The sequence below is a fragment of the Ptychodera flava genome, chromosome 10 (genome assembly GCF_041260155.1).
Source record: "Ptychodera flava strain L36383 chromosome 10, AS_Pfla_20210202, whole genome shotgun sequence".
NCBI classification, from domain to species: domain Eukaryota; kingdom Metazoa; phylum Hemichordata; class Enteropneusta; family Ptychoderidae; genus Ptychodera; species Ptychodera flava.
In genome coordinates, this window is record NC_091937.1 from 20,324,104 (window position 1) to 20,396,192 (window position 72,089).

A 72,089-nucleotide genomic window follows, 5' to 3' on the forward strand; every position below is an offset into this window, starting at 1 on the left:
AAATCACAGGAAATGAGCATTTTGTAAGCAGATGAAGTATCAGGTATGAATTTTCGTGTGATTTTCAGCCCAGTTCAGAAGACACGTCGCCAAAACATAAGGCATGAACAACCTTCCAGTCACCCCTCATGGGTACGCGGCGCTAACGTCAGTAAAGTGGAGGTGCCCAACGTCCACTGTGAGGTGACCGGAATGTTGCTCACGCTTATGTTTTAGCGACGTGTCCGTCGAATTCGGCCGAAAATCACACGAAACGAGCGTTTGTGAAGCAAATCAAGTACCAGGTATGAATTTTGAGAATGATAGGGAACGGTCGACGGTTACATGATAGATGAACTTGCTACTTTTCACGGTAAAATCGAACGTCGAAGATGACATGGTGGCACAATCCCTATACGAAATAGCCATTTCATTTCCTGACTTGGGGTATTTCTCGCTTCTGTATACTCGTCTATGGGGCGAATAGTCCCAGAGCTGAATAGCTCTCGAGCGACTGTGCTCTAATCCTCTATTTGCATTTAAATAAATCTGACCTATGGGGTCGAAAAACGCGCAGGTTACAAGAAGACTGACCTGTGACCGTGGCCTGGATATATGATGCTAGGAAGTGCACATTTGCCTATTAATGGCTTTCATTGTTGCGAGAAGATTGTCTGAAAAGCCAAATATCTATGACATAATTACATATTGACAATATTTCATTTTTTCGTATTCATAATGTGCGCTGGTCTGACATTTACAACTTTTTCTCGACCTAAATGTGTGATTGGTTATATTTGGTTGTTCACAAACTACACACCTGTTCACAGCTTAAATCAAGCTCGGTTTTCGAATGAGTGCTCCTAGACTCGACTCCCTAATTTATGAACCGACATTAGGCAGGTTCCTTCAACGATTCAAGCTTAAGTTAAAACACTTTACCCTGCACGCAAAGTAACGAACTATGAAGCATCGCGTCGTTAGTGACACGTCATACAAAACGATGATTGTACCAGTAGCAACTCTGCAGAGCTGCAGACGACGGACATATCTCCTCCCTGTTTGGCGTTCCATCGCCAACGCTTGTCTGCGAAGCACACATGTCGCCAACGGAGGGGCAGATATGGGCGGTCGAAGGACACATTATCGAACGAAATTTCAGGCATGCCAACACTGTTGTTACTTACCAAGAAACTAACAGCATACAAAATGTATGTTAGCCTCCGCCGGTTCACTGTTGTGGCAGCCATCGTTTCTCCAAGCAGTACTGTACTAACAACTTCCGGATTACCGTTATTGACCTTTGAGGGCGCACTCACTCTCAGCGATGCCAGCTCAACACCCGCGAGCGAGACACATGCGGAAACGGATTCTGCTTAGCACTTTACAAGCCCCGCAAAGGTCTATAATTGAACTTACTGACTTTGTATTTGCTATTTCTTGCTGTATGAAAATCGCGGCACACACATTAGGGAGCCGTCATTATTTACGGCCGGGGGCCTCGAGAGGAATAAGCTCAACATCAGACCCCTCTCTAACACAAAAAGTTTGACTGACCCCCTTCCTGGAAAAGTTAAATATCAATACATCATGTATTTCATAAGGATACAGTAATAGTAAAGACATTTCAGATCCTGGTTTACCGAGCTAGATTATCGTCAGTTGCCTTTTGACGGTTGAAAAAGGTGAAACCAACGAAATGAAACTGAAAGTCACAACAAAATATAGTATCAATTTTTCTACTGGAAAGTGGATTCGATCCGAACCAGTTTTACATGCCAAATGTACTCATCAGTTAAGTATATCATCGAATTTCTTGGAATCTTGCGAAACGATTGACTGATGGTCTGCCAGTCCTTTTGCCAAATGACCTGAAATCTTTTTTTGTCCTGTGTTGTGTTTGTTACATGTTTCACGTTCGAGTAGATATTTTACCATTTATCAAACACACCGTGTTTTTCATTTACTGAAATTCCTATTTAAACCTTCAAACAATGTTCAGAAAATTTTCAGTGTTTACACTGCTTTTATAAGAGTAGAATAAACTTTATCAAATAATCATTTATATGCAAAGGATGCATTTTATTTATTTATTTATTTATTTATTTATTTATTTATTTATTTATTTATTTATTTATCATGTGTGACCAGACAAGTATACCATTTTTTGTCAGGAAATACTGAAAAATTACTCATTTAGTAATGCTAGTCAGTATACTTTGTATACATATATATCAAATTGTAACAGGTATTTATAAAATTGTACCATTTTTAATATACATGTATAGTGTTTTTCATTCTTTTGTATTATTTTTTTATCATTTCATATCTGCACTAAATGTTTCAGTACGCCCCCTAATGAGTTGTCCCCCTTCTCCCTCTTCTCATTTTGAGCAACCCCCACCTTGTAGCTTTCAATATTCTGAGTGACCCCTTCTCTGATTCGTCCGACCCCCCAGGACGTAAATAATGACGACTCCCTTTTGTACACAGTGTATATCTACAGAAATATCTCCAGAATTCAAACTGAGCATGCAATACCAAGTCAAATCTCAAGAACAAAAACCTTCGCCCAAATACAACTTGGTTACGATCACATGAATTGTCGGCTCATCGTAGGAATTTGCCCGGAAAAACCGTAACACTCGCTGATTGCATTCATCCGTAGACAGTACTGTGGATCCCCTTCTTTTTATCCATGATTTGTCAACGTTCGGGAAACATAATTCCCTAAATAACCGTGGCGACTGTAGGAAAATTTCATACTTTTCCTTTCATTCTCGAACATTTTTTTCCCATTTTCCTATCATTTTACTCATCCTTAATTTGGAAACTTACGTCATCATGTTTTTATTGGAACTTGACCGTGATCGATTATAAAGTAACCGGAATACTAAAAATAAAAACAAGAAACCGAAAGTTATCGACTGGAGTGTCTTTGCCACAGACATTGTTTCAGAATATAATTGATAATTCTTCCTTAAGGTAGAACGCGCCTCGGGGACAGATATTCGGACTCTCAAACTTTTTCAATTCTTCTCTGATCCATCACTTGGGGGGGGGGGGGTCTTGGCGTAAGAAAACTTTCCACCGGCTTATTAGTTTTTCGAAAATCGGAATTTTTTTTCTCAATAGAGTTAACACAGGGATGGCGGCCATTTTGAATTAAAATATCGGTAAGTTCCTTAAATCTTGAGTAATTTTTTTCTCCAGTTCCAAAATTTGCATGGCAACCCCCGATTTTTATTCTTGATTTTGAAAGAGAATGATTGAAATATTCTTTGAGGAAAGTTTGAGCAAAAGTTTAAGTCTTTCACTTTCGAGGCGCATACTACCTTAATGACATAATGTTTCAAAACTTGCTAACCCCTTTCCGATTCACACTCTGCAGTTTCCCGAAGTTTACGTATCCAAGCCTTAATGGATCATTGTTTCTGAGAGTAATAGAAAGGATGTGTTTACGTTCATTTGCGGACTGAAAGTAGGGTTCGCTCACAGGAATACGCCCTATCCGACGGTAGAAAGAACTGCAGCGACATAGTGATTAACCAACACAACTTGGAATTATCTGTGTGGTCTGTGTTTCCCCGCTGGCAGTTGATATGTAAGCAAGACTAATTAAGTCTTCGGTTTGTGACGCAAACTCGGAATGAACAGAAATAAAGTTACGAGGAATTTGTACAGGGATGACGTCATCACTGCCACTTCCCCGACGGCCGTGATTCAGACGCTTTCGTTTTGTATTGTTGCTATTCACATGCTCCAATACATCTGAACGCGGAAGTGAGTTGCTAATCTGAAAATCCATCTTGGTCACTTGCTTCCACGTATTTACTTTGCAACACTTGATTCACATTCAACTGAGAGGAATATCTTCACAAGCTTATGTATTTTCGAAGTTTTCGCTTCTGGAACGGCAAAGGAACGCCAATTATTCAGAAAAAGCGAGGGCTGCCATAAAACCTCAGCTGTGTAACTTAACATTGTGTCCAAGACCTTCGCAAACTAAAAGTAAAAGAAAAAAAAAGATGACGGTTCTAAAAAACAGTTGCAGAGAGCTGTTTTCATCGGGTTCAAACTAATAATTCCAGGTCTGAAAAGCGATTGTTGCAAACATTTGGTACAACTCTAAGACACCAAGTGTACAGAATTGGGTTGTAACATTCTGTGACAACTAGGTACCCATGCTTATTCCGCAAAATTTCAAAACAACCCCGTCTTGGATTTATCAACAAAAAGCACCCTTATTTTAAGAAATATAGGAGAAAATTTGTATGAAAAAACCCCCTAACTTACAAAATCTAGGAGACGGAGAGATTATATCACGACAATGGCAATCATGTCAATATTGTATGGAGCAGTGAAATTGTTTAAACACATCAGTGTAGTCTGTTATTGTTGTGTTTACCAGCTTACCCGGCAGGCATTGCAGTCTAAAGGCAGTATGATAACTTTTGGGAAAAGAGGATACATGATGACGTCATTATTTGAAGCAATGTCAATTAACACTGGCATGGCTGTACATTTGAGAAAAATTATTCACCAGCTTTCAAATGGGTATTTTGGAATACGCTTTTTTTTCAAAGCGTTTGGTCAGTGAAATGATTAGTCATTTCATGACTGAAAAATACTTTTATTCTTGTCTTCACGGAGTGTGATGATGAACAAAACACGCCCCCTTTGGAAACTTGCATGCGAACCCTTTTAAGGTACGTATACGGTACTATGACCTCTGCTGTTTGACAGGGCATGAATTTCATGCTTGGATCGGCACTGTTCACACACACAGGTAAACGACAGGTTCTGGCCACCGGAAGAGAGCCGCGCAGAGCAGTCTGGGTGACCGAGACTAGGCATAGATTGTCGAACGACAGAGCTGTCTTTAATCCGGTTTGCTAAAATATTCCAAAACCTTGCGAATTTTCAGACCTGGTATGACTGATACAGTCTACAATAAACCATTCTAATAAACTTTGTTTCAAATTACAAGATGAATATTAAATATTGAAACTCAAAAGCTGTCAAATTCAACAATTGATGACATCTGTCTGTACATGTTTCAGCTACACCTACCTATGGATTAAGTAATTGAATTTAGCCAGTGTGTAGCATGTTCTAACCGACATTATGGATTCAGTAATTGAATTTAGCCAGTGTGTAGCCATGTTCGAACAGACATTATAACCGTCCGTAGAGTTACAATGAAATCTTAGAGAAATCGTGAAACGCGCCTTGTAACAGAGACTAATCTAAACTGTCTTTAACAGGCCTGTCTTGTAAAGCACCTTTGGGTTCCTTGCTAAGAAGGAACATTTATTTTGAATCCGAAAGATTTCGTGAAACTGGAGATTATTTTCCCAATGAGGTTCTACAGAGGTGTACCGCTGCCATTTTGATTTGTACGTGTAGTTTACTTTGGACAGTATGTGTCGTCTAAAGCAAAAATATAAAGGCAAAAGAACAAATTATGACCTTCTCACTAATGCTCCAAGTTCATGTGAAAAAAACTCTTCTTTATTTATAACACAATTTTACTTAAAAGAGCGTACAACTGTAATGGCTGACACAGCCTACAATGTAATTTGACAAATTTTATCAAAAAAAATTGAAATATATTTCATATTTTATGAAACAATGTCGATTGATACAGTTTACAGTAAACAATTCTAATAAACTTTATTAGAAATAACAAGATAAATATTAAATATTAAAACTCGAAAGATGTGAAAATGGAATTAAATAGATATGTAAATAGAAATTTGAATAAATAGATATATAAATAGAAATCTGACAAAATATGAACACTTTATAAATATCACGAAACTGTGGAAAATGTCGCTGAATGTCATCATTACTTTAAAAGACAGAAAAGGAAGTAAACATATTGTTTTGCACCGTTACCAAAGCCTGCGTCAATTAGATAAAGTCGATTGTAAATATCGAAACGCTCTAATCGCGAAACTTTGTTTGAATAATTATCATGTTGTATACAGTTAAATCACGAAACCATTTGAACACATATGAAGCTCTCTTATATATATAAGCTCTTATATATCAAATATATATATATATATATATATATATATATATATATATATATATATATATATATATATATATATATATATATATGTATGTATGATATTTATGTATGTCTGTGTGTGTGTACGTATGTATGTATGTATGTATGTATGTATGTGTGTGTGTGTGTAAGTAGGTACGCATACACGCACAAACTATGGTTTACAGTAAATTTGTACCAAGTAAAACTTCAAAGCAAAATATTGAATGCGAGATATCAGTATTATTTGCCACAATGACTAAATTAGTAAATCGATTAATGAATATGCTTCCTTTAATTATTATATAGCCTGTTACGACAGACTACAAGTATATTAATTATATTTGTTGACAAAATTTATGGACTATGATTTATCGCAGGGGTCTTGGATTCGTATGCGTTTGAAAAATAATTGGACTGAAAGATTTTGGCCGAGACCCATACAACACCATCCGCATTACACAGTATCTCTATTGCACTATTTCTCTAATCAGTAGACTTCTTGGTTTCCGCAATTCTTCATGTTGTTGTTGTTGTTGTTGTTGTTGTTGTTGTTGTTGTTGTTGTTGTTGTCGCCGCCGTTGTGACCATCCCCTTTTCTGCCCATCTATTGAAATCACGCGGCCGTCTTCGAGAGTTTTTGACGAGAGTCCAGCGCGAGATATTCTTGGATCATTCCCACGATGTCGTCTCGCTGCATAGCTTGGCGTTGTAGGATCTTTATGAGATTCCCGACTGTAGCGTCGCTAGATTTTGACCATTCCTGAAGGACCCTGGAACACGGATTATCACTTCTATCGAGTACTTGAATTTGCCCACTTGAATGCCCCAGCTCACCTGTAAATGTTTCAAAAATTTACATAGTATTGCTTGGGTAGATGTATTTGTGAAACAGTAGAAACTATTTCCTTCCGAAGGAACGAATTCGTTGTTATTTTGTTGTATTTTGTGTACCAGAGAAAAATGAAATGCCTTCTCAGGATAGATTATGAGCTAAAATAATGTCGAGCAATGATATGATTAGTTAAAGTTTGATAGAACAGTCGTTATCATTAGCATATATTTTTGTCGGTTCTGTCTATAGGTGGGACCCATACTGGCCAAAGTCCCTTGGCTTTTCTCTGTAGCAGTTACTGCAAGGCAGGCCTTGCTTTCACCTGACGATCTACGTAACAGCCTGTCAGAGTATATAGCTTCAATTTCGTGATCACCTCACTACTGACATGTTTTTTCCTTCAATTTATTGTGTTTTGATATGTATATGCCCACAGACAGTCTAGGACCCATGGTGTGTTTTGTTGCTTGGTTTTCAGCAATGTTTCTCAATACCGATTAATAGAAACGAGTTCTCAAATCATAATTTACACACGTAACAGCAATTTTCAGAGACGTCGATTTTGTCGCATCAATCATCAGCATTAGCGCTCTGTCTGGTAATTTCTTTGAGTCAACAAAAATCTTAGAAGATGGCGATTATGGAAACATCAACAAATAAGCGACAGTGATTACTGTTAGTGCCCCCATATCCAAAATCCATACCCTTCGTTCCTGATTTAGAGACGAAGGCGAATGTGGTCTTCACCCAAGGTAGAGAGAGAGAGAGAGAGAAAGAGAGAGAGAGAGAGAGAGAGAGAGAGAGAGAGAGAGAGAGAGAGAGAGAGAGAGGCTGATTCAACCTACCTGCCAGAAAACGCCAATCACCATAGATACGTTCAACATTCATGTGATCGCAGATCATTTGATGAAGAGCAGGTGGTATGTCAGATACCTTGCTGTCACTGGTTATACTTGGCGGTCTTGGTAACTCTGTATTGACGTCATTCTGCAATGAGTAAGTACGTATGAGTGTTAGTTCTTTCGGTTTACATCAGGGAAACTGCAAATCTATGTCATAGTGGGTGTGCGGTGTTTACGATATGATCCCATATGGCCACCACTAGGCTATTTCATTGCATGTTAAAGATTTGAGGTTTAAAACGCAGAGAGACACTTCCCTTGTTGATTTCAAAATTGGTACTAGGCAACGTACACATCACCGTGATTTGATCGCATGTCCGCCATACACACATTTTTGTTTCATACTTGAACATCAAATGTCTCCCTAAGACATGCCTACTATGCTTAAATTTGTAACAAAGTTAATAAATGATGTTTTCCTATATGACTACAAGGAAGGAATTTTCTTAAAATGTTTTGTTTACCAACATTCTTCATCCAATTTGTTCAAGAAAGTTTGTACAGGAACAATAAACTACAACATGTAGTATGACATACCTATGCACATCAATTTTAGCGACTAGGTATTCAAATACAGTGCTACGCATGTGACAATAATAACAGGAAATGAATGAGTATTAATTTTTCATGTTGCATTTACAGAACAACAACTATTACATTTCGTAAATCGTTAGAGTACAGTTGTTTCCATTTTTGCTCTCATTGAGAATCTATACGCGTCAGTGTTAGGTTAAACTAATTTAGCTTACCGATTCTGCCACCGGATATACTAACATCATTTGCCGTCTGCCTTCGCATAAAAGTTTCAGGTGGGAATCCTCATGAAGTTTTATTCCAGAACCCGCCAATTCCACGATATGAAGACGTTTACTGTCCACGTGGTCACTGTGATCTTCGAATGGACAAAGCACTCCAAGAGTGTATTCCAGACAGTCAAAATCTCGTCCGCGGATGACATCGATTTGTTCAAGAAGCCACTTCAGGAAATTCCTTGAATCGGTACCAAACGCCCTCTGAACCGCTACTTTAATCAAATTCTGTTCCCCTTGGACCTGGGTGACAAGTTCGAGAGTGAATGTGACGTGTCGGTCGAACGAGAACCACGCCAAGTCTCGGTATACGTGCCTCCTCAGAAATGACGTCGAGGTTTTGAGTGATGACGTCATGCAGCGAGCTACAAGTTGCGAGAACACTACATTAGGGAGGAACGCGCCAAAATCCAAATAGTACACGTCGTCACTGCCCTCAGTCGTCCGCAAAGCTGGCGTCCAGGCTAATTCCTCCTCTTTCGCACTGTACGCCGGCAGAATGCTTGGCACCATGTACAGCTCGGTATCGTTAGATGGCTCCCCCGGTATCTTACAGACAAGATCATAAGCCGTCAATAAGGACACTACAATGTCAGTCGAAAGTCCGACCGAATCTGAAATGTATGTCATTATATGATTATCGGCAACACCCTTATTTTCCATCATTTCCCACGAATTTGCAAGGTTCCAGGGTCGTTCTCTTTTAGGAGGTATGCTAATAAGCAAGTTCATAACGCGGACCAGCACATGTGGATCGAGGATAACATAGTTTTTCAGTATGTTGTTCTTTTTAGCATATATAATGTCACCAGATTTGTGATAGTAATCTAGTGTCTTCTCAAAGTCATCTTCATCAAAAGAATACATCGTTTTCACAAGATCCTTCAAACTTTCGTATGATGTTATAATATGATCTGCTTCGAATGGGGCGCCCTCAGGCTCTCGAATTCTCCGTTCTCGTATCAGTTTTGAAAAGTGCGTCACTTTGATAGGATACTTTTCGTGAATATACTCCGTCTTCTCTATTTCCTCTAAAACACGTTTCTGGAGATTGTGCGCATCCTCATCCGGGGACTTTGAATTTTCAACCTGAAACACAAACGACCCATCCGAGTTCGTGGCCAAGCGACTGGAAATATTTCTGATCTGGCCGAGTTCTTCTGTCAGATAGCTGATGACGTCATTCCGTTCTTCGTTGGGCACGCTGTCCCGATTTGTGCCGACCAGAAGGAGAACCGAGTTTTTGACTTCGGCGTGGGTGAAAACCGAGTTCAGCCAAAATAAAATCCTTTCTAACTGTTTCTCTCGGTTAGTCGCCGCTTCTTCGAGATTGAAAACGATGATGTAGACTGCAGGACCTGAGAAGAACACGTGATGTGTTGAGTAGTAGAGTTCTTGACCGGCAAAGTCCCAGAGAGTGAGGCGAGTTGCCAGGCGTTTTTCCCCTCCAATGTGTTGCCTGATGGCTTCGCGTACGCGGACGACCGGCATTGTCAGTCGTTTCACTTTCCAAAGTATATACAGTTCCACCATTGGTTGTGTCAGACAAGGAAGAACGGAGGCGAAAAAGGAGCGCATGGACAGCCCCGGAATTTGAAACCGCAGCCCAACAACGTGGCCCAACGCCAGTCCGATAGCTAATCCACCCAGACGCTTCGGAAGGTATCCCAGACGCAGCTGAAGATTCTTGGTCCTTCCAAAGCATATCCCTGAGAAAGTACCCATCCACGCGACGATGCCGCAGAGGAGATATGTGGTGGCGCTTTCGTAGACGGGGAGCAAAGATGCCGAAGCGGTGACTAGGAGTGGAAGGAGGGGAAGTAAAATTTTTTTCTGAATTACATTTTTTAGAGCTTTATTCAAGGTGTACCTGTTCGTATAGACTATACCACCGATACACAATCCAACGAATATCACTAGCGCCTCCAGCGACGACATTGCGACTAATTCTAGCGCCGTTTTCTCGGATTGATTGTCGTCGTACATGTACAGTAATTCGTGAGGCGTCAACATGCATAAACCCCAAGCGATCCCCGACCGGAGACCGAAGCCAAATGACACGCCGGCGGCAAAACAAAACGTGAAACAGGTCAACGCTGAAAGCAGTCCAACTAAAATGGGTGGTTTATAGAAAGAGTCGACAAAATATGCCGATTCTTTGTGCAGGGATTCGTCGAGTTCGATACTAGATGACTTTCCGACAAAACTGAAAATGTTGCAAATATACATCAGAATGGCCAGGGCTGTGCCATGGCGGTAACTGACCAGGAAATCCGCACCGGAGATCGCGAGGCAAAAATAAACGGCCCATTGAAAGACTCCGTACCCCAGACTAAACTGTCCGATTTTCAGGAGAGTTCGCAGAAATATGCCGGCGAAAAGTAATTTCAACAAGAGTTTTGAAAATTTCACAGCGGACCCTGTCGTGAAGTTGCCCCCCGAAGACTTGCGGGTTTGTCTGCTGGACTTAATGGCAGATAAAGCCGTACACCAGGCGGCGCATTTCTCGAACTGATCTTCGTTCGGAGCCTTACAGTCCCGCCATTTTGAGTCTACAACTTTCGTCTCGCACATCTTAGTTTCTATTCCCTCGGTACTCGGTTCGTCCTCGCGGAATTTTTGCCCCGTCAGGAGGCGCACGAGACTCGTCTTGCCCACCCGACCGTCGCCAACGAACAGAACTTTGCTCTGATTGAACGCCAAGCGGCCGTCAACCTTCATGTCCTCGTAGATTTGCTTGACTTCGTCGTCTTCGGCCAGCGCGCCAATGTTGAAGCTTCGTCCATAGTTCGGAAATTTGAAAAGCGCTGCCTGGATCTTGTCAGTCATAGTTAAAACTGGTACCACAGTGACTTCTGTGTATCAGTGTGAGTGAGATATGAAAATAGGAGAAGTGACTTTGAATAAATACGAAGCGAATTCGATCAGACGAAGTGTTATATTGTGTTTCTTTTTTGTCAGTTTTACTGTAGAGAAGTAAACAGTCTAAAATAACGCACTCAGAAAGTGAACATATATAGGCAACAGCTGGCAATGTTGTATATCGCGAGTAATATATAGGTCATAAGAAAATCCGTGTTAGGAGATTTTGAACGGTTATACTCAACAAATGATACCATAGGAATAACCAAAGAAAACCAGCCAAAGACACATTCGCCGCAATCGATATTCGCAGGCGGCTTTTTCAGGGGGAAAAGGGCAATTTCTTTTCCTTATCAGCGAGCGGGGAAAAGACAGATGTTTCTTTTTCATCGTCATCAGCGAATTGGGAAATTTCCTCTTCACTCAGCGGCAAATTTGAAAAATAGCCCATAAGCGCGGGATGGAGGCTGATCAAATGCCCCCACTATAAGGCGAACTGTTTCCAAGGTGTAGTCCCTGTGGCGGATTTTTTTGTGTGTCATCCGTGGCATTCTCCTTGTAATACCGACTATGATGGAAATGTTATGATTATACACAAGAAGGAGGATACGCGGAAATTTCATTTTATTTCCACAGCAATGACGGGACATGACAGAGACGATTGGCGAATGATTCCCGAACTAATAGGAGGTTCAAGTAGCACAAACAGAGAAATCACGAAGGAAGATTGCGGTCATCGAAAGTCAGAGTTATTGTAAAGACTCTCACTTATAAATAAAACCAAATTCATATCCGTTCGAACATACATCTATAATAAAGCCTATCCTAAGAGGCAAACCCGCATGCTTCCGTATGCCAAAGAAGCAGCGGTCAAAGGTCAAGTGACAGTGACTGACGTTGATATATGTACTGTAATACTGTTCTATGGAAATCCGGTCACGACATGCGACATGCGACCTGTGACTTCAAAACTGCGAACTGCGACCTGCGACTTCCGGGTACTCTGGCCTAGCTGCCACCTGCGAGTTTGAAACTGCGACCTGCGAGTCCACGACCTGATCCATGGTTTTAGGTATTTGGTATTTATTGAGAGTCTGAAAGGCAGTCACAAGTGATATCAGTGATAGGTGGTGTCATTTTGGAAAGAGATGAGCTTCGATGACACAGCTGTGTTGGCCTACGTGTTGTTCGGTTGCTTTCAAAGTCCGGTTTCAAAGGTACAATGCTCAACTGATCACCGATTTTCATGAATAAAATTTGTTTTGATAGGCCTACTTCAACAAGCATGTTGTTATATATGTTGTTTCCTAAAGTGGTGGCTATTTCACAGATCGAAATGACCTAGTTTAGTATTCTGTGGTTGTTGTACTTCGATTCGGTGACCATGCACCCCACCCAGCCCTAGATATTATTTATCTCGCAGTTTGTATTCCACACAAAATAAATGCAATGATCCTTTTATTCACCATATCGTAATATTAAACAATCTTGGTAGAGCCGATGTGTGGAGTTGCCCTCATTTTCCTTTATACAGTTTGACAAACACGCAGGACGCAGGTCGCTGTTGTGAAGTCGCAGGTTACACCTAGGTCTAAGGGACTGGTCAGTTTCTTCGGCCTGGGGGCGGTGGATTCATTGGGGGGGGGGTTCACCCTGTTTTTGACTTTGGTGATGGGGGGGTGTCACCATGTTTTTGAAATGCCCAATAGGGGGGTCAGTGTGTTTTTGAATTTCGACACAGGCTCATCATTGCTTAAAATGCATCGTGTCAGCCACAAATTTCATCATTCAGTTGCATTTTTCGGCGCGCCCTTCGGGCGCATAACTTTAATAATCAGACATATTTTTCAGCACGCCCAACTTTAACATATCAGGCATACAAATATCAGAGATATCTATATGTTCAATATTTTTCAGCGTGCTCGTCGAGAGCATTACTTTAATATATCACACATTTTTCAGCACGCCCTTCCTGTGCATGACGTTAAGATAAAAGACATATATATTAGGGATATCAGGATGTTTAGTATTTTTCTCCGCACCCTTCGGGCGCCATACTCTAATAAATCAGAGATATATGCCAGAGATATCTTGATGTTTGCTAAGTGAAAGTGTACCGTTATGAAATCTGCATTTCATATGAAAAGCATGACAAATTCCTGATACTTTTCTGTTCTCTCTATGAGAATTCAGTATGAGAAAGCAACATGCACAAATATTTCACAATATATATTTGATACAGTGACTTATTTTAGAGATAGAAAAATGACAAGATATCTTTCGTTCTCATTGATGCAACTGTTTTCCTTTGTGTCTCAGGTTTTCTGTAGAATGATGCTTTTTTATGACCAAAATAACAGTTAAAAAGGCAGTTTTTGTCATTATTAGCTGTGCTTTTATGGTTTCAATGTTACAAGAAAAGGTCATCTCAGACACTGTACACATCAGATTTGGCTAAAATGCCTCTCTATAGCTCCTCAGGAGATTTAATTTGATGGCTGGCAAGTCTTAACACCCATCAAAATTTTTGATTTTTTTACTGCTTTTTCCTCTTTGATATTAATGATTGACATCCATTCTGTACAACAGTTCAGAACATCTGCTCATTCAAAATGTACTGTATTCAAACTTTAAGATTTACACTTTGAAATTCCTATCTTACAACTGACATGTCAACAATTTCATTAAAACACAGAATAAAACACAGAATGACTGTTAAAATATGAATGTATGTAAAATATAATTAATATATATACATATATATATATATATATATATATATATATATATATATATATATATATATATATATATGTCCACCTTTTGTTTTACAGTTGTCACGTGTGGGGGGTCACCCTGTTTTCAAAATTTGGAATAGGGGGTCACCCTGTTTTCAAAATTTGGAATAGGGGGGTCAGCCACTTTTTGACGTCGGCAAAAAATAATCCACCGGTCCCCCCCAGGCCGGAGAAACTGACCAGTTCCTGAATGCCGAAGTCGCAGGTCGCATGTTTCAAACTCGCAGGACGCAGGTCGCAGTTTTGAAGTCGCAGGTCGAATGTCGCATGTTTGCCTTGACACATAGTCCCGAATGTCCAAATTCTTTGTAGGAACATTAGGAAAGCCCCAGGTCAAATGGGAACATAGAGTCACTTTGAATTTTTCTCAGGACCAGAACACTTTTCTCGACGACAGCATTCCACAAGGCTTATATATACTTTGTAATAAAGCCTACATGTTTGTGTAAGAATTTAAAATATTACAAAAAGTGTTGTTAATTTTTTCATTAAAATACCAACGTTGAAAATAACTTGTGTTTCACATACTCAACATTGAATAGTAATTTACCATGTAGTGCGGAAGGAACATGTATACCTGCATCGAAACGAACCCTAAGTCAATAACCGGTCATAAAGCTCTTATTAATAACATAATATGGTGCCGTAGAGAATTAGAACCATTGACACTAGTCTTTTTCTAGCAGGTTTGTTAGCACGTGCACGTGCGCTTGACAAACGGAACACATCACGTTTGACCTTGAACCCCTCTCCTCTTCCTCAGGCGACAGTTTAGAAGTTTAACACTGGCATGGTTATACATTTGAGAAAATTGTTCAGCGGTTTCAAATGGGGTATTTTAGAATACGCTTTTATTCAAAGCGTTTGTGAGTGAAACGATTAGTCATTTCATGACTGAAAAATACTTTTATTCAATACATAGGTGTACCGCCGCCATTTTGATTTTCACTTGTAGTTTACTTTTGGATAATATGTGTCCGATCATCTATAACAAAAAATATAACGTCGGTAAACAGAACACACCATGACCTTCTCACTAATGCTCAAAGTTCATGTGAAAAAAAACTTCTTTTATTTATAACAAACTTTTACTTAAAAGTGTGTACAACTATAATGGCTGACACAGCCTACAATGTAATATTGACAAAAATCATCAAAAACATTACGAACTATATTTTATATTGTACGAAACAATGTTGACTGATACAGTTTACAATAAACCATTCTAATAAACTTTGTTAGAAATTACATGATAAATATTAAATATCAAAACTCGAAGATGTCAAAATGGAATTAAAAGATATATAAATAGAAATCTGACAAAATATGAACACTTTATAAATATAACGAAACTGAGGAAAATGTCGCTGAATTTCGTGATGACTTTAAAAGACAGAAAAGGAAGTAAACACATATTATTTTGTAAAAATATTTTTTACTGTATTCCTTCACACTTGCTGCAGTTTTATCCCTCTGTTGAGGTCATTTGTAATTCACATATTATTTTGCACCGCTGACAAAGCCTGCGTCCATTAGATAAAGCCGATCGTAATATTGAAACGCTGCAATCGCGAAACTTTGTTACGAAACTATTTTATCATATATTGGCTCTTTTTCATATATTTGTATATACTTATAAGTATAGGTATGCATAGACGCACACACTATGTTTTTTAAGTGGTTCCAAGTAGAAGCTTCAAAGCAAAATATTGAATGCGAGATATCTGTATTATTTGCTACAATGAGTAAATTAGTGAATCGATTAATAAATATGGTTCCTTTAATTATTATATAGCCTGTTACGACAAACTACAAGTATATTAATTATATTTGTTGAAAAAATTTAAGGACTATGAACTATCACAGAGGTCTTTGGGGTCGTATGCGTTGGAAAAATAGTTCGACTGAAAGATTTTGGCCGAGAGCCATACAAAATTTTCCGCATTAGTAATGTTTTTGTAATCAATAGACTTCTTGGTTTTCGTAATTCTTCATGTTGTTGTTGATGTTGTTGATGTTGTTGTTGTTGTTGTTGTTGTTGTTGTTGTTGTTGTTGTTGTTGCCGTTGTGACTTTCACCGCCCCCCTTTTTTGCCCATGTTTTGAAATCACGCGGCCGTCTTCGAGAGTTTTTGACGAGAGTCCAGCGCGAGATATTCTTGGATCATTCCCACGATGTCGTCTCGCTGCATAGCTTGGCGTTGTAGGATCTTTATGAGATTCCCGACTGTAGCGTCGCTAGATTTTGACCATTCCTGAAGGACCTTGGAACACGGATTATCACTTCTATCGAGTACTTGAATTTGCCCACTTGAGTGCCCCAGCTCACCTGTAAATGTTTCAAAAATTTACATAGTATTGCTTGGGTAGATGTGTTTGTGAAACTGTAGTAACTGTAAACTTTCCTTCCGAAGGAACGAATTCGTTGTTATTTTGTTGTATTTTGTGTACCAGAGAAAAATGAAATGCCTTCTCATGATAGGTCATGAGCTAAAATAATGTCGAGCAATGATATGATTAGTTAAAGTTTGATAGAACAGTCGTTATATTAGCCTATATTTTTTGTCGGTTCTGTCTATAGGAGGGACCCATACATGGCCCCAGCCGCTTGGCTTTTCTCTGTAGTGGCTACTACAAGGCAGGCTTTGCGTTCACCCGACGATCTACGCAACAGCCTGTCAGAGAATATTGCTTCAATTTCGCGATCACCTCACTACTGACGTGTTTTTCCCTTCAATTTATTCTGTTTTAATATGTATATGCTCACAGACAGTCTACGTCCCAGGGTGTGTTTTGTTGTTTGGTTTTCAGCAATGTTTCTCAATACCGATTAATAGAAACGAGTTCTCCAATATATAATTTACACACGATTACAGCAATTTCCAGAGATGTCGATTTTGTCGCATTAATCGTCAGCATAGGCGATTTTTCTGGTAATTTCTATGAGTGAACCAAAATCTTAGAAGTTGGTGATTATGGAAACATCAACAAATAAGCGACAGTGATTACTGCCAATGCCCCATATCCTTCGTACCTGATTTAGAGACGAGAGTGAATGTGGTCTTCACCCAAGGTAGGGGGGAGAGAGAGAGAGAGAGAGAGAGAGAGAGAGAGAGAGAGAGAGAGAGAGAGAGAGAGAGAGAGAGAGAGAGAGAGAGAGAGAGAGAACAAAATGAGGGGGCTGATTCAACCTACCTGCCAGAAAACGCCAATCACCATAGATACGTTCAACATTCATGTGATCGCAGATCATTTGATGAAGAGCAGGTGGTATATCAGATACCTTGCTGTCACTGGTTATACTTGGCGGTCTTGGTAACTCTGTATTGACGTCATTCTGCAATGAGTAAGTACGTATGAGTGTTAGTTCTTTCGGTTTACATCAGGGAAACTGCAAATCTATGTCATAGTGGGTGCGCGTGTTTTACGATATGATCCAATATGGCCACCACTAGGCTATTTCATTGCACATTAAAGATTTGAGGTTTAAAACGCAGAGAGACACTTCACCTTGTTGGTTTCAAAATTGGTACGAGGCAACGTACACATCACCGTGATTTGATCGCATGTCCGCAAACACACATTCTTGTTTCATACTTGAACATGAAATGTCTCCCTACGACATGCCTACTATGCTTAAATTTGTTACAAAGTTAATAAATGATGTTTTCCAATATGACTACAAGGAAGCAATTATCTTAAAATCTTTTGTTTACCAACATTCTTCATCCAATTTGTTCAAGAAAGTTTGTACAGGAACAATAAACTACTACATGTAGTATGACATTCCTGTGCACATCAATTTTAGCGACCGGGTATTCAAATACAGTGCTATGGATTTGAAAATAATAACAGGAAATGAATGAGTATTAAGGTATTAACTTTTCATGTTGCTTAGACAGAACAACGACTGTTACATTTTCTAAATCATCAGAGTACAGTTGTTTCCATTTTTGCTCTCATTGAAAAACTATACGCGTCAGTTTTAGGTCAGTATGATTTAACTTACCGATTCTACCACGGGATAGACCAAAATCATTCGCCGTCTGCCTTCGCACAAAAGTTTCAGGTGGGAATCCTCATGAAGTTTTATTCCAGAACCCGCCAATTCCACGATATGAAGACGTTTACTGTCCACGTGGTCATTGTGATCTTCGAATGGACAAAGCACTCCAAGGGTGTATTCCAGACACTCAAAATCTCGTCCTCGGATGACATCGATTTGTTCAAGAAGCCACTTCAGGAAATTTCTTGAATCTGTGCCAAACGCCCTCTGAACCGCTACTTTAATCAAATTCTGTTCCCCTTGGACCTGGGCGACAAGTTCGAGAGTGAACGTGACGTGTCGATCGAACGAGAACCACGCCAAGTCTCGGTATACGTGCCTCCTCAACGATGACGTCGATGTTTTGAGTGATGACGTCATGCAGCGAGCCACAAGTTGCGAGAAGACTACATTAGGAAGGAACGCGCCAAAATCCAAATAGTACACGTCGTCACTGCCCTCAGGCGTCCGCAACGCTGGCGTCCAGGCTAATTCCTCCTCTTTTCCACTATACACTGGCAGAATGCTTGGCACCATGTACAGCTCGGTATCGTTAGACGGCTCCCCCGGTATCTTGCAGAGAAGATCATAAGCCGTCAATAGGGACACTACAATATCAGTTGAAACTCCGACAGAATCTGAAATGTACGTCATTATATGATTATCGGCAACGCCCTTATTTTCCATCATTTCCCACGAATTTGCAAGGTTCCAGGGTCGTTCTCTTTTAGGAGGTATGCTTATAAGCAAGTTCATTATGTTGACCAGCACATGTGGATCAAGAATAACATAGTTTTTCAGAATGTTGTTCTTTTTAGTATATATAATGTCACCAGATTTGTGATAGTAATCTAGTGTCTTCTCAAAGTCATCTTCATCAAAAGAATACATCGTTTTCACAAGATCCTTCAAACGTTCGTACGGTGTTATAATTTCTGCTTCTAATGGGGCGCCCTCTCGATTTCTCCGTTCTCGTATCAGTTTTGAAAAGTGCGTCACTTTGATAGGATACTTTTCGTGAATATACTCCGTCTTCTCTATTTCCTCTAAAACACGTTTCTGGAGATTGTGCGCATCCTCATCCGGGGACTTTGAATTTTCAACCTGAAACACAAACGACCTATCCGAGTTCGTGGCCAAGCGACTGGAAATATTTCTGACTCTTGCCAGTTCTTCTGTCAGATAGCTGATGACGTCACTCCGTTCTTCGTCAGACACGCTGTCCCGATTTGTGCCGACCAGAAAGAGAACCGAGTTTTTGACTTCAGCGTGGGTGAAAACCGAGTTCAGCCAAAATAAAATTCTCTTTAACTGTTTCTCTCGGTTAGTCGCCGCTTCTTCGAGATTGAAAACGATGATGTAGACTGCAGGACCTGAGAAGAACACGTGGTGTGTTGAGTAGTAGAGTTCTTGACCGGCAAAGTCCCAGAGAGTGAGGCGAGTTGCCAGGCGTTTTTCCCCTCCAATTTGTTGCCTGATGGCTTCGCGTACGCGGACGACCGGCATTGTCAGTCGTTTCACTTTCCAAAGTATATACAGTTCCACCATGGGTTGTGTCAGACAAGGAAGAACGGAGGCGAAAAGGGAGCGCATGGACAGCCCCGGAATTTGAAACCGCAGCCCAACAACGTGACCCAACGCCAGTCCGATAGCTAATCCACCCAGACGCTTCGGAAGGTATCCCAGACGCAGCTGAAGATTCTTGGTCCTTCCAAAGCATATCCCTGAGAAAGTACCCATCCACGCGACGATGCCGCAGAGGAGATATGTGGTGGCGCTTTCGTAGACGGGGAGCAAAGATGCCGAAGCGGTGACCAGGAGTGGAAGGAGGGGAAATAATATTTTTTTCTGAATTACATTTTTCAGAGCTTTATTCAACGTGTACCTGTTCGTATAGACTATACCACCGATGCACAATCCAACGAAGAACACTAGCGCCTCCAGCGACGACATTGCGACTAATTCTAGCGCTGTTTTCTCGGATTGATTATCGGCGTACATGTACCGTAATTCGTGGGGCGTCAACATGCATAAACCCCAAGCGATCCCCGACCGGAGACCGAACCCAAATGACACGCCGGCGGCAAAACAAAACGTGAAACAGGTCAACGCTGAAAGCAGTCCAGCTAAAATGGGTGGTTTATAAAAAGAGTCGACAAAATATGCCGATTCGTTGTGCAGGGATTCATCAAGTTCAGTACTCGATGACTTTCCGACAAAACTGAAAAGGTTGCAAATATACATCAGAATGGCCAGGCCTGTGCCATAACGATAACCGACCAGGAAGTCCGTACCGGAGATCGCGAGGCAAAAATAAACAGCCCATTGAAAGACTCCGTACCCCAGACTAAACTGTCCGATTTTCAGGAGACTTTGCAGAAATATGCCGGCGAAAAGTAATTTCAACAAGAGTTTTGAGAATTTCACAGCGGACCCTGTCGTGAAGTTGCTCTCCGAAGAATTGCGGAATTGTCTGCTGGACTTAATGGCCGATAAAGCCGTACACCAGGCGGCGCATTTCTCGAACTCGTCTTCGTTCGGAGCCTTACAGTCCCGCCATTTTGAGTCAACAACTTTCGTCTCGCACATCTTAGTTTCTATTCCCTCAGTACTCGGTTCGTCCTCGCGGAATTTTTGCCCCGTCAGGAGGCGCACGAGACTCGTCTTGCCGACCCGACCGTCGCCAACGAACAGCACTTTGCTCTGATTGAACGCCAAGCGGCCGTCAACCTGCACGTCCTCGTAGATTTGCTTGACCTCGTCGTCTTCGGCCAGCGCGCCGATGTTGAAGCTTCGTCCATAGTTCGGAAATTTGAAAAGCGCTGACTGGATCTTGTCAGTCATAGTTCATAAAAGCTGGTACCACAGTGACTTCTCTGTATCAGTTTGAGTGAGATATGAAAATAGGAGAAGTGGCTTTGAATAAAAACGAAGCGAATACGATCAGACGAAATGTTATGTTGTGTTTCTTTTGTCAGTTTTACGGTAGAGAAGTAAACAGTCTAAAACGACGCACTCAGACGGTGAACATATATAGGCAACAGCTGGCAATGTTTTATATCGCGAGCAATATATAGGTCATTAGAAAATCCATGTCAGCAGATTTTGAACAGTTATACTCAAATAATGACACCATCGGAACAACCAAAGACAACCAGACAACGACATACTCGCGATCGATATTCGTCGGCGGCTTTTTTTTCAAGGCGAGAAGGGCCGGGCAATTCCTTTCCCTTATCAGCGAGCGGGGAAAAGACAGATGTTTATTTTTCATCGTCATCAGCGAATTGGGAAATTTCACCTTCACTCAGCCGGCAAATTTGAAAAAAAAAAGCCCAATAAGTGCGGGAGGGAGGGAGGCTGATCAAATGCCCCCACTATCAGGCGAACTGTTTCCAAGGTGTAGCCCCTGTGGCGGATTTTTTTTTTTGTGTCATCCATGGCATTCTCCTTGTAATAACGACTATGATGGAAATGTTATGATTGTACACAAGAAGGAGGATACGCGGAAATTTTATTTTATTTTCACAGCAATGACGGGGTATTATAGCGGCAATTGGCGAATGATTCCCAAGCTAATAGGAAGTTCAAGTAACACAAGCAGAGAAATCACGTAGGAAGATTTGCGGTCATCGAAAGTCAGAGTTATTTTAAAGACTCTCACTTATAAGTAAAACCAAGTTCATATCCGTTCGAACATACATTACATCTACAATAAAGCTGATCCTATGAGGTAAACCCACATGCTTCCGTATGCCAAAGAAGCAGCGGTCAGAGGTCAAGTGACAGTGACTGACGTAAATACATGTACTGTAATACTCTGTCCTATGAATTTTCTGATCAGCATTGCGTCATTCTGAAGGCCTAGGGGTCGTGGATAATTTAAACATACGCCCTCAGCAAACGAAACTGACGAGTTCAAGTAGGTAGGGGTTAAGAGCTCCGTTTCGATTACAGTGCGCATGTTTGCGCTAAAAATAGTTCACTAATGTTGACAAGTTCCGAATCGACCGATCACACTACATGTTGTAGAGCTTTTATCAAGCCAATGGTGACGCACTCCGTTAATCCAGATTAAAGTCATTCTGTGATTGATGTAGGCGAAATTAGTCCATGGGGGCAGTAAAACAACGAAAGAAGATAACATATCTAAAAGACTGAAAAAGAAACGCTTTTAAACTATCATTGAACTAGAAAGTTGAATTTTATGTTTTTGTCATGAAATGTCAACACCAACTTTCATTAGAATGTGTATTATTACCATGGAGAGACCGCTGGTATTCTTGGAATAGACCCCAGCGAGATCCCAACAAGGGGAGCTCCGATTATGATCTCGGGTATTCGCACTTCGGAACTGATTAATATAGGGAGGGTGTAGGTCAGATGCAGTCAGTTTCGTTCCAAAGTTTGCCTTGACTTTGCACATAGTCTCTAATGTCCAAATTCTCTGTAGAAACAATAGAAAGGCCTCTGGTCATATGAGAATATGCAGCCACATTGAATTTTTTCTCAGGACCCCGACCACATTTCTCAACGACAGCATTCCATAAGGCTTATATATACTTTGTAATAAAGCCTACATGTTTATGTAAGAATCAAATATTACAAAAGTTATGTTAATTTTTTCATTAAAATGCCCGTGTTGCAAAGTAACTTGTGTTTCACATACTCAACATTGAATAGTCAATACCATGTAGTACGGAAGTAACGTGTAACGCTGATCCAAACGAACCCTAAGTCAATAACCGTCATAAAGCTCTTATTAATAACATCATAAAGTGCTGTGGAGAATTGGAGTCTTTTTCTAGCAGGTTTGTTAGAACGTGCACTTGATAAACGAAACACATCACGTTTGACCTTGAACCCCTCTCCTCTTCCTCAGACGACAGTTTAGAAGTGCGAAAATCCGACTTCAGGATTTGAAGTTCTTTAAAACTCAATAAATTGCTGACTGCTGTCAGGTTTTGAAAAAAAATATTGCTGAAAATCTGAACCGTGATCCAGAATCAACTTCACACACGTATAGCCTACACATTGGTTTTCCACAGCGTAACAACAACATATAGTCACTGCGAATTTGCTGACAATCCCCGTAAAACGCGATGCGTTTGTCGTTATGTGCGCGTTTTAATCATCAACTACTCCTAAAAACATTGTGTGTTAGATAATGTTTTGAATCACTGACGCCTCCACAGGTCACTTGAACTTTTTCAGTCAAGCCCCTAACGTTCTCCCAAAAACCATTACAGAAAGAGGGCGAACTGTCGCATGATTAGCGAGAAAACCTGACCCAGTGACTTCCGAGTGATGTCATCGGTGTCTGTACATACATGCACGGTCACTCCTCAAAAGACCTTTGTAGATGTAAAAATGTCACTGCATTTTGCGTCAACCGCCAGATAAAGTGACGTTGAACAGATAATTTTCAACTCTCCCAACTCCTTGAATCCGGAAAATTCCCCATGGCCATCTATCACAATAAAAACTCCCTATTGCTTTCTTTGCAAAAGTTTTGCCCTTCCACCGGCACCCCAAACACAACAGCTAAATTAAACTGTTTTTACCTATCAGAGTTGCACGCTCGGAAAAAGAATATATAGACTTTGGCTGCTCGCTGATGATAAAAAGAATGCCCGCCTACCAGAAAACGTTTATGAAAACCCCTTTTCGCCAACAGCTTTGTTGGATGACCTTGTGTGTAACCCTACTATCGAAATTAGATAAGGAAAACAGGGTTTTATGACTTGTTTTGATACCGTTCAGCGTTTTTATCGCTACCTATGTGCACGTAATCCAGGGTCGAACTATTATTTTCAAATATTTTTAAGACACAAATCCTAAATAATTGTTGTTCTTGTATTCACGTCAACAAAGAATCAACAATGTTTCTTGTGTTAACAACCATACTTTAATTCCTCCGACATAGAATATAATGTTATGGGTTCTCATACGGGAAATCCATTTAGTTTCTGAGTAAGGTGGGGGATAGTTTATCCTAAAATACGACGGTCGCCGTTCGTTTACCGGAATTTCAGTATATTGGTGACCACAATTTGCCACGACCGAGCCACTTCGATTCCCTTCGGATTAGTCATGTTCAGTTCGTGTTTGGGTAATCCCATGGCTGCCAGTGATGGACACGGCCAGCGCCCCCTCGAAATATGTGTGTGTGCTTGTGGGGGTGGTGGGGGTGACACGAAGTTAAGGTCTGTTATCTTGAGCATTTTATAGACAGGAGGAAATCTGGGAAGGGAGAGTTGTTGACATAAAATGTAATTCTCCCAAACTCCCTTTCTGAAATATGACAGTCTGCTTTTACAAAAGTTGCGAAACATAACTCTAACTTAAAAGTTACTGTACCATCTGTATGATATTGATAAATCTGCTGACTTCGATACACATGTGTTCAGATATACAGACTGATTATTATCGACGTAAATACGTGCACTGTAATACTCTGTCCTATGAATGTTCTGATCAGCATTGCGTCATTCTCAAGGCCCAGTGGCTGTGGATAATTTAAACACATTGTCACGCACAGCAAACGAACTGATGAGTTCAAGTAGGTAGGGGTTAAGAGCTCCGTTTCGATTACAGTACGCATGTTTGCACTAAAAATAGTTAACGAATGTTGACAAGTTCCAAATCGACCGACCACACTACATGTTATAGAGTTTTCATCAAGCCAATGGTGACATACTTCGCCAATCCACATTAATCTTGCTGAAACTTCATTTAATCTACCTCATTCTACGATTGATGTAGGCGAAACGTGTCCATGTGGGAAGTAAAACAACGAAAGAAGATAGCATCAAAGAATGAAAATAAACGCGTTTAAACTATTATTGAACTAGAAAGTTGAACTTTATATTTTTATCATGACATGTTAACACCGACTTTCACTAGAATGTGTATTGTCACCGTGGAGAGACCGCTGGTTTGCTGATAATGGAATAGATCCCAGCGAGATCCCACTAAGGGAAGCTCCAATAATGATCTCGGGTATTCGCACTTCGGAACTTATTCAGATAAAGAGGGTTTAGGTCAAATGCGGTCAGTTTCGTTCCAAAGTTTGCCTTGAGTTTGCACATAGTCCCTAATGTCGACGTCCAAATTCTTTGTAGGAACATTAGGAAAGCTCCAGGTCAAATGGGAACACACAGTCACTTTGAATTTTTCTCAGGACCAGAACACATTTCTCAACGACAGCATTCCGCAAGGCTTATATATACTTTAATAAAGCCTACATGTTTATGTAAGAATCAAAAAATTACAAAATGTTATGTTCATTTTTTCATTAAAATACCTGTGTTGCAAAATAACTTGTGTTTCACATACTCAACATTAATAACTTGTGTTTTCACATACTCAACATTAAATAGTAAATACCATGTAGAGCGGAAGTAACGTGTAACGCTGATCCAAACGAATCCTAAGTCAATAACCGGTCATACCATTGGCTTGATAAAAACTCTACAACGTGTAGTGTGGTCGGTCGATTTGGACTTTGTTGAACTATTTTTAGTGCAAACATGCGCACTGTAATCGAAACGGGGCTCTTAACCCCTACCTACTTGAACTCGTCAGTTTCGTTTGCTGTGCGTGTGTTTAAATTATCCACGGCCCCTAACCCTTGAGAATGACGCAATGCTGATCAGAACATTCATAGGACAGAGTATTATAGTACATGTATTTACGTCTGTCACTGTCACTTGACCTCTGACCGCTGCTTCTTTGGCATATGGAAGCATGTGGGTTTTCCTCATAGGATCAGCTGGATGAGGGGAAACGTGCGACATCGAAGAGATCATGATCACTCAGAATGAGGCTGGCGAATAAGCATGCGCAAGCATCACAACCGACAATACCTAATAAACAGTCTCAAGACTTCTAGTCTAGATGTTCGAACACTAAATAACTTTAAAATAAATTCTAAAGTGACAATATAGGTGCAATGACTTGGTCAAGAAAGAAATAGGAACGAAACGGTAAACTTATGGCCATATTTGATTTTGTCACAAAACCAATGGAAGTGAATGTGCATATCATGGTGCAATATCCTTCAATGGTATCTAGTTCAAACATCAAATTCCTTCAGACATGTCTCAGTTTTATGTGATTCTGAAATTAGGAAATGTATCAAATTGTTCGAGTGGTTGCTATAATCGATCATATCACCCAACAATCTGGTTACGTGTGTGTGTGTATGCCACAGTAGTTGTTTTTCTATGAATTCTGAACAAAACAACGGCTCTGGACATGAAATATCAGAACAAAGTCCCCGGTTGATAGCCACATTTGATTGTATTAAGCTTACACGGCAAATTCAAATGCATACGTATGGCATAGCACGCTGTCGATGTGAAGTGAAGTGTTAAGGAATACATTTCAGGCGTTTGTGATTAAACTTTGCGGTCGTACATGTACGGATAAATAGATGGCCAGAGTTCCATCCATGAGTCACCAGGGTCAACGACCGCTGGAACTGATGGCGATGATTGCTGCCACACTGAACTGATGTGAAATATGCCGTATTGAACAATACATGAAGCCATATAGGCGGTGCATAGCTGAGAAACGCTAAAATAACTGTGGAAATTCCAATCACGTTTATTACGACTATTTTGACCAATATGTGAAATTAAAACATGGCGGTAATTCTCGACTTCGAATCAAGAGATTAGAATAGTATTTGCCTAAAGCTCGTCCCTCAATCTGTCCTACCTTCTCTATAATTTCTCTCCTCTGCCTTTGTGTGTCTCTACTTTTCTGCCTGTCAGACCGTCCTGTGTAAGACAGATTCTAATAGAAGGAGATATATGTATCGAAATATACAGATGTCCTCGTGGGAAATTACAGTGCTCGATGCTAAAGCAGAGCGTTATAAATAATAACACAAAATTACTTCAAGTACAAAGTAATGATATCTGTTACTTAAGTTTCATGCATCCTGCAATCATCAGACAGAAGAAGTGAAAGGATTCTTAGCTCGACAGTCTTATATATGTATGATCGGGACGTAGCATTCTATTTGTAGGAGACGCCCCGGAAACTGCTGATAACATACGATTTCTAGCCACAATTGTTGTATAGAGTTTATAAAGGCCGGCACCTTCTACAAGTACCAGTCTCCTCAGAACGTCAAAAGGAATACGTTACACCAAAGACCGTGCGTTGGAATAACGTCCTGGCCAGTTTCACTGGACTGAAATAATGTCATATGTAGACATACGTTATCTCTTCGTACGTTTGGCCAGCTAATTACTGATATATTCTGATCAAATTTTACAAGTATCTAGACCCTTTGATCGGATGTGGAAACCGGCGAAGGCAACGTAAAGTAACTGTAGTCATGGAGTTATTGGTAGCTTTAGTGCTTTAGCTCGAGGTTTTGCCTGGATATTTGAGTTGGACAGCAAAACCAGACTATTTTGCCGTCAAACCCATACACCCAGGCAAAACCCCGAGCCTACAGAACTGTAACTACGACTTGTGGATGACTACCAGTCCCCTTGACGCAGAACTCGGATGCAATACTTCAAGTATGTTACACATAGACAATCCCCTTCACAAACTTTATTTCAGTAAAGTGTGAAAGTTCAGAGCAGTACGATTGTAATATTTTCCAGAATATACCATGACTGTTCAAAATGTCAAATTTCAGGTTAATTCCATTGCGATGATTCATATATCAGCTATTCCCTGTCTATTTCTACATGCAAAGGGTCAACGTTCTTAGGAGTACCCTTCATGGTCACTGGTGGTCAGGTAGTTTTGACACGTATTATTTATTTTGATGACGACCTTTGAAGAAAGTTTATTACGCTGCGCTGATTCGTCTTTCTCGACAACAGTGAGTCATGGACTGGAACAGAAACTCTGTTTGTTGTTGTTTGACAAACACGAGAAGCAGGCTCTGACATGTGAAATGAAAGAGTCAACAGAACGACCTGACACGATCGAAATTCCTATATAATCATACAATAGTGTTTTGACAACGGTGTTAACACTAGAGCTGAACAGCTTTCTCACGACCCTTTCTTTGCCTGGTAGCTACTGCCTTTACACTGGCATGCACTCAACAGTTTGGCCGAGACAGGCTTCAATGGTACGCCAACTTTTTGATCTGGCGTAGCGGTGTGGTTTGCATTGTTCTGGGCAGCAGAACGCTGACATCTATTGGCCACATTGCGTTCCACCGGAGAGATGTGAGAGTGAAGCAGTGTACCCGGCACGGTAATCTCTGTAGATTCAGTCTGCTGTCCTATCGAATTGAAGCAATGAAACAGCAAAATATGTAAGTGGATAGTGCAGACAACATAGTCGAAGATAAAGTCCATACGGTGGACCTTCCTCTTTGAAAAAAAGGCGGTTAAAACTTAAAATTAAGGTACTTCTATGTAAGAGGTCCTTGCGAGCTTTAGACAGAGAAAGAGAAATATTGTCTTTCAGTGGTTCAAAAACGAAAACTCTGAATGTCATTTTCCTGCAAGAAACACCTAATGTCTTTAAAGGTTAACCTATGTCACCCAGTTTGCGTCTGCGCACTCATAGCTTCATGCTATGGTTCTTTAGAAGTACAGGGAAAAATGTATAATTTCAGGACCTTGTAAGCTTTCATCGCTGATAAGGTTAACAAAAAATATAAGCTCAGTAAGCGTAATATCATTTTTTCTGTCAATTTGACACGCCATTTTGTATTAATTCGCATAACGCAACTCTTCATAAAAACATAACAGTACTTCTCTCCCTTGCGTTCTGTAATCATGGATTTATGATGTGGATAATGAGCGCGAAACAGCGATGAATCCGGGAAATTCAATGTGACGGTTGAATATGATGGTCGAAATATGATTGGCGTAGACAGTCGGTAACAGCCATGTTTGATTCACAGGAGTTTCCACTATTGTGGAGTGATGTTTACTTCAGCCAACAGATGACGATTGCGATAATGTGCCATGTGTAAAAGTAGATCACACCCGTACTTGCCCCCTGTTTCCAGGAGTTGTGATGAACTTCGGCCGTTGTTGCGGAAAATTCAATGATTACAGCACATTCTCTGAAGCCTGAGCTTTGTTTGTTTGTTGTTGTTGCTGATGTTGTTGTTGTTGTTGCTGCTGCTGCTGCTGCTGCTGTTGTTGTTGTTGTTTGGGAGGGGCTCGACGAACCTCGGCAAAAATTAAGCCAGCGGTAACGCGAGGAGCTGTTGAAGTAAAGAGGCCTGTGATTTGTGACGATGTGAAAGCACAGTACAGTCGATTACAAATAAATTCAAAATTGTTTAAGGTACAGTGTCAACACTCTTACGGAAGTGCTCTTGGATATCTGCGGCATTGGAAAGCGTTGGTGAACAGACTTGTGGATTGGGTCAGTTTTGAGCACAAATCTTGTGAAATCGGTAACCTCGAGGGACTTAGGAAACATTTTATCTTGCTGTGATGATCGACTCATTTGCATCTCCTATTAAATCTTCTCAGACACGATCTGAAACTTAACTATGAAGGTGAAGCCAACGAAGCTGTTCCTGCAAAATAATATTCGTGCGCAGTTTTTCAGCGGATTGGCAAATTAAAAAAAACTAATCAGCGGGCGGGGAGAAAAAGTCAATTTTACATTTGGCGGGGAAGAAATTTTAGTTTTTGCAGTGGGCGGAGAGAAAATTTCTGGTAGTGGGTACTGGAAAATACGTAAAGAAGGGGAATGCCGTGGTTGATAAAAGTTCATGGGAGATATAGTCTGGTTCCCTGACCCATTTCCCCGGTAGAGGGCGTGGGGAAATATAGGGTCAGGTACCGGCTAATGTAAACATGGACGCTATTGGGTTGAAATAAAACAAGCTGTGATTGGATGAAAGTAACACTTGTAACTTTTCTCATCTTTCTTGGGTTTCGCACTTTCAGGCTCACTTGACACCAACTTCTTGTTGTACCACAAACCCGTGGAGGTAGAAAGAAAGACTTTCTACCTCCATGATTTAGCCACTGTGATTTAGCACACCTCTTAATACTTTTAGAACGTGGCGAATTTCGTGAAAAATGCCAGGCATCATGTCGACGTCGTCGACATGATGCCTGGCATTTTTCACGAAATGCGGACACCATTCTATCCATCGAAATCATCGTCGTTCACAGTTCCAACAAAGTTTGCTTTCAATTAGCTGTGATATCGCAGCAGTACTTGTGGCGTGTATCGAACGTGCTCGGGGCATTGGGGGCACGCCACAGTCGGCGGTGACCTCAATGACCCCAGCGCGGTCGCTACACGCAACAAGTACTGCTGCGATATCACAGCCAGCCTTCAATCACCCCTATTTTCCCCTACTTCTGGATTAATCCTTTCAGTTTTTGTTTCCCGTCTCGCGTGCCAATGTTTTTGGTTCGCATACCAGTGTTCGAACATAATTCTGAGCATGTTCTGTCAGGTGACTAACCTCCGCCATCTTGAACAAAATTTTGTTCAAGATGGCTACCCGGTACCTGACCCTATATTTCCCCACGCCCTCTACCGGGGAAATGGGTCAGGGAACCAGGCTAATGGGAGATAGACATGCTTTGAGGTGATTTTGTAAATTGGACCGAATTTAAGCAGTTGGCTGCACCTTACCATGACACCGGGATAAAGGAAATGTAAAACCAGTTATGGAGACGGATATGTATTAAGTAGAGTGAATGCAATTAAATTCTTTGTTTTGCGTCCACTCTAAATGGTAAAAGGTACGCGTCTAAGCGGCTGAAAAACACCACAAGAAAATTAACACAATGTAATTTGATTGCAGCAAATAAAAAATTGTAACAAAATTGTAGTTCAGAAAAGCTTAGCGGTCATGTCCTAAAATTTCCTATTCAAATACATTGTGTGTGTTTTTCATGAAAACCTTAAAACCTACGCGGGTGGGGACGCAAAACAAAGATTTAATTACTTTGGCCTAATTATCACGTGATTGACTAGTCGTTGGAAGTAAAGCCTGAAATGGACATTTGCAAAATATTTCCAAGAATTTTTAAATGCGGATACTCAAAATAGATGTCAACCATTAAATGTTTTCCTGATATTATCTTATCATGTCATATTTTCCCTTCCCTATTTGTTGAATACTGGTCACCGTGTTACAAACTGTCAATGGTGACATATATAGTGGGTATCATAAATTACTCTGTCGTCATATTATATGAAACCTTTTACGAGTATGGTCATCATGTTTGCCTACATGGGATCAACAACCATCACCAAAGGAATTCAATCATTAAAATGACACTATTGTCAACTATGGAACAAAGCAGCCCCATAAAACTTATAGTCGACGAAAATGTTTGGTATGAATGAAAGAAGGGTGCAGTTGACGCCGACCAATTCGAAATAACAAACTCCACACCGTGTCAACATTTCCCAGTATTTCGATCTTTTCATTGCACTTCAAAAGCCGGTATAACAAGTTCTTATGGTTAAAGATCTCTATTGTCTGTAACTTTTGTTGTGTGTTTACCAGTAATTTTGTTACGTGTGTATTCTCAAAATGATCTGAAATGTATTCTGTTCAACTTGCTAATACAGATTTAATGTGTAAAAAGTTCTGGACTAAATTCATTTTTCAACAGCGGCCCTGCACATTGTACATTAGTAACTGTGTTGATACTGCTGACATGTTGTGTCCAAATACACACGCCTCTGGCTTTCAAATTTTATCAATTCAATTCTGATCTACCACTTGTGAGGGCTTATTTTAAAACTCTTGGTGTAAGAAAAGTTTTCACTGTCTTAGCTTTTCGAAAATCGAAAATTGTATTTTCCCCATAGAGTTAATACAGGGAATTTAAAACAGGGATGGTGGCCATTTTGAATTTCAAATATCGGGAAATCTTTGGTAATCTATGTAGTACCAAATTTCGCACTGTGACCCCTGATTTTTATTCTTGATTTGGTAAGAGAATGGTTGAAACTTTCATTGAGGAAAGTTTGAGCAAAGGTTTAAGTCTGTCACTTTCGAGGTGCATACTACCTTGAGGGAGAAGAACAAAAACAACGTAGTGCTCATTTCTTAGGACAAAAACGATGAAAGTATCATCAAAATACAGTTATTGTCCCTTTCAGATGGAGTGTGCAAAATTTGGAAACGGTTTGCAGTGATGTAAAGATTTGACTGATAGCTTCAATTTACGAGTAATTTTTATATAATTTTACCATGTGTGCATACAAACTTGTGTAAAGCGTCAAAAACTGACGTTGATGATGTTTACGCCGGAAATGAAGAGTGGTGTGCAGAGATTTTCTTCGTCGCTTTGTTGAGAAGGAATCAACTGTAATAACGGAAACAGTGCAGTGTAGCATGGAAAATGAGCCATGGTACTTTTTGTTATTGTTTATAACCAAGCTACAATAATATACAAAAATACCCAACGTTGATTGTTGTAAACATTGCGACTAGGAGTGTACGTGTATGCTTTCATTCAGCTCTGAGTCTGGTTTTCCTGATGATCAACACAATTTCTGTATCCTGTATGGTTTCTTGTATAAGTGAGGGGACGACATGGTTCCTGCATGAGGAGAAATAAAACACACACTATGGAGCACTAATACTGAGAAAATTTGAATAAACTTAGCAGTTCAAACCTCTTTCTATCATGACACTTTGAAAATTATATAGACTCACTTAACCCACTTTTATGACGACATGCCCCAGGGCCAGTAAACAATGGCTGACCCCCCTCCCTAATTAACCTATATGTGGCCTTATTCGGTATACCTATAACGTGAGGACCAAACTCGCCCGCCTCGCAGACGAGGGGAGCACTGCCGTGTACCGCACAGTGTAATGGAACTGTAATTGAGAAAACTTTACCAATTCAGTGTCGATCCTAGATAAGCCGAGATAATCATCTTGGTCATAAATTCATACATGACGTAGCGTGGCAGTCTTATCTCGTACAATGACGACAAAGGGACTCAAGGTTGCGATCTGAAATCATCCCCGCGTTAATTCCGCTCCACGATCAAGCGGTAAGGACAAAAACAGACATATCTGACCTTCGTGGGCATCATCGAAACCAGCACATAATCTCTCATTTATAATCTGGTTTGTTTAAAAAATATAGCAATAGTTTTCTTAAACAAACAGCTGACGCACAAACTATAAATGATTCGCAATATTGTGCCAGAGAAAGTAAAAGACTCAAATAGACTCTGTGCGTAACGCTGCCTTCTCGTTATACCTACCTAGACACATTTTACAATGCTCCACAGAAGAAAAAGCTAAAGCTATGTGTGCTTTCTCATTATTTTGAGTTTCGTTAGAGAGATATCACTTGAGAAGTGGCAAAACCAACGGAAATTCAACTCGGTTTGAAAATGATAATCGTTTTTACACTGAACATCCTGAAACTTCTTATCGTCTGCAACTATACGTGTGTGAAAACAGAGAAGCAAAACGGTTGTGATCGCACGTGAATGTTATCAACACGACTGATAGCTTACTTAGGTAGATTCAAAACGATTTACAATATTATGAACACCCTCCCTGTACACAAATTGGAAATCACAGGATACTCAGCCTGTATGATTTGCTTGAATACAAATGTCACACACACACGAAGCATCCATCAAATCAATTAATATCTGTCTAATAATTAATCAGCCTGAATATCTCGAACACATGTGTATCGAAGTCAGCAGATTTATCAATGTCATAAAGATGGTACAGTAACTTTTGAAGTTAGAGTTAGGGACGCCGTCAAAAGATCGATGTTTGAAAAAAAACTTAATTGCTTAAGTTTGGGGGTGGGGGGTTTTTGACCAAATTAATTTTCTGTGCCGTCAAAAACGATTTAACGTCTTTTTGGCAATTTTACGATTTCAAGGCTGCTTTTTGTACACTAAAATCGATCCAGCCACCCGGTCGAAGTTCAGCATACGAGATTTGAGATGTGCGCTACAAAATGGGGGTCTTGGACGCGGTGGTTTCCGGTGTGTACGTGCACGTGCGCACACATTACTTAGCCTTGAGAAACGCTGAGCGGCTGCGGGTTTGGACAGTGAGGCACATTTGGTGAGTTCGAATTTTCTCGCATATGTTCTCCTCACACAATGTATAAATGCCCTACGAACGACTTTCAGAAACTAACGAACAAGATTTGGGAGTTAAATATCAAAAAACAACAGGGAAAATCCGTGCTGATGTACAGTAGAGCGCAACGAAATTGTGGCATGCCAAATTCAAAAATGATCGTCTTTGGTTGAGTTTTTGTCCCAGGAGGTCGAGCCTACAGTCTACCGGTATTTTGAAATATTTTTCCGATGAACCTGTTGTGGTAATCTAGCCCTGCGTACGATGCTGTGTGTTCCGCTACAGCTAATCGCCCCGCTCATGTGGTGAGCGGGGCGATTAATTAGCTGTAGCGGAACACACAGCATCGTACGCAGGGCTACTGGTAATCGTGAGTCAGATGAGCGTAGTCAGGAAAGGTCTCCCATTTCAAATGCGGAAGGTACACCCCTAAAAGCCCCGAATACCAGTGGCGTTCGTTTTGATCAATCACGACAGGATGCATTTACTAGTGAGAGCCGACTGCGATTGATTCAAAGTTTCCTATCAGATTTAGAACTCGGTCCATCGGAAATTTTAACCCCGATGTTGTCGGTGCCCAATCGTTCATGTCCCCATTGTGGGACATAGCAGCGACGTATTTTCTATACGTGGAGACCATGGCGGACTACATACAACTTTACCCTAAAAGGGGTTCAACAACAGTATCAACAAATGAAACCGCCATCTACACAGCAGTATCTGATCTAAAAAACAATTTGCAAACGTTTCTAAGCTTAGATTAAATACTATTTCTAAAGGTATGCTTCAGACAGCTGTAGAAAAGGCTGCACTTTTGAAACAGATGGTTTTGTGTTTCCAACAGTTGAGAACTGTCATAGACGACCAGTTATGCAGAATGGTCCCCTCTTTCTAAAATGTTGGTGTCTGTAACTCTCCCTAATACTTTACCTGGAGAAAGTAAACCTCCATGTCAGCAGAGTTATTTATCTGAGGCAGAAAAAACTGACAAAAATGCAGATGTGTTTGATAATGCCATTTCAATGTTGAATAAGTTTTGGAGAAAAGATCACGATGGTTTTCCTATAATACCAGTTCCTGTGCCTTGCAGGAAAACAAACACACCATACAGTGATCATGAAAATGTGGAAAAGCTATTCAAAAAGGGAATCCGTGAAATCAGAGCGACACCAGCTCTGGAAAGGCTTCGAAAAGAGTCTATATTTCTCCAAAGACATTGTGTGAGAGAACATATATGTTGGAATTCACCAAATGTACTTCTCCAATGTGCACTCACTGTTCGATAAACCCTATCAAGGCTACAACTCTAATGAGTTGCATTAAGAGTATGGGGAACAAGCTACCAACCCCAACTCTCAGTGCCGTCCATAGTGGTCACTACATGACATTTTTTGAAGTGACCAATCATATCAAGCACCTAAAACAGCAGGCACAAGGTAAGTTGTACTTTTTCAGTTGTATGGCGTAGTGTAGGTTTACATTTCAGATTTGAATTAATGTTCATTTGTGTGCTTGATTTCCCACGCTACTGAAATTTGTAACAAAAGTATATTATAAAAATTGCCTGTAAAAGTAAACAACGCAAAAGGTTTCATGAAAGTTTAAATTAGCTTCAACTTCATACTTGCTCTTGTTAAAATTTTACTTGTTCATTGGTAAGGAAAATGCATGTATTCAACATGTATTTACCATGGGATATACATTGTACATAACCCTACTAATATTCAAAATGTGCTGGAAAATACTAAACCTACTCAGATGTTATACCAGTGTCAAAGTATATCTAATTTTGTTATGCAACCCTCAAAAGTTTTGTACGTGTCTGAGAAATATGATGATTTATGAAATGCATGAATAGCCATGAAAATATGAATTGTATTTCTTAATAGTGCAATTAAAAATCATACAATTCATATTTTCATGGCTACTGATATATTTCAGGAAGCACCATATTTCTGAAACATTTAGTATATAATTGTTATTTGTTTGAATTGTGCAGGTCCTGATGTTGGTTGTCCATCTCTGTCTGAAGTGAAGCTGTGTCCACGAGGCTGTATGTATGTAATATCATCCAAAACTGATGGGGAAAGACATGAACTCCTGGTTCATTACAATGAGAGGCAGAATGAGCTTCAAACCAAGAGAAGAGAGAGAAAGAGAAATGCAAATGAAACCAGAAGTGATCATGACTGGGTGTGCAAATTTAGACTGGTGGATGCAGTGCAGTGTCAGTTTAGGTATGAAAAACTTGTCATCTTTGTTTTTTAAAAAAGAACGTGTTTATTGCAGATATTTACATGATTGATACTAATTCAAATATATATATATATTTTCTTTCAGCTGTCAAACCTACTATGGTTTAAGAAAACACAAACAGGAAAACAACACTTTGAGAGACAATCCACCCACCACTCTAAATTATGAGCGAAGAATACAAGAAAAGAAGTACTGTAATGATCCAGTGAAACCAGGAGTGAGAGAGAGCATGTCAAATTTCAAGCTTCTAGCAGGCACAAGGTAAGTTATACTTGTCAGTTCCCTGGCATAGTATTACACGACATATTTGAATGTTAATCTGTGTTCTGGATTTCCTCAGGATTCTGAAATTTGTAACATAGGTTGTACATTGTAGTGAATTTTAAAATTGCCAGTAAAAGTAACTTGCATGAAAAGTTCCATGGAAATTTAGCTTCAACATAAATAGTAGTTTTAGATACTTGCTCAATGACTTGTAAAAAATTCACATGTACATTGGTGAGGGAAATGCCTGTATTCTATTTCCCACATGTCCATGCGGGGACATACATTGTACCCTTCAAGTATTCAAACTGTGCTGGCGAACACTAAACGTACTTAGATGATATATCAGTGTCATAGTATATCTAATTTTACTATGTAACCTTCAAAATTTTGATACATGTCTGAGAAAAATATGAATTAATAGCTATGAAATTGTGAATTATATTCCTTACCAGTACACTGTACTGTAAGTTAAGGAACATAATTCATATTTCCATGGCTATTCATACATTTTAGAAAGCACCATATTTCTGAATATTTATTGTATAATATTAATTTATTTGCATTGTGCAGGGGCTGATGTTGGTTCGCTGATTCCGAAGTGAAGCTGTGTTCAAGCACTTAGTGACTTTATTAGTCTGGAAGAGATCCTGCCATTTGATTCTTCCTTGTGTATCAGCTGGAACACGCGGAGACCGGAATCTCAGCGTCTTGACATTCTTGCAAAAGACCAGTAGAGAATTTTGCCTGATCCTTGAATCAAGGCATAGCGACTGTGGAGAGTCTATGACTTATGTGCAAATTTATTGTTGTTGTTGTTGTTATTGTGTTCTGGGTTGCAATAAAAGTATTTAGTTACTTTATAATGGTTTTTCTATTTTTATTTAATTCAATGGTACATTGGTATGTCGTTTGAAAGAAATAGTAGAGAGTATGAGTCCGCAATGTTTTTCAATTTTAGGTCAGTTAAGTTAGAAGGGGGGTGGGGGGGGGGGGTCTGGGGCCAAACTTAAGCAATTAAGTTAGATTTATTATATTGAACTTTTGATGTTGCCCCTTATGTTTCGCAACTTTTGTAAAAGCAGACTGTCATATTTTAGAAAGGATGTTTGGGAGAATTACATTTTGCATCAGCAATTCCCCCTTCCCCGATTTCCTCCTGTCCAAATGCTCAAGATAACAGACCATAACTTTGTGCCACCCCACCACCCCACAAGCACACACACATATTTCGAGGGGCGCTGGCCGTATGTATCACTGCAGCCATGGGATTACCCAAACACGAACCGAACATGACTAATCCGAAGAAATCGAAGTGGCTCGGTTGTGGTCACCAATATACTGAAATTCCGGTGAAAGGAAAGGGCGACGTCGTATTTGAGGATAATGTATTCCCCTACCTTACTCAGAAACTAAATTGGACTTGCCGTATGAACCCACAACCAGTCATTTCTACGTCGGGGGAATTAAAGTATGATTGTAAACTCAAGAAACATTCTTAATTCTTTGTTGACGTGAATACAAGAACAACAATTATTTAAGATTTGTGTCTTAAAAATATTTGAAAATAGTTCGACCCTGGAGTACGTGCACATAGGTAGCGATAAAAACGCTGAACGGTATCAAAACAAATCGTAAACTCTGTTTACATTATCTAATTTCGATAGTAGGGTTACACAAGGTCATTCGACAAAGCTGTTGGCGAAAAGGGGTTTTCATAAACGTTTTCTCGTAGGCGGGCATTTTTTTTATCATCAGCGAGCAAACAAAATCTAGGTATGCTTTTTCCCAGCGTGCAACTCTGATAAGTAAAACAGTTTAATCAGCTGCTGTGTTTGGGGTGCCGGCGGAAGGGCAAAACTTTAGTGAAGAAAGCAATAGGGAGCTTACATAATGATAGATGGCCATGGGGGATTTTCCGGATTCAGGGAGTTGGGAGAGGGGAAAATCATCTGTTCAGCGTCACTTTGTCTGGCGGTTGACGTAAAATGCAGCGACATTTTTACATGTACCAAGGTCTTTTGAGGAGTGACTGTGCATGTATGTACAGACACCGATGAGATCACTCGGAAGTTCCGATGTTCAACGATTGGTCAGGTTTTCTTCTAATCACGAGACAGTTCGCCCTCTTTCTGTAATGGTTTTTGGAAGAATGTCAGGGGCTTGACTGAAAAAGTTCAAGTGACCTGTGGAGGCGTCAGTGATTCAAAACATTATCTAACACACAGTGTTTTTAGGAGTAGTGGATGATTAAAACGCGCACATAACGACAAACTCATCGCGTTTTACGGGGATTGTCAGTAAATTCGCACTGACTATATGTTGTTGTTACGCTGTGGAAAACCAATGTGTATACGTGTGTGGTGTGATTCTGAACCACGGTTAAGATTTTCAGTAATGTTTGTTTTTTAAAAACCTGACAGTAGTCTGCAATTTATTGAGTTTGAAAGAACTTCAAATCAAAAAGTCGGATTTTCGCACTTCTGAACTGTTGTCTGAGGAAGAGGAGCAGGTTCAAGGTCAAACGTGATGTGTTTCGTCTATCAAGTTCACGTTCTAACAAACCTTCTAGAAAGAGACTCCAATTCTCCACAGCACTTTATTATGTTATTAATAAGAGCTTTATGACCGGTTATTGACTTAGGATTCGTTTCGATCAGCGTTACACGTTACTTCCGCACTAAATGGTATTTACTTTTTAATGTTGAGTATGTGAAACACAAGTTATTTTGCAACACAGGTATTTTAATGAGAAAAATTAACATAACTTTTTGTAATATTTTAATTCTTACATAAACATGTAGGCTTTATTACAAAGTATATATAAGCCTTGTGGAATGCTGTCGTTGAGAAATGTGTTCTGGTCCTGAGAAAAATTCAATGTGGCTGCATGTTCCCATTTGACCTGGGGCTTTCCTAATGTTCCTACAAAGAATTTTGACATTAAAGACTATGTGCAAACTTAGGGCAAACTTTAGAACGAAACTGACTGCATTTGACCTAAATCCTCCTTGATCTGGATAAGTTCCGAAGTGCGAATACCCAAAATCATGATTGCAGCTCCCCTTGGTGGGATCTCGCAGGAGTCTATTCAATTTTCAGCAAACCAGCGGTATCTCCATGGTGACAATACACATTCTAGTGAAAGTCGGTGTTAACATGTCATGATAAAAGTTCAACTTTCTAGTTCAATGATAGTTTAAACGCGTTTTTTTTCAGTCTTTGATGCTATCTTCTTTCGTTGTTTTACTTCCCACAAGGACACATTTCGCCTACATCAATCGTAGAATGAGGTAGATTAAATGAAGTTTCAGCAAGATTAATGTGGATTGGCGAAGTATGTCACCATTGGCTTGATGAAAACTCTACAACATGTAGTGTGGTCGGTCGATTTGGAACTTGTTGAACTATTTTTAGTGCAAACATGCGCACTGTAATCGAAACGGAGCTCTTAACCCCTACCTACTTGAACTCGTCAGTTTCGTTTGCTGTGCGTGACAATGTGTTTAAATTATCCACGGCCACTGGGCCTTGAGAATGACGCAATGCTGATCAGAACATTCATAGGACAGAGTATTACAGTGCACGTATTTACGTCGATAATAATCAGTCTGTATATCTGAACACATGTGTATCGAAGTCAGCAGATTTATCAATGTCATAAAGATGGTACAGTAACTTTGAAGTTAGAGTTATGTTTCGCAACTTTTGTAAAAGCAGACTGTCATATTTTAGAAAGGGGGTTTGGGAGAATCACATTTTACATCAACAACTCTCACCAGCGGTCGAGGTCGCAATGAAAAAAAATCGAAGTCTCTGAAATCGGTATCATTGCTCCGCCATGTTTATTGTTGGTTGTACGGCCAGTTTAAAGTCACAGACTTTCTTCACGGTAAAATTCATATAATTGCGATACCGCGAAGTTCCCTGTGCATTTCAATATGTCTATTTGGAAGCAAAAGCGCCACGGACATTCGATCGATAATGATGAACTTTCTCCAGGCCGTGACATGTCACCAGTTACAAACTTTACCAGTTTTCGATATACGAAAGATGCAATATAATATCAGCGTTGTTCACGTTGTGTTTTGAGTCTGATGTCGAATACAACAGGAAACACTAACGATTAGAGTGACGATAGAGACCATGCCCGATACGGAAAAATTGACATCAACTACTTGCATTGAGCAGTGACCTGGAACTTCAGACTGATATGTAAATGTCGACAATATAAAACATTGAAATGCCGGAAGAGAGAGAGAGAGAGAGAGAGAGAGAGAGAGAGAGAGAGAGAGAGAGAGAGAGAGAGAGAGAGAGGTTTATGTTTGTTTTTCAAAAACCGGACAGCAGTCAGCAATTTATTGAGTTTGAAAGAACTTCAAATCAAAAAGTCGGATTTTCGCACTTCTGAACTGTCGTCTGAGGAAGAGGAGAAAGGTTCAGGGTCAAACGTGATGTGTTCCGTTTGTCAAGTGCACGTGGAATGCTGTCGTTGCAAAATGTGTTCTGGTCCAGAGAAAAATTCATATGACGGTATGTTCTCATTTGACCTGGGCTTTCCTAATGTTCCTACAAAGAATTTTGACAACAAAGACTATGTGCAAACTCAAGGCAAACTTTGGAACGAAACTGACTGCATTTGACCTAAATCCTCCTTGATCTGGATAAGTTCCGAAGTGCGAATACCCAAAATCATGATTGCAGCTCCCCTTGGTGGGATCTCGCAGGGGTCTATTCCATTTCCAGCAAACCAGCGGTCTCTCCACGGTGACAATACACATTCTAGTGAAAGTCGGTGTTAACATGTCATGATAAAAATATAAAGTTCAACTTTCGAGTTCAATAATAGTTTAAAAGCGTTTCTTTTTCAGTCTTTTATCTTATTTTCTTTGGTTGTTTTACTTCCCATACGGACACATTCGCGTACATCAATCGTACAATGAGGTAGATTAAATGAAGTTTCAGCAAGCTTAATCCGGATTGGCGAAGTATGTCACCACTGGCTTGATAAAAACTCTATAACATGTAGTGTGGTCGGTCGATTTGGAACTTGTCAACATTAGTGAACTATTTTTAGTGCAAACATGCGCACTGTAATCGAAACGGAGCTCTTAACCCCTACCTACTTGAACTCGTCAGTTTCGTTTGCTGTGCGTGACAATGTGTTTAAATTATCCACGGCCACTGGGCCTTGAGAATGACGCAATGCTGATCAGAACATTCATAGGACATATTACAGTGCACGTATTTACGTCGATTTTTGTAAACATTGCGGAGTGTACGTGCATGGTTTCATTCAGCTCTGAGTCTAGTTTTCCTGATGATCAACACAATTTTTGTATCTTGATTGGTTTCTCGTATACGTGAAGGGACGACATGGTTCCTTCGTGAGGAAAAACACACACTATGGAGCACTAGTACTGAGAAAATCTAAGTAGAACTTAACAGTTCAAACTTCTTCCTGTCATAACGCTTTGATAATAATATCGACTCACTTAACCCGCTTTTATGACGTCATGCCTCAGGGCCAGTTATCAATTAATGACTGAACCCCGCTCCCTAATTAACCTATATGTGGCCTCATTCGTTTTACAAGTAACGCGAGGACCAAACTCTCCCGCCTCGCACTGCCGTGTACTGCACACTGTAATGGAACTGTAATTACCCAAACTTTACCAATTTAGTGCCGATCCTAGATAATCTGAGATAATCATCTTGGTCATAAATTAATATATGACGTATAGCGTAGCTGTCTTATCTCGTACAATGACGACAAAGGGACGCAAGGTTGCGATCTGAAATCACCCCCATGTTCATTCTGCTCCATGATCAAGCGGTAAGGACGAAAAAGGACACATCTGACATTCGTGGGCACCACGTCGAAACCAGCACATATCTCTCATTTATAATCTTGTTTGTTTAAAAAACATAGCAATAGTTTCTTAAACAAACAGCGACACACAAACCAAAAACGATTCGCAATATTGAGCCAGAAAAAGTTGAAAGACTCAAACAGACTCTGTGCCGCTTCCTTATCGTCATACCTACCTACACACATTTTACAATGCTCCATAGAAGAAATAGCTAAAGCTTCATGGGGCTTTCTCTTTATCTTATTTTGAGTGTCACTTTAGAAACCGATGGAAATTCATCTCAGTTTGAAATTATAATCGTTTTCACACTGAACATCCTGAAACTTCTTATCGCCTGCAACTATACTTACGTGAGTAAACACAGAGAAGCAAAACGATTGTGATCGCACGTGAATGTTATCAACACGACTGATAGCTTACTTAGGCAGGTTCAAACGATTGCAATATTGTTAACACCCTTCCTGTGCACAACTTGGAAATCACAGGATACTCAGCCTGTATGATTTGCTTGAATACAAGTGTCACACACACACGAAGCATCTATGAAATCCATGAATATCTGTCTAATAATCAGCCTGAATATCTCGAACACATGTGTATCGCAGTCAGCAGATTTATCAATGTCATACAGATGGTACAGTAACTTCGAAGTTAGAGTTATGTTTCACAACTTTTGTAAAAGCAGAGTGTCATATTTTAGAAAGGATGTTTGGGAGAATTACATTTCACATCTACAACTCTCCCTTCCCCGATTTCCTCCTGTCCGCCTGCTCAAGATGCCACCCCCACCACCCCTACAAGCACACACACCTATTGCGAGGGGGCTCTGGCCGTATGCATCACTGGCGGCATGGGATTACCCAAACACGAACCGAACATGACTAATCCGAAGGAAATCGAAGTTGCTCGGTTGAATTGTGGTCACCAATATACTGAAATTCCAGCAAAAGGAAAGGGCGACGTCGTATTTGAGGATAATCTATTCCCTAACCTTCCTCAGAAACTAAATTGGATTCCCGTATGAACCCACAACCAGTTATTTCTATGTCGGAGGAATTAAAGTATGGTTTTTTAACGCAAGAAACATTGTTAATTCTTTGTTGACGTGAATACAAGAACAACAATTATTTCAGATTTGAGTCTTAAAAATGTTTGAAAATAGTTCGACCCTGGAGTACGTGCACATAGTGACAAAAACGCTGAACGGTATCTAAACAAGTCATAAAACCCCGTTTACATTATCTTATTTCGATAGTAGGGTTACACACAAGGTCATCCAACAAAGCTGTCGGCGTAAAGGGGTTTTCATAAACGGTTTCTGGTGGACGGGCATTTTTTTATCATCAGCGAGCAGACAAATTCTACGTATGCTTTTTCCCAGCGTGCAAATTAAAAAAGTTTAATTCAGCTGCTGTATTTGGGGTGCCGGCGGAAGGGCAAAACTTTAATGAGAAAGCAATAGGGAGCTTATATAATGATAGATGGCCATGGGGGAGTTTTCCGGATTCAGGGAGTTCTGAGAGGGGAAAATCATCTGTTCAACGTCACTTTATCTGGCGATTGACGTAAAATGCAGTGACATTTTTGCATGTACGTACAGACACCGATGAGATCACTCGGAAGATCCGATGTTGAACGACTGGGTCACATTTTCTCGCTAATCACGAGACAGTTCGCCCTCTTTCTGTAATGGTTTTTGGGAGAACGTTAGGGGCTTGACTGAAAAAATTCAAGTGACCTGTGGGGGCGTCAGTGATTCAAAACATTATCTAACACACGCAATGTTTTTAGGAGTAGTTGATGATTAAAACGCGCACATAACGACAAACGCATCGCGTTTTACGGGATTGTCAGCAAATTCGCACTGACTATATGTTGTTGTTACGTTGTGGAAATCCGATGTGTATACGTGTGTGGTTGATTCTGAATCACGGTTCAGATTTTCAGCAATGTTTGTTTTTCAAAAACCTGACAGCAGTCAGCAATTTATTGAGTTTGAAAGAACTTCAAATCATAAAGTCGGATTTTCGCACTTCTGAACTGTCGTCTGAGGAAGAGGAGAGGGGTTCAAGGTCAAACGTGATGTGTTCCGTTTGTCAAGTGCACGTTCTAACAAACCTGCTAGAAAAAGACTAGGGTCCATGGTTCTAATTCTCCACAGCACTTTATTATGTTATTAATAAGAGCTTTATTAATCCAGATTAATCTACCCCATTCTATGATTGATGTACGCGAAATGTGACTATGCGTGACGTAAAACAACGAAAGAAGATAACATGAAAGACTGAAAAATAAACGCTTTTAAACTATCATCGAACTAGAAAGTTGAACTTTATATTTTTGTCATGAAATGTCAACACCGACTTTCATTAGAATGCGTATTGTTACCATGGAGAGACCGCTGCTTTGCTGAAAATGGAATAGACCCCTGCGAGATCCTAGCTACCAAGAGGAGCTCCGATAATGATCTCGGGTATACGCACTTCGGAACTTATACTATGTTCAGACAGGGAAAAATTGAAACGTTTCTGCAACACTATTTGTGATTTGTAAACACAGGGGATTAATAGATTGAGTCCGCTTGCGTCCACATACACAAAATTAAGCCATTGTTTTGATGTTTAAGACGTCTTAATGCGCCCTCTCGAGTTCAAAAGATGTGTATGGCAAAGCATTGTTTGTAACAAGATGGCTGAAATGGACGACGTCGTACTCAGCTGGCTGTAAAGAATGTGAAAGAGGCTCCCCACCTAACTATCCAAAATGTTTTTGTGTCGAGTTTGTGTTTTATTCGTTTCTAAAATGTGTTCCTACATTCTTATCCGATTGTTTGTGTTAATAAAAATGTTTGTTTCGCCTCGCCATAAGCTTTCCCCACACAGACAAAACATTACCATACACACTAATCCAAACTTCCCTACAAATATCCGAGGCGAAACAAACATTTTTATTAACACAAACAATCGGATAAAAATGTAGGAACAAATTTTTGAAACGAATCAAACACAAACTTAATGACTCAATCGAATACTTTTGTTCCCAATACATAAATCATAGACAATCTCAATTCTCGGTTTATGGCATTTTTTGTCGACCGATTAAAGTCTTTTCATCTTCAATATTCCATTCTAATTTCACCTACGGTATATAATATCCTAACCTCGTTGACTTTCCTTCTAAACGTTGATTTGCCTTGTGCACCAAAAGAGATGCTGTATTTTATGCCAAACGATGAAAAAATATGTGAAGAAATAACCATGTATCAGTCAGTACGGCAGGCGAAACCCGGACGGCCATACCGATTGGGGATAGAACAGAGTAGATCGAAACACAAACGGGGTGTTATTATAGGAAAGGCGGTGACTTATTTTAAAGCTGAATAAAATGCTGTCTCTGGTTGTGTAAGTCTGTTGATCGAAATATATATATTTTGTTCCCAGTTGATTAATCATGGGGGATGGCAGTCTCGATCTCCCCTTTATGGTTCGATATTTACTGACTCGTTCCTTCTCATTTTTGTCAATCGATGAAAGCATTTTCGTCTTCCATATTCAATATTACTTTTACCGATGTTACATCCTGACCTATACTGTCATAAGTTTTGACCAACGTACAAAGACGTTGCCCATGCGCCCGGTTGATGAGATATTTTGCAAAACGGTGAAGAAATGGGGTCCGGGAGACATCGATGTCAGTCTTTCCGGACTGTTTACATGTAGCTTAGGGGATATCAAAGGAGATGAATCAGTTAGTCGAATAAAACATAACTTTTCGGACGTATTTTATGTCAATTTTGTCAATGTCGGACTTTTGATTCGATTGAGAAACCAGAATCACCTACAGAGATGTCTGTATTAAACACGGACGCACAATTGGGAATAGTTTGTTGTGCTACTGTCGGTCTCAGTCGTGGTGTCTCTCCCATAAAATTTCGAAGCTATAGGTCTACACTTGTCGTTTCGATTCACAGGTAGCGGTACACCGATGACCAGATATTGTACCGTTCTTAAAACTAGTCTAAGCAATTTTACGACACTGCACTATTTGCCATCGTGTCTCCCCGTGAACGTCCTTGAACCTATGGACGTGACCATTGTTTTACTGCGCCCATTAGAGTGTAAACCCCTGCTCGTTCCCAGCAGAATACTTTTTAAAGTTCTGTACATCAGTGTACACTGTGTGTATAAGCCCTAAACCTAGTTTAATTCAATTATGGAAAGGTATTAAAGAATAAAGGGTCGTTACAGTTGCTAAAATTGCGAGAAAAACGGCACTTTTTGCTCAGATAGAATAGTCCTATCCACAAGCACTGTTGTTTTAAATCACGTCCAGGATGTGCTGTTGATTTTCATTCTTTCGTGCAATTTCATTCGTTTGGAGCACATATCCTTTCATTTGACCGCTCTGTGGGACTCTTCTGGATATGTGTTTTGGATAAAAAGAACTCTACAGTGAAAGACATAAACTTCGACGGTGATAGGTATACGATATCGGTTCGATGTGCGAAGATATGCAGATTACAAGTTATGATTTTAGAAGTTCTCAAAACCAGTAAAAATAATTCTGCGCGCCACTTATTGATAGTTTCTTCTTGTGAACTCCTTGAATCCGTGACCGTGACCATTGTTTTCGAAGTGTTCGACGGTCGACGATCGGTAGATTAATGAAGATATATGTTACTGAACTATCGTGTGATTGTTTAGTAGCATGGTTAGGTAATACTCGGTGTAGTCTGTAGAGGCGATACGGCGAAATTCCACGGCCCAAGGGAGCGCACATCGCATGGTTTCTTACAACGAACGAGCCGTCGGTTTCCATAGCTACTACGTGAAATCCGGCCTCACCGATGTCCCGGGCCGATGTCCCTGTCCTGATTCGGAGAACAACTGAAGCTGCGTGTTGAGGTTCAAATGTCCGATTTTTTCATATTCAAAAGGCTTATTGATTTACAGAGAACGCCCGCCTTGTTTTTAAATTTAACTTAGCACATGATGGCAATTGAAAATTCAAAGCCAAATAGCCAGTGGGAAAAAATTAGACGACTCGCTCTCACCAGCGGTCGAGGTCGCAATAAAAAAAATCGAAGTCTCTTAAGTCAGCATCATTACTCCGCCATGTTTATTGTTGGTTGTACGGCCAGTTTAAAGGCACAGACTTTCTTCACGGTAAAATTCATATAATTGCGATACCGCGAAGTTCCCTGTGCATTTCAATATGTCTATTTGGAAGCAAAAGCGCCACGGACATTCGATCGATAATGATGAACTTTCTCCAGGCCGTGACATGTCACCAGTTACAAACTTTACCAGTTTTCGATATACGAAAGATGCAATATAATATCAGCGTTGTTCACGTGTGTTTTGAGTCTGATGTCGAATACAACAGGAAAACACTAACGATTAGAGTGACGATAGAGACCATGCCCGATACGGAAAAATTGACATTAACTACTTGCATTGAGCAGTGACCTGGAACTTCAGACTGATATGTAAATGTCGACAATATAAAACATTGAAATGCCGGAGAGAGAGAGAGAGAGAGAGAGAGAGAGAGAGAGAGAGAGAGAGAGAGAGAGAGAGAGAGAGAGAGAGAGAGAGAGAGAGAGAGATTTTCGCTGATTATACTCTTTCGGATATGACTTCGGTGTAGACGATACACAGACATCGAAAATGTACACCAACTTTCCTAAAATTCGACTAATCTTATAATAAAGAATATAACAAATCCAAAAGTGTTGGTTGAAGTAAATCTTCAGATGTTGGTTTTCTAAAGTTAGATAATACTTACAGAAATATGGTCGTCATAGTCTTCTCTTAAAAACTATTATCTTCGACACCACGTTTCTTATGATCGGTGATGTCATTTTTTATTATTTTTACAAACTTTCAATGCATCAAACGCCATAAGACTATCTAATCTGCCTGTCAAGGAGTTACAATATATTTCCAAGGGCTGGCACACGATGTCAACTTACGTGTCGTCCGTCGAGCGGCCGATGGCAGTGTCACAGATCGCTCTGTCTGTAATCGCGGCCACTTTGATTTTGATGTGACACCAACGTGCGTTTGAGGTTTTTTTGTTACCTAATGTGTCGACCTCACAAAATTTCACAGTCCATGCTTTGAAGCAGTCTTCACATAGCAAACATGTCTCGCTTAAATTTCATCCTCGTCAAATTAAATTCGACCACTAAATTATTTCGGCAGTTTTAATTTCCTATTAATTCGACGTTTTTCAAATCGTAATTATTTTTTCTGGTCGAATTGATAGGGTTTTTGGTAGCAAGCTTATCTCTTCGTCGGACCAGTATACCGCGAGATGTAGTACTGTGTTCGGCAGCCATGGCGAAAATGAATATTGTATGTTGGTTGTTGTTTGTTTTATGTTACAAGACCTGTCGCGTGAGGGCGTTTGAAACGCTTCTGAAGCGGCTCAGTCTGTCCACACAGCGATTTGCGGATAGGCTTAATCCCTACAACGGCTCTGGTCGGGCCGACTAAACCGTCTCAAATCTGAAACGCTTCAGAACCACTTCGGAGTGTCCACACATAACTTTCTGTGTCAGTATTGGCCCAGAACCGTTTCAGAGGCGTTTCAATGGCCTGTGTATGAACGGCATATTATTGAGATAAAGAGGGTTTAGGTCAAATGCAGTCAGTTTCGTTCCAAGGTTTGAATTGAGTTTGCACATAGGCTCTAATGTCCAAATTCTTTGTGGGAACAATAGGAAAGCCCCAGGTTATATGGGAACATACCGTCACATTGATTTTTCTCGGGACCCGACCACATTTCTTAACGACAGCATTCCGTAATGCTTATATATACTTTGTAATAAAGTCTACATGTTTATGTAAGAATCAAAATATTATTTACAAAAAGTTATGTTAATTTTTCATTAAATGCAAAATAACTTGTGTTTCACATACTCAACATTAAATAGTCAATACCATGTAGTACGGAAGTAACGTGTAACGCTGATCGAAACGAACCCTAAGTCAATAAGCGGTCATAAAGCTCTTATTAATAACATAATAAAGTGCTGTGGGGAATTGGAGTCTCTTTCTAGCAGGTTTGTTAGAACGTGCAATTGATAGACGAAACACATCACGTTTGACCTTGAACCTCCTCCTCTTCCTCAGGCGATAGTTCAGAAGTGCGAAAATCCGACTTTTTGATTTGAAGTTCTTTCAAACTCAAAAATTGCTGACTACTGTCAGGTTTTTAAAAAACAAACATTACTGAAAATCTTAACCGTGATTCAGAATCAACCACACACGTATACACATTGGTTTTCCACAGCGTAACAACAACATATAGTCAGTGCGAATTTGCTGACAATCCCCGTAAAACGCGATGCGTTTGTCGTTATGTGCGCGTTTTAATCATCCACTACTCCTAAAAACACTGTGTGTTAGATAATGTTTTGAATCACTGACGCCTCCACAGGTCACTTGAACTTTTTCAGTCAAGCCCCTGACATTCTTCCAAAAACCATTACAGAAAGAGGGCGAACTGTCTCGTGATTAGAAGAAAACCTGACCAATCGTTGAACATCGGAACTTCCGAGTGATCTCATCGGTGTCTGTACATACATGCACAGTCACTCCTCAAAAGACCTTGGTACATGTAAAAATGTCGCTGCATTTTACGTCTACCGCCAGATAAAGTGACGCTGAACAGATGATTTCCCCCTCTCCCAACTCCCTGAATCCGGAAAATCCCCCATGGCCATCTATCATTATGTAAGCTCCCTATTGCTTTCTTCACTAAAGTTTTGCCCTTCCGCCGGCACCCCAAACACAGCAGCTGATTAAACTGTTTTACTTATCAGAGTTGCACGCTGGGAAAAAGCATACCTAGATTTTGCTTGTTCGCTGATGATAAATAAATGCCCGCCTACCAGAAAACGTTTATGAAAACCCCTTTTCGGCAACAGCTTTGTCGGATGACCTTGTGTAACCCTATTATCGAAATTAGATAATGTAAACAGAGTTTACGATTTGTTTTGATACCGTTCAGCGTTTTTATCGCTACCTATGTGCACATACTCCAGGGTCGAACTATTTTCAAATATTTTTAAGACACAAATCTTAAATAATTGTTGTTCTTGTATTCACGTCAACAATCATACTTTAATTCCCCCGACGTAGAAATGACTGGTTGTGGGTTCATACGGCAAGTCCAAGTTAGTTTCTGAGTAAGGTATGGGAATACATTATCCTCAAATACGACGGTCGCCCTTTCCTTTCACCGGAATTTCAGTATATTGGTGACCACAATTTGCCACAACCGAGCCAATTCGATTTCCGTCGGATAAGTCATGTTCGGTTCGTGTTTGGGAAATCCCATGCCTGCTAGTGATGCATACGGCCAGCGCCCCATCAAAATATTTCCCTGCTTGTTTTATGACTTGTTTTGATACCGTTCAGCGTTTTTATCGCTGCCCATGTGCACGTACTGAAGGGGTGGCACAAAGTTAAGGTTTGTTATCTTGAGCATTTGGACAAGAGGAAATCGGGGAAGGGGGAATTGTTGATGTAAAATATAATTCTCCCAAACTCCCTTTCTAAAATATGACACCCTGCTTTTACAAAATTTGTGAAACATAACTCTAACCTCGAAGTTACTGCACCATCTGTATGACCTTGACCTTGACTGCGATACACATGTGTTCGAGATATTCAGACTGATTATTAGACAGATATTCATTGATTTCATGGATGCTTCGTGTGTGTGTGACATTTGTATTCAAGCAAATCAAACTGGCTGAGTATCCTGTGATTTCCAAGTTGTGTACAGGGAGGGTGTTCATAATATTGTAAATCGTTTGAATCTGCCAAAGTAAGCTATCAGACGTGTTGATAACATTCACTTGCGACTACAACCGTTATGTTTATACACACAAGTATAGTTGCAGACGATAAGAAGTTTCAGGATGTTCAGTGTGAAAACGATTATCATTTTAAAACTGAGTTGAATTTCCATCGCATGAGAAAAAATGCCGAGAGGTTTTGACCGGTTGACCTCGCTGTTAATTTTATGCAGGAAATTACAATAACAATGCTTGGTCGAATGACGTATTTCCTTGAGGGCGGGATAGCCAGTGGTATAGGGGGAGGAGTACCTTCAAGATAGTGATAAGTGGTGCGGATTACCGTCGCCTAGGTGTCTGGCGTATACGCGTGCCAAAAGACACCTATGGTTGATTTTCGGTTGACCAGTCTGATGGCACAGTTGCAAATACCTGGACTGAACTATTCTGTATTTTGTAGGTGTCGTTGCACTTTGACAATAAAAGTAAAGATGCACACATATTGAGTTTATTGTCTTGTTTATGAGCGGCCAGTATTTCCAACGGCATAAATTGTGTGCATTTGCCCTAGAATAAATGATTTCGAATAAAACATCGCGAATGTAACCACATTCCTTAAGCTCGACGTACACTTAATTGCCCCAAAGAGCCATGGAATCGCCCGACTTCGATATGAGCCTACAGAAATTTCAAAATGCCAGATGACTTTATTTTTATAAACATAGACAGTATAGCGACAGACAGTATAGAAGAGAAGAGAAGAGTTCAATGGCTCAATGGCTCCCCCAAAGTGTTTACACGACCGAAAGTGCGTGGTAAGTTGATATTGTACACTTTAAAAATGCGATACGTTATCTCGTCACATGCACCCGTCCTTTACATTTGTTTGGTTTTTTTTTTTCAATTACTGTTTGTCAGTGATTTTATATGGCAAGAGCCATCTTCGGCATCCAAAAACCATTTTTTGGCTTTTTATGTCTACCCGTTTTGTTAATGTGTTGATGATGATTTATTGTTGGTGGTAGCGGTGGCGGTATTGCTGTTTTTATCCCTGAAGTTATTGGTTTTATAGTTCTGGTGTCAAACTTCGAATAAATTGCCAAGTACCTTGACCAAAACCTAAGTGCCCGCAATTGATATGCGTCGTAAGGTAACAAGTGAGAACGGCCCCACGCCTCGTCCGAGAAAACGGCCCCGCGGCAGCACGTGAATCGTCGCGATGACAAAGCCTGCTTGTACCAGGCAAACGAATTTCAATAAAACAGTAATAGCAAAAAGCGAAGCCGTAGCTGCACAGACTATATTCTGTGTTCGATGACAAGAAAGTAATCAATCGAGTATGCAAAATACACGTGTAGCTTAGTTTTGACAGCGATCCCTGGCGACAGGGCTCTGGTGCGGAGACACAAAGCTCGCTTTGGTTTACTTGATCTAGCGTCTTTCCCCGCTGTGCCACCCACATAAAATATAATTATTAAGATGAATGTTTGGATACAAATCTAAGTTTTCAAGGGTCGGATGGGAGGCTTTCATTTCGTAGTGAGGCGGGTTAAGTTGCGTTGCCAAACTTTATTGTGAGGCCGTTTTTGGTGTGTGGCCGTCCCCGTCTCGGGGCTGTTCTCGGAGCGGGGACGTTTTCTCTGGTTTTCCGTCAATGTTTTCCACCACGGACAAATGGTAACAACACTGAACAAAACCTGAATTATATGCTTGTCAAACCAGTTTGTGTCAGTGCCGCCGGTCACGCGCACCACCCAAAAGTTTGACCGTCACTTAATATCGAACAGTATTCAAAGAAACAGTCCTACTAATTACTGCCGTCCCTGCCCGTCATTCTTCTAGCAATGCCCGTCACGAAATTGGCCTTTTCAATACAGTAATAGGTCGATATCTTAATATTCCACAACATTTGTTTGTGATATAAACTTATAAAATCATAGTCCAGGGCCCCCAAACCGCCGATCGATTTACGACCGATAGTTATGCCGCTGACCCTGATATTCACCGTTGGTTGCCTGTGTGTGCGTACATGGACAGTCTGCATAGCCCTTGAATGTGGTCTCGGTTTTGATCAAACTTACAACTAAGGAGTATATATCAAAACAGATAAATGATTTATGTTTTCACATGGATTCACAAAAAGTTTCGCCCCGGTGTTCATTTTGGCCCTGGAATTCCATCTACCCACCCTTTGCAGAGTAGTAAGCTTATTGGGCAAGTAAACATGGATGCGCCGGTGCGATTCAACGATCAACCTGTATATCGGATCGAAAGCCAAAAATTTTACGGCTCGGACTATGGTTTTACAAGTGTATATAGAAAGTATAAGGCGCGGGGTATTATATATTGACTGATTACTGTAGCTATGATAGGCTACATTCAGGACGGGCAGCGACGGGCAGTAATTAGTAGGCAAAACAGGTGGTTTTCACCGTGGGCAGAACTCGGTGCAATGATACTGAACATTAATAGTAAGCCCGTCACCTTGAAGGTAATACTGTAAGTGAAACAAGGACTTCAAAAGCATGATGTTACAAACGACACCACAAGTGAAACGTACACATAGAAATACACGCGTTCCCACGTTGTGCCCACCCGGGCCACGCGATTAACATATGACTGATACTGCTGGATAGTGTTAATTGGGTCGGTAATCAGTCAATTAATAGTTTAATTGACTACCTGGGTGATTGGCAGGTCGTGTCCAACGACGCATATGCAAAGCAGGCCAAAAGACAAAAGCCCCCAAAGTTATTGACAGCTGGCCAGGGGTCACCATGAATACGTAATGAAGCTTCACTACGCAGAAACTGCGTAGTCAAGCCCTTCTTAAACGGTCAAAACCTCTCGGCATTTTCCGGCATGTTTGCCACTTCTCAATTGACATCTCTTCTACGAAACTCAAAATAAAGAGAAAGCACCACGTAGCTATAGCCATTTCTTCTATGGAGCATTGTAAAATGTGTCTAGGTAGGTATGACGAGAAGGGAGCGTCACGCACACAGTCTGTTTGACTTTTACTTTTTCTGGCACAATATAGCGAATCATTTATAGTTTGTGCGTCAGCTGTTTGTTTAAGAAAATTATTGCTATATTTTTTAAACAAACCAGATTATAAATGAGAGATTATGTGCTGGTTTCGATGATGCCCACAAAGGTCAGATATGTCTGTTTTTGTCCTTACCGCTTGTTCGTGGAGCGGAATTAACGCGGGGGTGATTTCAGATCGCAACCTTGCGTCCCTTTGTCGTCATTGTACGAGATAAGACTGCCACGCTACGTCATGTATGAATTTATGACCAAGATGATTATCTCGGCTTATCTAGGATTGGCACTGAATTGGTAAAGTTTTCTCAATTACAGTTCCATTACACTGTGCGGTACACGGCAGTGCTCCCCTCGTCTGCGAGGCGGGCGAGTTTGGTTTATAGGTATACCGAATAAGGCCACATATAGGTTAATTAGGGAGGGGGGGGTTCAGCCATTGTTTACTGGCCCTGGGGCATGTCGTCATAAAAGTGGGTCAAGTGAGTCGATATAATTTTCAAAGTGTCATGACAGAAAGAAGTTTGAGCTGCTAAGTTTTATTCAAATTTTCTCAGTATTAGTGCTCCATAGCGTGTGTTTTTTTTCTCCTCACGCGGAACCATGTCGTCCTCTCACGTATACAAGAAACCATACAGGATACAGAAATTGTGTTGATCATCAGGAAAGCCAGACTCAGAGCTGAATAAACGCGTACACGTACACTCCGCAATGTTTACAACAATCAACGTTGGGTGTTTTGTATGTTATTGTTGCCGTGGTTATAAACAATAACAAAAAGTACCATGGCTCATTTTCCATGCTACACTTCACTGTTTCCGTTATTACAGTTGATTCCATCTCAACAAAACGACGAAGAACATTTCTGCACACCACTCTTCGTTTCCGGTGTAAACATCATCATCATCGGTTTTTTTACGCTTTACACAAGTTTGTATGCGCACATGGTAAAATTATATAAAAATTATTGTAAATTGAAGCTATCAGTCAAATCTTTACATCACTGCAAACCGTTTCCAAATTTTGCACACTCCATCTGAAAGGGACAATAACTGTATTTTGATGATACTTTTATCGTTTTGTCCTAAGAAATGAACTCTACAGGGGGTGGGCCGGGGGAATTGGGGGAGGGTCACCTTTTAGAAAACAGTTCAAGGGGGAGGGTCACTTTTTATGAACCTATCTTGGGGGGGGGGGTCACTTTTGACAGAAGGTGATTTTATGGCCAAAACTTTAATTGTCCATGTGATATTTCCTGGATAGGAATCACCAACAAATACGTACACACTATAGACCGCCATGCATAGTGAACTGACATTTCGGTGAAATTCCAAAATCAAATTTCTTACACAACCATAGACTTGTAACCACTCTAGTCTAATCAAGAACAATAATCTAAATAATCATGCACACATAAATGCACAGATTTATCTAATTTTGCGCTGAAAAAATTATTCATAGTTTTATCACAGACCGTCATGCATAGTAAATCGACATTTCGGTGAAATTCCAAAATCAAATTTCTTGCACAACCATGGACTTGTAACCACTCTAGTCTAACCAAGAACAATAATGTGAACAATCAAGCATACATAAATGCACAGATTTATCTAATTTTGTACTGAAAAAAATTATTCATAGTTTCATCATAGACCGCTATGCATAGTGAATCAACATTTCAGTGAAATTCCAAAATCAAATTTCTTGCACAATCATGGACTTGTAACCACTCTAGTCTAATCAAGAACATTAATATCAATAATCAAGAGTACACGAATGCAAAAATTTACCAATTTTTTATTGGAAAACGCTATTCATAATTTCATCATAGACAATAGTGAACCAACTTTTTAGATGAAATTCAGAAATCAATTTCTTGTACACAAGTGCACATTTTACTTCCCTATTCAAGCAAAGTACATTTAAATACATCATCAAATATATAATATACAGATATAGCATGTTTTGCGGGGGAAAATTGTCAATAATTTGCATGATAGACTCCATGTACTATGATTTGATATTTTGGTTTGATGAAACACTAAATCAGCCACATCTTGCCTTCTTATAGTTGCACAAATATGGTGAACCTCCCTCAAACGTATGAAATACCATATCTCTTCAAAAATTCTTGCGTGATAAATTGCCACTGTCCCTCCAAAATCACCAGCCCTCCCCTCTGTAACTTGTCCCTAACATAACATTGAACCAATTGTTATGTCAAATAGCTGATACTGTTTTAGTTATTCCTGGGGAGAATACCGCAGTGGTTGGGGGGGGGGGTCAAGTTTTCATAGTTATTCATAGTTTCATCATAGACCGCTATTCATAGTGAATTAACATTTCAGTGAAATTCAACGTCAAGTTTTAGAATGTCGGACCAGGGGGAGGGTGACATTTTAGACAGGAGGATAGGGAGAGGGTCACATTTTACGGTACAGGTGTGTGCGGAATTCCCCGGCCCACCCCCTGTAATTACTGAAGGCTCCCTTACTGGTAACCACACAACAAAAGTTACAGACAAGATCTTTAACCATAAGAACTTGTTACACTGGTTTTTGAAGTGCAATGAAAAGACTTAAATACTGGGAAATGTTGACACGGTGTGGAGTTTGTTATTGCAAACTGGTCGGCGTCAACTGCACCCTTCTTTCATTCATACTTAACATTTCCGTCAACTGTAAGTTTTATGGGGGTATTTTGTTCCATACGTAACTGGCATTTTAATGATTGAATTCCCTTGGTAATGGTTGTTGATCCCATGTAGGCAAATATGACCATACTATACTCATAAAAGGTTTCATATAATATGACGATAGAGTATTTTATGATACCAAATATATGTCACCATTGACATGCCGTCTTAACATGAATGGTTTCAACAACGATAATTTGTAACACTGTGTTCAACAAATAGGGAAGGGAAAATATGACCCGATAAGATAAAACCAAGAAAGCATTTAATGGTTGACATCTATTTTTTGGTCATCCATCCATGGCATTCTCCTTGTAATGCCGACTATGATGGAAATGTTATGATTGTACACAAGAAGGAGGATACGCGGAAATTTTATTTTATTTTCACAGCAATGACGGGGCATGATAGCGGCAATTGGCGAATGATTCCCAAGGTAAAGGTTCAAGTAACACAAGCAGAGAAATCACGTAGGAAGATTTGCGGTCATCGAAAGTCAGAGTTATTTTAAAGACTCCCACTTATAAATAAAACCAAGTTCATATCCGTTCGTCTCGACGAACATACATCTATAATAAAGCTGATCCTATGAGGAAAGCACATGCTTCCGTATGCCAAAGAAGCAGCGGTCAGAGGTCAAGTGACAGTGACTGACGTAAATACATGTACTGTAATACTCTGTCATATGAATGTTCTGATCAGCTTTGCGTCATTCTGAAGGCCTGGGGCCGTGGATAATTTAAACACATGCACAGCAAACGAAACTGACGAGTTCAAGTAGGTAGGGGTTAAGAGCTCCGTTTCGATTACAGGGCGCATGTTTGCGCTAAAAATAGTTCACTAATGTTGACAAGTTCCGAATCGACCGACCACAATACATGTTGTAGAGCTTTTATCAAGTCAATGGTGACGCACTTCATTAATCCAGATTGATGTGTCCATGTGGGCAGTAAAAAAAACGAAAGAAGATAACATATCTAAAAGACTGAAAAAGAAACGCTTTTAAACTATCATTGAACTAGAAAGTTGAATTTTATGTTTTTGTCATGAAATGTCAACACCAACTTTCATTAGAATGTGTATTGTTACCATGGAGAGACCGCTGGTATTCTTGGAATAGACCCCAGCGAGATCCCACCAAGGGGAGCTCCGATTATGATCTCGGGTATTCGCACTTCGGAACTTATTAATATAAGGAGGGTGTAGGTCAAATGCAGTCAGTTTCGTTCCAAAGTTTGCCTTGACTTTGCACATAGTCTCTAATGTCCAAATTCTCTGTAGGAACAATAGTAAGGCCTCAGGTCAAATGGGAACATGCAGCCACATTGAATTTTTCTCAGGACCCGACCACATTTCTCAACGACAGCATTCAACAAGGCTTATGTAAACTTTGTAATAAAGCCTACATGTTTATGTAAGAATCAAAATATTACAAAAAGTTATGTACATTTTTTCATTAAAATGCCCGTGTTGCAAAATAACTTGTGTTTCACATACTCAACATTAAAAAGTCAATACCATGTAGTACGGAAGGAACGCGTAACGCTGATCGAAACGAATCCTAAGTCAATAACCGGTCATAAAGCTCTTATTAATAACATAATAAAGTGCTGTGGAGAATTGGAGTCTCTTTCTAGCAGCTTTGTTAGAACGTGCACTTGATAGACGAAACACATTACGCTTGACCTTGAACCTCTCTCCTCTTCCTCAGACGACAGTTCAGAAGTGCGAAAATCCGACTTTTGATTTGAAGTTCTTTCAAACTCAATAAATTGCTGACTGCTGTCAGGTTTTTGAAAAACAAATATTGCTGAAAATCTGAACCGTGATCCACAATCAACATCACACACGTAAGCTTATAGACTACACATCGGATTTCCACAACGTAACAACAACATATAGTCACTGCGAATTTGCTGACAATCCCCGTAAAACGCGATGCGTTTGTCGTTATGTGCGCGTTTTAATCATCAACTACTCCTAAAAACATTGTGTGTTAGATAATGTTTTGAATCACTGACGCCCCCACAGGTCACTTGTCCTTTTTCGGTCAAGTCTCTAACATTCTTCCAATAACCATTACAGAAAGAGGGCGAACTGTCTAGTGATTAGCAAGAAATGTAACCCAAGAAAACCTGACCCAGCCGTTCAACATCGGAACTTCCGAGTGATCTCATCGGCGTCTGCACGGTCACTCCACAAAGGACCGTGGTACATGTAAAAATGTCACTGCATTTTGCGTCAACCGCCAGATAAAGTGACGTTGAACAGATAATTTTCCTCTTTCCCAACTCCCTGAATCCAGAAAACTTCCCCATGGCCATTTATCATTACAAAAGCTCCCTATTGCTTTCTTCACTGAAGTTTTTCCCGTCCGCCGGCACCCCAAACACAGCAGCTGAATTAAACTTTTTTACTTTGCACGCTGGGAAAAAGAATAGATAGACTTTGCCTGCTCGCTGATGATAAAAAAGAATGCCCGCCCACCAGAAGCCGTTTATGAAAACCCCTTTTCGCCAACAGCTTTGTTGGATGACCTTGTGTGTAACCCTACTATCGAAATTAGATAATGAAAACAGGGTTTTATGACTTGTTTTGATACCGTTCAGCGTTTTTATCGCTAACTACCCATGTGCACGTACTCCAGGGTAGAACTATTTTCAAATATTTTTAAGACACAAATCTGAAATAATTGTTGTTCTTGTATTCACGTCAACAAAGAATTAAGAATGTTTCTTGAGTTTACAATCATACTTTAATTCCCCCGACGTAGAAATGACTGGTTGTGGGTTCATACGGGAAGTCCAATTTAGTTTCTGAGTAAGGTGGGGGAATAGATTATCCTCAAATACGACGGTCGCCCTTTCCTTTCACCGGAATTTCAGTATATTGGTGACCACAATTTGCCACAACCGAGCCACTTCGATTTCCTTCGGATTAGTCATGTTCGGTTCGTGTTTGGGTAATCCCATGGCTGCAGTGATGCATACGGCCAGCGCCCCCTCGAAATATGTGTGTGTGCTTGTGTTGTGGTGGGGGTGGCACGAAGTTAAGGTCTGTTATCTTGAGCATTTGAACAAGAGGAAATTGGGGAAGGGGGAGTTGCTGATGCAAAATGTAATTCTCCCAAACATCCTTTCTAAAATATGACAGTCTGCTTTTACAAACGTTGTGAAACATAACTCTAACTTCGAAGTTACTGTACCATCTGTATGACTTTGACCTTGACTGCGATACACATGTGTTCAGATGTACAGACTGATTTCTAGACAGATATTTATTGATTTCATGGATGCTTCGTGTGTGTGGGGGACATTTGTAATCAAACAAATCAAACTGGCTGAGTATCCTGCGATTTTCAAGCCGTGTACAGGGAGGGTATTCACAATATTGTAAATCGTTTTGAATCTGCTTTAGTAAGCTATCAGTCGTGTTGGTAACATTTACGTGCGATCACAACCGTTTTGCTTCTCTGTGTTTACACACGTAAGTATAGTTGCAGACGATAAGAAGTTTCAGGATGTTCAGTGTGAAAACGATTATAATTTTCAAACTGAGATGAATTTCCATCGGTTTCTAAAGTGACACTCAAAATAAAGATAAAGAGAAAGCCCCATGAAGCTTTAGCTATTTCTTCTATGGAGCATTGTAAAATGTGTCTAGTTAGGTATGACGAGAAGGAAGCATCACACACACAGTCTATTTGAGTCTTTTACTATTTCTGCCACAATATGGAGAATCATTTATAGTTTGTGTGTCAGCGGTTTGTTTAAGAAAAATATTGTTATGATTTATCAAACAAACCGAATTATAAATGAGAGATTATGTGCTGGTTTCTACGTGATGCCTGCGAAGGCCAGATGTAAGTTTGTCTTTGTCCTTACCGCTTGATTGTGGAGCGGAACTAACTCGGGGGTGATTTCAAATCGCAACCTTGCATCTCTTTGTCGTAATTGTACGAGATAAGACAGCTACGCTATACGTCATGTAGTAATTTATGACCAAGATGATTATCTCGGATTATCTAGGATTGGCACTGAATCGGTAAAAGGTTAGATAAGTACAGTTTCATCACATGCATTACAGTGCTCCGCTCGTCGACGAGGCGGGCGAGTTTTTTGTCCTCGCGTTACATGTGTAACGAATAAGGCGACATGCAGTTTAATTAGGGAGCGGGGGGGGGGGGGGTCAGCCATTGTCTATTGGCCCCGGGGAATGTCGTCATAAGAGTGGGGTAAGCTAGTCTAAATAATTTTCCAAGTGTCATGACAAGAAAAGATTGAACTCAATTTTTCTAATAATAGTGCTCCATAGCTTGTATTTTTCCTCGTGCGGGTACCATGTCGTTTTCATCACGTATACAAGAAACCAAACAAGATACAGAAATTGTGTTGATCTCAGGAAAGCCAAATTCAGAGCTGTGGTTATAAACAATAACAAAAAGCACTATGGCTCATTTTCCATGCCACACTGCACTGTTTCTGTTATTGTACTTGGGCCTCAGCCCAAGTACATTTGTTTTCATTCCGTGGGAAAAAACTGTAAGGTATAACCATTTCTGGCTGAGACCAGGGAGGGCAAAATGTATTGGCTTCATCTTTCTTGGCATAATAAATGGCGTAATGATGTTAACTGAATGGAAGTGCTGCTCTCAGCCAGTCTTGAATAAGTGAGATGTGAATATAAATGCTTCTCTATCTGAGTTTTTGCCACAAAATCTTCTGAATATAATCAAAATGTGCATCGAAATGCAACAATTAATGCACCCTCCGTTTACTAGGCGATGGCACGACCCTTGCTACACCCACTGGACGAGCCAAAGTGGGAGGGGTAATTTCGGTTTGGTCGAACAGGAGGGCTCGAGACCAGAATTTAACATTTAAACTTGAAACATGTTTAATCACTGACAAGATGTGGATTAGTGTTAATCAAAGAGAAAGTTTGAAAAGGAAAGGTTTTATATCCCGGACACAATGAAAAACATTACGACTGGAAACTGTACCCCCGGTTGAGAATAGTAACGCCCACAGCGATGGAGAACACTTATCCTTGAGCTGAGAAAACCAGACCATCATTTCGAATAGAGCTGCAGATTCGAGAAGCTCGTTAAAAATAGCTAGGTACACCCCATATAAGGGGTGGTTTCGAGTCTTGAGGGCAAATTTCGCCTCCTTCATTTAGAAATCGTACGTTTGTTTTTCCAGGGGAACACATCATTTGACACAAAATTTGCATGAAAAGGGGTCGCCAGTAAGCACGTGGTCAAATTTGGCATAAGAAACAATATGAAATGTTGGGTAAAGCCAGTCCAAAATAAACTGATTTGAACTTTTGTGTTTTGTAATTTATACTACTGCAGTGACATGACTTTTTTTTGACAACATCACACAATGTAATACGTTTTGAAACTGAATACTCCGACGTATTCTGTGTCCCCTTTGCTAAAAAATACGGTATGCCGATTACCATGTAAGGAGATGATGACGTCAAGACAGATTTGTAGTGCGTTTGGTCTTGGATGGTGCACGAAGTCTTGTCGAGGTAGCTTGTGTATTTATTTCCTAAATGGGAGATATTAGGGTCGATCTAAAAGGCCGAAAAATGTAATGATACTCTAAGCGAGCTGAACTCCAATTCGAATGGTTGGATAATTTGGAGGATGTCTGGACTGATCTCGTCTCATTTATTTGGCGGTCAGTATTGAATTTCAACTGCGTCACAAGTTTGCGTCGAACGGTCAACGAACGATATTTTAGAAATCTGGAGACATGGCACATCGCAGTTTTATTTTAGTATTTTATATTTTACAAAAGATGTAAGAAGCAATGATTTGTTGAAAATTCTGAAAAAAAATATAGGAAGATTTGATCGCGAACACATTTTCACTTGGGGGTCACCTAGCCCTGCGTACGATGCTGTGTGTTCCGCTACAGCTAACCGCCCCGCTCACCACAGCCCTGCAAAGACCCGTACGTTGGGTCGGTGACTTCAAATCCATTTTGGGACTTGACGTAAAAAGCCAAATTACTGCCGAAATTCAGCGTTCTTGGGCCCAAGTCGTATCCCAGCCTACCTCAGCTACTCGATCGCTTCCAAAAATGACAGTCTTTTATTCACTTCTCGTAAATAACCGTCGATGTCGGCAACTCTCTCGCTGGCCCTGCGTACGATGCTGTAGCACATAGCATCGTACGCAGGGCTAGGGGTCAACATGGGGTCGCAGCCATGTTGCCTCAAAACTTATTTCTGTCTGCACTCAAAACTCAAAAATGTCGCATATGAACCTGAAAAATCGATGTAATTTTGTCAAACTTCGGCGAAATTTCAGCCTATAGACAAAATTTCATCTAGGTAAGGTAAATTTACTGAAATTTGATCGACAAATAATCCTGAGCTTGAACGTGACAGCTCGCCTTCTCCGGGAAGTCATGCATCCGGCCAGCTGCCCATATGGCCGGGTGCATGAGATTGTTTTCAAGCGACGGCGGCAGACCGTACGGGGCTCTGGATATGAACCTACCGCCGGTGTAGCTGTAATAACTGTTGCGTTGTTTTTAATCACCACGGACGAAGTCCGAGGGGACTTATAGGTTTGGTCATGTCCGTGCGTCCGTCCGTCCGTTCACGCCTACAGTACCCAACCCCATACAGATGCACGTCGATTTGTTTCACAATGCTATCAAATTTGGCCGTGTTAGAGGACTTTTTAGTTTACACCTCCATAGACTCCCATGTATAAGGCAGTTCTCCATAGACTCGCATGTATGATGCCAAGAAAAATAAAAATTTAGTTTCTCATCGTATTCATATTGCCTAAAGGATGCAGTGACACAGTTTTTTTGTCCCCACGGATAAAGTCCAGGGGGCTTATAGATTGGCTCATATCCGTCAGTGAGTGCATCAGTGAGTCCATCGGTTCACGCAGATATCTCAGACATTTTGACAAAATATCATGTGACCTTGGTGACCTTTGACCTCAAATATACATTATATTGTCCATGACTCAGTAACCACAAGTGCTAAACCTTTCATATTTGGTATGATGGGACACCTTATGATGCCACATATTGTACTCCATTAATTATGTGCATATCTAATTATGAGCGAGCCAATAGAGCAAGAGGTCTGATTTCTGGTATATAGGGATAAGTTAACAATATAATTTGTTTGACAAAACTTCATGTGACCTCGATGACCTATGACCTCAAATATACATATTTGTCCACAACTCAGTAACCACAAGTGCTACACCCTTCATATTTGGTATGAAAGGACACCTTATGACACCATATATTGTACCTCATTAATTATGTGCATATCTTATTTTGAGCGAGCCAATAGAGCTAGAGGTCTGATTTTTGGTATATAGGAATAACTTAGCAATACAATTATTATGACAAAATGTGACGTGACCTCAATGACCTTTGACCTCAAATATATATATTTGTCCACAACTCAGTAACCACAAGTGCTACACCCTTCATAAATGGTATGATGGGACACCTTATGACACCACATATTGTACCTCATTAATTATGCGCATATCTAATTCTGAGCAAGCCAATAGAGCTGGATGTCCGATTTTGGTATATAGGGATAACTATAGGGTAGAAATCTAAATATGCCCATCTAAATATTAGACATCTACCATCGAGAACAAAAGAAATTTGCTGTAATTTGAATATTTAAGGAGTTTAAGCAATTCCCGCTATAAATAAAGAACCCCTGCCTCAAACTCCACAAAAGTTGCTAGACATATTTTGCCGTTGTCATGCCATTGCTTCGTTTAATAACCAGTTAATCAAATGCCTCATTGACAGGAGGAAATTCAAGATCATATTTGAATAGTAGTATATATTGTCCTCAAAATTACTCTATCACGGCCCAAGTACTCATTGCCTTCAGCAATACTGCCTTGTTACAGTTGATTCCTTCTCAACAAAGCGACGAAGAAAATCTCTGCACACCACTCTTCGTTTCCGGCGTAAACATCATCATCATCAGTTTTTTCGCTTTACAGAAATATTTTTATGCGCACATGGTAAAATTATTTCAAAATTACTCGTAAATTGAAGGTATCAGTCAAATCTTTACATCACTGCAAACCGTTTCCAAATTTTGCATACTCCATCTGAGAGGGACAATAACTGTATATTGGTGATACTTTCATCGTTTTTGTCCTAAGAAATGAGCACTACGTTGTTTTTGTTCTTCTCCCTCAAGGTAGTATGCACCTCGAAAGTGACAGACTTAAACCTTTGCTAAAACTTTCCTCAATGAAAGTTTCAACCATTCTCTTACCAAATCAAGAATAAAAATCAGGGGTCACAGTGCGAAATTTGGTACTACATAGATTACCAAAGATTTCCCGATATTTGAAATTCAAAATGGCCACTGTTTTAAATCCCTGTTTTAAATCCCTGTATTAACTCTATGGTGAAAATACAATTTTCGATTTTCGAAAAGCTAAGACGGTGAAAACTTTTCTTACACCAAGAGTTTTAAAATAAGCCCTCACAAGTGGTAGATCAGAATTGAATTGATAAAATTTGAAAGCCCGAGGCGTGTGTATTTGGACACATGTCAGCAGTATCAACACAGTTACTAATGTACAATGTGCAGGGCCGCTGTTGAAAAATGAATTTAGTCCAGAACTTTTTACACATTAAATCTGTATTAGCAAGTTGAACAGAATACATTTCAGATCATTTTGAGAATACACACGTAACAAAATTACTGGTAAACACACAACAAAAGTTACAGACAAGAGATCTTTAACCATAACAAATTGTTATACCGGTTTTTTACGTGCAATGAAAAGACCGAAATACTGGGAAATGTTGACACGGTGTGGAGTTTGTTATTTCAAACTGGTCGGCGTCAACTGCACCCTTCTTTCATTCATACCAAACATTTCCGTCAACTATAAGTTTTATGGGGCTGTTTTGTTCCATAGTTGACAACAGTGTCATTTTAATGATTGAATTCCTGTGGTGTGATGGTTGTTGATCCCATGTAAGCAAACATGATGACCATACATGTAAAAGGTTTCATATAATATGACGATAGAGTATTTTATGATACCAAATATATATGTCACCATTGACAATTTGTAACACGGTGACCAGTATTCAACAAATAGGGAAGGGAAAATATGACATGATAAGATAATATCAGAAAAACATTTAATGGTTGACATCTATTTTGAGTATCCGCATTTAAAAATTCTTGGAAATTTTTTGCAAATGTCCATTTCTGGCTTTACTTCCAACGACTAGTCAATCACGTGATAACTATAGACCAACATCGCGATATAGCGTGATGTGTTTGTGCATTCACTCTCTACTTAATACAAATCCGTCTCCATAACTGGTTTACATTTCCATGACCCTGGTGTCATAGTAAGGTGCAGCCAACTGCTTAAATTCGGTCCAATTTGCAAAATCACCTCAAAACATGTCTATCTCCCATGAGCTTCTATCAACCACGGCATTCCCCTTCCTTTACGTATTTTCCAGTACCCACTACCAGAAATTTTCTCTCCGCCCACTGCAAAAACTAAAATTTCTTCCCCGCCAAATGTAAAATTGACTTTTTCTCCCCGCTCGCTGATTAGTTTTTTTTACGTTTGCAAATCCGCTGAAAAACTGCACACGAATATCTTTTTCGCAGGAACAGCTTCGTTGACTTCACCTACATAGTTTCAGATCGTGTCTGAGAAGATTTAGTAGGAGATGCAAATGAGTCGATCACGGCAAGATAAAATGTTCCCTAAGTCTCTCGAGGTTACTGATTTCACAAGATTTGTGCTCAAACTGACCAAATCCACAAGTCTGTTCGCCAACGCTGTCCAATGCCGCAGATATCCAAGAACACTTCCGTAAGGGGAGAACCATTTGATTTCTGGGGGGGGGGATATGGAGGATTTTGAGAAAAGAAAATTTGTCACCAGGTGAGAGAGAAGAAAAAAAAAATTGATCCTGTCATGGCCTGAGAAAAAAAAATTGTCATAACAGACAGAAGAGAAAAAAAAAATTGTCACAATGCACCAGAAATAGCAAAATTTGGAAACCTTATTCTCATGTATTCTTTGCCGGCGCGCCGCCATAGGCGGCGCAAATGTTTTTACCACAAGCAATTCTTATGTTTCTTTCCCCAGCACTTATGATATAAACATGCACTACATAGGTCTACTTTACACCTCAGTACACTCAATGTTTTCCTTCCCTTTTCTGACCCAAGAAATCATATTTCAGGATTTCTGTTGCAATATCTCAATGGCATAGGCACTATCTAAAGGGGACTATTTGACTTCTGTAAATTGTGAAAATTTAAAACACAAGACAGGAGTCAATAAACTAGTGTTAAAACCAATATATTATTTTCTCAATATAAATTTGTTAGAAAGATGTACCTTGACAATGAAAAATTGAGGAACAACAAATATAATGAAATACAATGTGTGAGCCTTGTTTTTCTGACCACAAACACCGGATCGCAAACATACCATATTCAGGCTTTTCATTAGAAGCTGGCAGCTGGAGAAATGACACCAGAAGGTCACAGATTTTACGTTCCTGTATATTCATTTGTCTTCAGTCTCTGCAAACAGAACTGTTTTTCACAAATTGTATTGTCATTGTTTGGTTGTTGAATATTGTGACTCAAAAACTGATCATGCAAAAAAATGTAAAAAATATCAGTGTTCAATGTCATTTTCAAACAGTTTTACCGAGTGCAAAATAAACTGAAACTCCTCTCAGATTGCACCATTAAACACATCAATTTCTCAAAATTTCCAATACGAGAGGGGGAACCCCCCTCTCGTGCTCTCCCCCTTGGGGTATTCTAACAGTTTCACTTAGTAAACAAATTAAAAAAACTCTCAGATTGCACCAGACTGCACCATTGCACACATCAATATCTTAAACATTTCCATGCAAGATAGGGGAAAGCCCCTGTGACACTTTCCCCCTAAGCCTCTCTCATGTTCTCCCCCTGTACTTTCAAATTCTGCCCGGTCAGATATCCTAGTGAAAACCCTGTCATAATATCCATCCAAATTAAACAATATACTATATGATTAGATACTGCGTGATCTTTTATATCTTTATTTTATTGTGACTTTGAATTTCATTTTGATGTGTTCACCTTTTTGAACCATCATGAGATAACTGATGATAGTCTAGCAGGGTACATCAGGATTTGATAGGTCTTTACTGTTGCTGTATTTTGTGAATTTTACAATTACATGTATTGGTATTTAACTTTTCTAAGTGGGGGATCGGTCAAAATTTCAGAGTTAGAGAGGGAGGTTACTCAAATTCATCATGGTTGGCGAAGGGCGGGGGGTCACTCGAAATTTCGGAGTTTCAGGCCGTAAATAATGACGGCTCCCTTATATACAACGCATTACAAACTTGATGACCAATAAAAAAAAAATTTGCACTGCTACTCCATTTGGAAAAAAAAAATTGATGCAGGTCTGACAGTAGAAAAAAATAAAATTGCTGTCACTCTGACAGGAAAAATAAATTTGCTCCCATACCCTCTTCCTCCATACCCCCCCCAGAAATCAAATGGTTCTCCCCTAAGAGTGTTGACACTGTACCTTAAACAATTCTGAATTTATTTGTAATCGACTGTACTGTGCTTTCATATCGTCACAAATCACAGGCCTCTTTACTTCAACAGCTCCTCGCGTTACCGCTGGCTTAATTTTTGCGGAGGTTCGTCGAGTCCCTCCCAAACAACAACAACAGCAGCAGCAGCAGCAGCAACAACAACAACAGCAACAACGACAAACAAACAAAGCTCAGGCTTCAGAGAATGTTTTGATCATTGAATTCCCACAACAACGGCCGAAGTTCATCACAACTCCTGGAAACAGGGGGCAAGTACGGATGTGATCTACTTTTACACATGGCACATTATCGCAATCGTCATCTGTTGGCTGAAGTAAACATCACTCCACAATAGTGGAAACTCCTGTGAATCAAACATGGCTGTTACCGACTGTCTACGCCAATCATATTTCGACCATCATATTCAACCGTCACATTGAATTTCCCGGATTCATCGCTGTTTCGCGCTCATTATCCACATCATAAATCCATGATTACAGAACGCAAGGGAGAGAAGTACTGTTATGTTTTTATGAAGAGTTGCGTTATGCGAATTAATACAAAATGGCTTGTCAAATTGACAGAAAAAATGATATTACGTTTACTGAGCTTTGATTTTTTGTTAACCTTATCAACGATGAAACCTTACAAGGTCCTGAAATGATACATTTTCCCCTGTACTTCTAAAGAACCATAGCATGAAGAGGTGAGTGCGCAGACGCAAACTGGGTGACACAGGTTAAACTTGAAAGATATTTGGTGTTTCTTGCAGGAAAATGACATTTAAAGTTTTCTTTTAGAACCACTTAAAGACATTATTTCTTTCTCTTTCTAAAGCTCGCAATGACCTCTGACATAGAAGTACCCAAGTTTAAGTTTTAACCACCTTTTTTTCAAAGAGGAAGGTCCACCATATGGACTTTATCTTCGACTATGTTGTCTGCACTATCCACTTACATATTTTGCTGTTTCATTGCTTCAATTCGATCGGACAACAGACTAAATCTGAAGAGAGTACCGTGTCGGGTACACAGTTTCACTCTCACACCTCTTCGGTGGAACGCAATGTGGCCAATAGATGTCAGCGTTCTGCTGCCAGAACAATGCAAACCACACCGCTACGCCAGATCAAAAAGTTGGCGTACCATTGAAGCCTGTCTCGGCCAAACTCTGAGTGCATGCCAGTGTAAAGGCCGTAGCTACCAGGCAAAGGAAGGATCGTGAGAAAGCTGTTCAACTCTAGTGTTAACACCGTTGTCAAAACACAAGACTATTGTATGATTATAGGAATTTCGATCGTGTCAGGTCGTTCTGTTGTCTCTTTCATTTTACATGTCAGAGCCTGGTTCTCGTGTTTGTCAAACAACAACAAACCAGAGTTTCTGTTCCAGTCCATGACTCACTGTTGTCGAGAAAGACGAATCAGCGCAGCGTAATAAACTTTCTTCAAAGGTCGTCATCAAAATAAATAATACGTGTCAAAACTATCTGACCACCAGCAATCATGAAGGGTACTCCTAAGAACGTTGACCCTTTGCATGTAGAAATAGACAGGGAATAGCTGATATATGAATCATCGCAATGGAATTAACGTGAAATTTGACATTTTGAACGGTCATGGTATATTCTGGAAACTATTAAAGTCGCACTACTCTGAACTTTCACCTCTAAAAGTTCACACTTTACTGAAATAAGGTCTGTAAAGGGAGATTGTCTATGTGTAACATACTTATAGTATTGCATCCGAGTTCTACACCAAGGGGACTAGTGGTCATCCACAAGTCCTCGTTACAATGCTGTAGGCTCGAGGTTATGCCTGGGTATATGGGTCGGACGGCAAAACAGTGTGGTATTACTGTTCGACTCAATACCGAGGCAAAACTTCGAGCTACAGCACTGCAGCTACCACAAGTCCACGCAGGACCAAGTGTACTTTACGCTACCTTCACCGGTTTCTACATCCGATCCAAGCGTCTAGATACTTGTAAAATTTCAGAATCAGAATATTTCAGTAGTTAGCTGGCCAAATGTACGAAGAGATAACGTATGTCTACATATGACATTATTTCAGTCCAGGGAAACTGGCCAGGACATTATTCCAACGCACGGACTTTGGTGTAACGTATTCCTTTTGACATTCTGAGGAGACTGGTACTTGTAGAAGGTGCCGGCCTTTATAAACTCTATACTACAATTGTGGCTAGAAATAGTATGTTATCAGCAGTTTCCGGGCCGTCTCCTACAAATAGAATGCTACGTCCCGATCATACATATATAAGACTGTCGAGCTAAGAATCCTTTCACTTCTTCTGTCTGATGATTGCAGGATGCACGAAACTTAAGTAACAGATACCATTACTTTGTACTTGAAGTAATTTTGTGCTTTTATTTATAACGCTCTGCTTTAGCATCGACCACTGTAATTTCCCACGAGGACATCTGTATACTTCGATATATGTATATATCTCCATCTATTAGAATCTGTCTTACACAGGAGGTCTGACAGGCAGAAAAGTAGAGACACACAAGGCAGAGGAGGGATATTATAGAGAAGGTAGGACAGATTGAGGGACGAGCTTCACAGACAAATACTATTCTAATCTCTTGATTCGAAATCGAGGATTTCCGCCATGTTTTAATTTCAAACATTTCACACGAGTCAAAAATTATGGCAAAAGTGATGGGAAATTCCACAGTTGTTTTAGCGTTTCTCAGCTATGCACCGCCTATATGGCTTCATGTATTGTTCAATACGGCATATTTCACATCAGTTCAGTGTGGCAGCAATCATCGCCATCAGTTCCAGCGGTCGTTGACCCTGGTGACTCATGGATGAAACTCCGGCCATCTATTTGTACGACCGCAAAGTTTAACCTGATAACCGCCTGAAATGTATTCCTTAACACCTCACTTCACACCGACAGCGTGCTATGCCATACGCATGCATTTGAATTTACCGTGTAAGCTTAATACAATCAAATGTGGCCATCAACTGCTAGTTTTGTTATGATGTTTCATGTCCAGAGCCGTTATTTTTATTCAGAATTCATCGAAGAACAATCACTGTGGCATACACCTATACAGTAACCAGATTTGTTGGGTGATATGATCGATTATAGCAACCGCTCGAACATTTTGATACATTTCCTAATTTCAGAATCACATAAAACTGA

General features: G+C 40.1%; 4 protein-coding genes across 4 annotated transcripts in view; 1 reads left to right on the forward strand and 3 right to left on the reverse strand.

The window, feature by feature from the left end:
• LOC139142207 (major facilitator superfamily domain-containing protein 9-like) overlaps positions 1-1,262 on the reverse strand; it is an 11,856-nt gene extending 10,594 nt beyond the window's left edge. Inside the window, exon 1 of the mRNA XM_070712072.1 lies at positions 1,167-1,262. Within this exon, the coding sequence (XP_070568173.1) occupies positions 1,167-1,229 (63 nt within the window). The 5' untranslated portion in view covers positions 1,230-1,262. The remainder of the gene's footprint in view (positions 1-1,166) is intronic.
• Positions 1,263-6,510: 5,248 nt separating this feature from the next.
• LOC139141542 (uncharacterized) lies at positions 6,511-11,511 on the reverse strand. The gene is made up of 3 exons (XM_070711135.1): positions 8,527-11,511; positions 7,721-7,862; positions 6,511-6,668 (listed from the first exon to the last, which is right to left on the reverse strand). The coding sequence occupies exons 1-3, from the start codon at positions 11,413-11,415 to the stop codon at positions 6,511-6,513; spliced, it is 3,189 nt and encodes a 1,062-aa protein (XP_070567236.1). The 5' UTR covers positions 11,416-11,511.
• Positions 11,512-15,297: 3,786 nt separating this feature from the next.
• Positions 15,298-21,311, reverse strand: LOC139142208 (uncharacterized). Its single transcript, XM_070712073.1, has 3 exons — positions 18,255-21,311; positions 17,441-17,582; positions 15,298-16,574 (listed from the first exon to the last, which is right to left on the reverse strand). Exons 1-3 carry the CDS (start codon positions 21,132-21,134, stop codon positions 16,354-16,356), a joined length of 3,243 nt encoding a protein of 1,080 aa, XP_070568174.1. The 5' UTR covers positions 21,135-21,311; the 3' UTR covers positions 15,298-16,353.
• Positions 21,312-34,267: 12,956 nt separating this feature from the next.
• Positions 34,268-37,730, forward strand: LOC139142209 (uncharacterized). Its single transcript, XM_070712074.1, has 4 exons — positions 34,268-35,783; positions 36,347-36,584; positions 36,688-36,864; positions 37,441-37,730. The coding sequence occupies exons 1-4, from the start codon at positions 35,582-35,584 to the stop codon at positions 37,445-37,447; spliced, it is 624 nt and encodes a 207-aa protein (XP_070568175.1). The 5' UTR covers positions 34,268-35,581; the 3' UTR covers positions 37,448-37,730.
• The last annotated feature ends 34,359 nt before the right edge of the window (positions 37,731-72,089 follow it).

Coding starts and splice junctions, on each gene's coding strand:
- LOC139141542 (XM_070711135.1), bottom strand. CDS start 11,415: ATGACTGACAAGATCCAGGCAGCGCTTTTCAAATTTCCGAACTATGGA. Junction 7,863..8,526: donor TATATCCGGTGGCAGAATCG/GTAAGCTAAATT, acceptor TACTCATTGCAG/AATGACGTCAATACAGAGTT. Junction 6,669..7,720: donor TGATTGGCGTTTTCTGGCAG/GTAGGTTGAATC, acceptor AAACTCTCGAAG/ACGGCCGCGTGATTTCAATA.
- LOC139142208 (XM_070712073.1), bottom strand. CDS start 21,134: ATGACTGACAAGATCCAGTCAGCGCTTTTCAAATTTCCGAACTATGGA. Junction 17,583..18,254: donor TCTATCCCGTGGTAGAATCG/GTAAGTTAAATC, acceptor TACTCATTGCAG/AATGACGTCAATACAGAGTT. Junction 16,575..17,440: donor TGATTGGCGTTTTCTGGCAG/GTAGGTTGAATC, acceptor AAACATTTACAG/GTGAGCTGGGGCACTCAAGT.
- LOC139142209 (XM_070712074.1), top strand. CDS start 35,582: ATGTTGGAATTCACCAAATGTACTTCTCCAATGTGCACTCACTGTTCG. Junction 35,784..36,346: donor CCTAAAACAGCAGGCACAAG/GTAAGTTGTACT, acceptor TGAATTGTGCAG/GTCCTGATGTTGGTTGTCCA. Junction 36,585..36,687: donor GCAGTGCAGTGTCAGTTTAG/GTATGAAAAACT, acceptor ATTTTCTTTCAG/CTGTCAAACCTACTATGGTT.